Source organism: Ovis aries, chromosome 8 (genome assembly GCF_016772045.2).
Source record: "Ovis aries strain OAR_USU_Benz2616 breed Rambouillet chromosome 8, ARS-UI_Ramb_v3.0, whole genome shotgun sequence".
Classification (NCBI taxonomy): domain Eukaryota; kingdom Metazoa; phylum Chordata; class Mammalia; order Artiodactyla; family Bovidae; genus Ovis; species Ovis aries.
The window spans coordinates 57,999,182-58,071,270 of NC_056061.1; the positions used below are offsets into that span (position 1 = coordinate 57,999,182).

Below are 72,089 nucleotides of genomic sequence, written 5' to 3' on the forward strand. Positions count from 1 at the left end.
GAGTAACAGGCAAATTTGGCCTTGGAATGTGGAATGAAGCAGGGCAAAGACTAATAGAGTTTTGCCAAGAAAATGCACTGGTCATAGCAAACACCCTCTTGCAACAACACAAGAGAAGACTCTACACATGGACATCACCAGATGGTCAACACTGAAATCAGATTGATTATATTCTCTGCAGTCAAAGATGGAGGAGCTCTATACAGTCAACAAAAACAAGACCAGAAGCTGACTGTAGCTCAGACCATGAACTCCTGATTACCAAATTCAGACTCAAATTGAAGAAAGCAGGGAAAACCGCTAGACCATTCAGGTATGACCTAAATCAAATCCCGTATGATTATACAGTGGAAGTGAGAAATAGATTTCAGGGCCTAGATCTGATAGATAGAGTGCCTGATGAACTATGGAATGAGGTTCGTGACATTGTACAGGAGACAAGGATCAAGACCATCCCCATGGAAAAGAAATGCAAAAAAAGCAAAATGGCTGTTTGGGGAAGCCTTACAAATAGCTGTGAAAAGAAGAGAAGTGAAAAGCAAAGGAGAAAAGGAAAGATATAAGCATCTGAATGCAGAGTTCCAAAGAATAGCAAGAAGAGATAAGAAAGCCTTCTTCAGCAATCAATGCAAAGAAATAGAGGAAAACAACAGAATGGGAAAGACTAGAGATCTTTTCAAGAAAATTAGAGATACCAAGGGGACATTTCATGCAACGATGGGCTTGTAAAGGACAGAAATGGTATGGACCTAATAGAAGCAGAAGATATTAAGAAGAGATGGCAAGAATACACAGAAGAACTATACAAAAAGAATCTTCACAACTCGGATAATCATGATGGTGTGATCACTAATCTAGAGCCAGACATCTTGGAATGTGAAGTCAAGTGGGCCTTAGAAAGCATCACTACAAACAAAGATAGTGGAGGTGATGGAATTCCAGTTGAGCTGTTTCAAATCCTGAAAGATGATGCTGTGAAAGTGCTGCACTCAACATGCCAGCAAATTTGGAAAACTCAGCAGTGGCCACAGGACTGGAAAAGGTCAGTTTTCATTCCAATCCTAAAGAAATGCAATGCCAAAGAATGCTCAAACTACCTCATAATTGCACTCATCTCACATGCTAGTAAAGGAATGCTCAAAATTCTCCAAGCCAGGCTTTAGCAATACGTGAACCGTGAACTTCAAGCTGGTTTTAGAAAAGGTAGAGGAACCAGAGATGAAATTGCCAACATCTGCTGGATCATGGAAAAAGCAAGAGAGTTCCAGAAAAACATCTATTTCTGCTTTATTGACTAGGCCAAAGCCTTTGACTGTGTGGGTCACAATAAACTGTGGGAAATTCTGAGAGAGATGGGAATACCAGACCACCTGACCTGCCTCTTGAGAAATCTGTGTGCAGGCCAAGAAGCAACAGTTAGAAGTGGACATGGAACAACAGACTGGTTCCAAATAGGAAAAGGAGTATGTCAAGGCTGTATATTGTCACCCTGCTTATTTAACTTATATGCAGAGTACATCATGAGAAACACTGGACTGGAAGAAACACAAGCTGGAATCAAGATTGCTGGGAGAAATCTCAGTAACCTCAGATATGCAGATACCACCCTTATGGCAGAAAGTGAAGAGGAACTAAAAGCCTCTTGATGAAAGTGAAAGAGGAGAGTGAAAAAGTTGGCTTAAAGCTCAACATTCAGAAAACAAAGATCATGGCAACTGGTCCCATCACTCCACTGGAAATAGATGGGGAAACAGTGGAAACAGTGTCAGACTTTATTTTTGGGGACTCCAAAATCACTGCAGATGGTGACTGCAGCCATGAAATTGAAAGACGCTTACTCCTTGGAAGGAAAGTTATGACCAACCTATATAGCATATTCAAAAGCAGAGACATTACTTTGCCGACTAAGGGCCGTCTAGTCAAGGCTATGGTTTTTCCAGTAGTCATGTATGGATGTGAGAGTTGGACTGTGAAGAAGGCTGAACCCCGAAAAATCGATGCTTTTGAACTGTGGTGTTGGAGAAGACTCTTGAGTGTCCCTTGGACTGCAAGGAGATCCAACCAGTCCATTCTGAAGGAGATCAACCCTGAGATTTCTTTGGAAGGAATGATGCTAAAGCTGAAACTCCAGTACTTTGGCCACTTCATGCGAAGACTTGACTCATTGGAAAAGACTTTGATGCTGGGAGGGATTGGGGGCAGGAGGAGAAGGGGTCGACCGAGGATGAGATGGCTGGATGGCATCACTGACTCGATGGAAGCGAGTCTGAGTGAACTCTGGGAGTTGGTGATGGACAGGGATGCCTGGTGTGCTGCGATTCATGGGGTCACAAAGATTCGGAAACGACTGAGTGACTGAACTGAACTGAACTGAACTGAGGCTTGAGGACATTATCTAAGGGTCTGTTTATTTACTGTTCTTCTGTAACCCTATCTCCTCTGTATCTTCCTGGAGCTTTTGGAGCAGCCGGTAAGCCCCTCCTGCTTAACGGCTGGTAAGAATCTTAGAATGTTCACTTGTAGTATTTTGGAAACAGTAATTCTGCTTTGGAATCAGGTATTAGTTATAGACATTATAAAGAAGTAAAAATTGTGAAAAAAATTTACCAAAAAATCTGATACAATGCTTGTTAGCTAATATAAAATTGGCATTTGAAAAAATTATCTATTATCACTAGCAGGGACCATTTCTGCATCAATTTCTCTCACTTGAAAACAACGTGTAATTCACATTCTCATTTTTTTCTCAGCAGTTTTCTCACCTAAGTGTAGTCTGTATTTACTTCTCCAGGATGTTGTAGGATCAAAAATTCTTTGCTTTTGCTGTGAAAAAACCCTAATATTAGAAAAAGCATAAACAATGTATAAATCTCTGACCCATGTCTCCTGTGTCTCCTGATTCTTCATCTGCTGAGCCATTGCGGAAGTCCAGTGTATTTTGTATAATGAAACCATTGTCGTATAAGTAGTGGTATGTAAGTCTTTTTCTTTTGGATTTTTCTGTCTTGTCATTCAGTTGAAGTAATTTTTTCTCATTGGTTTTCATTGAGTCTTTTCATTGTTTTCAAACAAATACTGAACATTAAGTATATACAAGTAAGTGGCTCAGAAGGTAAAGCGTCTGTCTACTATGCGGGAGACCCGGGTTCAATCCCTGGGTTGGGAAGATCCTCTGGAGAAGGAAATGGCAATCCACTCCAGGACTATTGCCTGGAAAATCCCATGGACAGAGGAGTCTGGTGGGCTACAGTCCAGGGTTTCCTCAAGGAAAATAATTTTGTAGGTAGTATGGACAATTTATTTTAAAATATATTTTTTGAGACTCAGAAGAATATCGCAGACCTAACTCCTGTGAGCAGAGGATGAGTTGCCATCACAAGGCTGGCACATGGTATTTGGTCATTCCTATAATATTGTCATCTCACCCACATATGGTCCCATGGCCTGCAGGTTTAAAAGTTGTTAAAACAACCTTATTTTTCAGTAGAAAGGACTTTTGAGGAATCCCCAAGCATGTTTGGACTTGTGTAAGCAAATAGAAGGTAGATTAGTTTGGGACTGTAGGATTAATTTCCATAAGTGGAAGCCTGGGCTTGGAAAAAGAGGAAGACAAGTAGAGCAGTATGTGATAAAAATAAGTACATTTTCATGTTATCACTTACTATCCTCAGTATATCAGATTAACTGCAGAAGATTTTTAAAAAGGACATCTTCCTATTTTTAGAGCATAGATAACATAGAAAAAATTAAGTGAAAGAGTCAGATAATAGTTCCATTCAATAAATGTCACACAGAATTACACTGTTTCTAAATTAAATTATAGATAGTCAGACTAAAGGAAAAAAAGATTGAAAAATATTCTATTGTTATGTATGAATCCAAAATCTCTAGTACAATTCTGAGTATGAAATTTCTTTTGAGCATGTAGTGAGTATGTGGAACTCAACAAAAGAGAAAGAAAACAAAAGAGCAGATTCTTGCATTCACTCCAGGATAGCAGTAGCAGTATTGGTCACTCAGTCATGTCTGACTCTTTGCGACCCCATGAACTGTAGCCTGCCAGGCTCCTCTGTCCATGGGATTCTCCAGGCAAGAACACTGGAGTGGATTGTCATTCCCTTCTCCAGAGCATCTTCCTGACCTGGGGATCAAACCCAGTCTCCTGCATTGTAGGCAGATTCTTTACCATCTGAGCTACAGGGAAGATCACTTCAGAATAGTCTTTCCTAAATATGACTACCCAGGTGGGCTGATCAAGGCTTTCTAATTACACAAGCATGTAATGCTTTTGTTGGTATGGTATTATAACCTCCTTAGCCTTAGATGACTGAATTAGAGTTGGCAAAATGATTCCAGGAAAACTCATTAGTAGGTAGGAGTGAATCTATCATATTATTACTCAAGAGAAGAGTAAAAAGACACCAGATCATGTTAATACTAAGTATGAGAATGAAGCTCTTTGATCTTGCCTGTGTTCAACTCAAAGTTTTGATTGCTCATTGTTTCCTTCTTTAAAATGATAAAAATATATCTGTCACTGAAATTCAGCACACACTGAGAGATGAAAATTTAGAAGCAATCTCTTTGGAGTCCAGTAAAAGATAAAAATGGTCCAATATTACCACATTTTATAAACATTGTTTTATTGCTGTTGTTGTTCAGTTGCTAAGTCATGTCCAACTCTTTGTGACCTCCATGGAGAGTGGTACACCAGGCTTCCCTGTCCCTCACTGTCTCCCTGAGTTTGCTCAAACTTTTGTCCATTGAGTTGGTGGTGTTATCTAACCATCTCATCCTCTTATCACCCCCTTCTCCTCCTGCCCTCAATCTTTCCCAGCATCAGGATCTTTTCCAGTGAGTCAGCTCTTTGCATCAGGAGGCCAAAGTATTGGAGCTTTAGCATTAGTCCTTTCAATGAATATTCAGGATTGATTTCCTTTAGGACTGACTGGTTTGATCTTCTTGGCATCAAAGGGATTCTCAAGATTCTTCTCCAGCACCACAATTTGAAAACATAATTCTTCAGGCTCAGCCTTCTTTACGGTCCAACTCTCACATCCATACATGACTACTGGGAAAACCATAGCTTTGACTATATGGACCTTTGTTGGCAACGTAATATCTCTGCTTTTAATATGCTAAGTTTGTCATAGCTTTTCTTCCCAGGAATAAGCATTTTTTTTCATTATTTATTTATAGAAACATATTACCAGTCTAGATTTGATACAGGATACAGGATGCTTGGGGCTGGTGCACTGGGATGACCCAGCAATAAGCATTTTTAAATTTCATGGCTGCAGACACCATCCATAGTGATTCTGAAGCCAAAGAAAATCAAGTTTGTCACTGTTTCCATTTTTTCCCCTCTATTTGCCCTGAAGTGATGGGACTGGAGGCCATGAACTTAGTCTCTTGAATGTTGAGTTTTAAGCCAGATATTTTACTCTCCTCTTTCACCTTTCACCTCCTCTTCACTTTCTGCCCCTAGGGTGGTGTCATCTGCATATCTGAAGTTATTGGTATTTCTCCTGGCAATCTTGATTCCAGCTTGTGCTTTATCCAGCCCAGCATTTTACATGATATACCCTGCATAAGTAAGCAGGGTGACAATATACAGCCTTAATGTACTGTTTTCCCAGTTTTGAACCAGTCCATTGTTTCATGTCTGATTTTAATTGTTGCTTCTTGAAGGAGGTCTTCTCAAACAGCGCTTCTCAGGAGGCAGGTAAGGTGGTCTGGTATTCCCATCTCTTGAACAATTTCCCACAGTTTCTTGTGATCCACACAATCAAATGCTTTAGCAAAATCAATGAAGCAGGTATTTTTCTGGAATTCTTTTGTTTTTTCTCTGATCCAGCGGATGATGGCAATTTGATTTCTGGTTCCTCTGCCTTTTCTAAATCCCGCTTGTACCTCTGGAAGTTCTCAGTTCTCCGTTGGAGCCTAGCTTGGAGAGCTTTGAGCATTACCTTACTAGCATGTGAAATAAACACAACTGTGCAGTAGTTTGACCCTTCTTGGCATTGTCCTTTGGGACTGGAATGAAAACTGACCTTTTCCAGTCCTGTGGCCACTGTTGAGTCTTCCAAATTTCCTGGCCTACTGAGTATAGCACTTTCACAGTATCATCTTTTAAGATATGAAATAGCTCAGCTGGAATTCCATCACCTACACTAGCTTTGTTCATAGCAATGCTTCCTAAGGCCCATCTGACTTCACACTCCAGGATGTCTGGCTCTAGATGAATGACTGCACCATCATGGTTATCTGAGTCTCTAAGACCTTTTTTGTACAGTTCTTCTGTGTATTCTTGCCACCTCTTCTTAATCGCTTCTGCTTCTATTAGGTCATTACCATTTCTGTCCTTTATTGTGTCCATCTTTGCATGAACTATTCCCTTGATAACTCTCATTTTCTTGACAAGGTCTATACAATAAATAAGCAAATATAAATGTAATATACATGAATGACTGGAATGCATTTGAATTTACATCTTGCATGCCTTATAGCTCATAAATTTTCTCCTACTAAAGTGTCTCTGACTTTTTATTCATCTTAAAGAGAATTTTCTGAAATATCTCCCTGAAGTATATCCTGTGCAATAGGTCCTTTTTGTGTAGATCTCTTCAGATAAATAAGATCTCATATTTTTAGTTAGCTAAGACTTTTTCCTTTTAGCAATGAATAAATTTTGAAATATATCAGATGGAATTTTGTATTTCATTGGATGATCATACAATTTTAGTCTGTTAAAATGGTGAATTATAGTAATAGATTTTCAATTATTAAAGCAAACTTCCATTGGCATAGACTCTAATCAAGATGTATCATCTCTTTACATGCTGTTAAGTTTATTTTGTTTAGAGTTTCTGCTTCATTATGAGTGAGTGTTCATTCTTTTTCCTTGAGTTTTGTATCCATGCTATTCTATATCAAACAATAAATTTTAATTGGAGATTAAAAGTGTAAATTTCTTCTTCTTCACACCTTGCACCATAGGGACTCCACTGTAGATGATTTTGGATATGGGATTTGTCTGTGCTTCCTGAGGGGATTTGGCATTAACTTTTTAGATAGTTTGGAGGTGAGTAGTAAAAGGTAACCTGCGTCTTTTGCATCTCCTGCATTGGCAGGCAGGAGTTTTACCACTGGCATTATACGGGCTTCCCTAAAACGTAATGAATGAATAACAAATCAATACGCACCACGCTAACTTTGACAAAGAGAAATACCCACCCAAACTTCAGGCAGGTAATAAAAGATTGTTGTTAAATTGTAAGGTAAGACATCTTTTGTGGGAAAAGAAAATTTGCAACAGATTTATTTGAAATTAAATTATTATTCAATTTAGAATATTGTTTCATAGTACATTTTAAGTATAAAAATTATACTTTATATTCTAAAATTAAAATAAATTCAAATTCAACATACAGTTATTTAATATGTTCAGAGATTAAAACTAACATAGATACACGACAGGTCACATGATAATGTTTGGTAATTATAACAGAAATAATTGGTTCAAAGATCTTTTGTTCTATTTTATTTGATTGAAAAAGGGAGGAACTTCTCCAGATGTTTACGTGCTATCTACAGCAGCACCATGAACAGCAGCTCATCCACTGCTGCAGCCATGCAGCTCTGCTATGAGCACCTGAACGGATCCTGTGTGAAAATCCCCTACTCACCAGCTCCCCGCCTCATCCTGTACACAGTGTTCAGCTTTGGAGCTGTGCTGGCTGTATTTGGAAACCTCTTGGTAATGATTTCCATTCTCCACTTCAAGCAGCTGCATTCTCCAACCAATTTCTTGATCGCCTCCCTGGCCTGTGCAGACTTCTTGGTGGGAGTGACTGTGATGCCCTTCAGCACAGTGAGGTCCGTGGAGAGCTGCTGGTACTTTGGGGAAATTTACTGTAAATTTCACACTTGTTTTGATGGGTCATTCTGTTATGCTTCCATCTACCACTTGTGCTTTATCTCTCTGGACAGGTATATTGCGATCACTGATCCCCTGGTCTATCCAACCAGGTTCACTGTGTCTGTTTCTGGCATGTGTATTGCCTTCTCCTGGCTCTTTTCAATTATTTATTCTTTTTCCCTTCTTGGCACAGGAGCAAATGCAGCTGGACTGGAGGATCTAGTAAGTGCTCTCACCTGTGTGGGAGGCTGTCAATTTGCAGTGAATCAGAGTTGGGTATTAGTGAATTTCATTTTATTCTTCATTCCCACCCTTGTGATGATAGTTCTTTACTCCAATGTTTTCCTCATCGCTAAACAACAGGCTAGAAAAATTGAGAATCTGAGCAGTAAGACTGGGCGATGCTCAGACAGCTACCAAGACAGAGTGGCCAAGAGGGAGAGAAAGGCAGCAAGAACCCTGGGCGTCGCAGTGCTGGCGTTTCTCATCTCCTGGCTGCCTTACTTCCTGGATTCCATCATTGACGCCTTCCTAGGTTTCATCACTCCCACATATGTTTATGAAATACTGGTTTGGATTGCTTATTATAACTCAGCTATGAACCCCTTGATTTATGCGTTCTTTTATCCTTGGTTTCGAAAAGCCATCAAACTCATTGTCACTGGCAAAGTCTTGAGAGAGAATTCTTCAACAGTAAATTTATTTTCTGGGTAAGTCTACATTTTAGATGGAGGAATTGACAGTAGATTCACAGTGAACACATGCTGGGTAGAAAATTTAGTCATATGTGTTTCTAATGTAAAATAAATTATGCTTCAAATTTGACCCAAACACTTAAATTCAGCTTCATCATTCTTTGGTAGATATAACATAAAACCCTGTATGTAATGGAAACAGCATGACCTTGGAGCCAGAAACATGGCAATTTAACACCGATCTTGGGCTGCTTCTGCTCTCTGAACTTCACTGTATGTCCCTAGTTAATAACCTCTCCTTTGTAGCATTCTTGAGAAAATTTAAAAGAATGTATAAAGAAAGTGAAAGTTGTTTGGTCATGTCTGACTCTTTGCCACCCCATGAACTATATACAGTCCATCGAACTCTCCAGGTCAAAATACTGAAGTGGGTAGCCTTTCCCTTCTCCAGGGGATCTTCCCAACCCAGGGATTGAACCCAGGTCTCCCGCATTGCAGGTGGATTCTTTACCAACTGAGCCATGAGGGAAGCCCAAGAATACTGGAATGGGGAGCCTATCCCTTCTCCAGTGGATCTTCCCTACCCAGGAATCAAACCAGGGTCTCCTGCAGATTCTTTACCAACTGAGCTATCCGAGAAGCCAAAAAGAATGTACATGTTGATGTATGGCAAAACCAATACAATATTGTAAAGTAATTAACCTCCAATTGAAATAAATAAATGTAAAAATAAATAAAAAAGAAAAAAACTACTATGTTTTCATTATTCTAAATCCCCCCTTTTATTGCTTTAGTCCTTGGTTATCACTTCTTTTTATATTTTCATGATTGCAATATTTTTCCATTAAAATGTACATGCAGCTGGGGAATACTCAGAGACATCCTGGCTCAGGGAGGGCAAAGTAGTGACTCTGCACAGTCAGGTGTTCAGATTTGTGATCCAGAAATATGATCTCAGAGTCAGGTAAAATCAACCCAGAAAGAGTGACTATCACATCCATTTAATTCTTTACTATGGGAAAGGTGATTAGTGTCATTAATAGTATTTGCTTATTCAGTAAGCTTCTTTGTACTGATTAACTCTACTCCTACAATTTCATTTCGGTTCAGAAATTTTACCAGTTAACATATGCTTAGAACATGGTTTTAAGACTGTCACTCATTACTGTATTTTATCTTAAATTAATTTAATACTTGTTCACTTTTGCATTGTACCAAAATATCATCTTTAAAACATTTATTTTATTAAAGTATAGTGATTAAATGTGCCAAAATTATTTATAAGTGCTTTCAATGATTCACATGAAATGTCCAAATTAAAAAACACCCAAAAGAATAGAAAAGTGAAATGAAGGAGATAAATGATGATAGAAATGGCAACCCACTCCAGTATTCTTGCCTGGAGAATCCCAGAGACAGACGAGCCTAGTGGGCTGCCATCTATGGGGTTGCACAGAGTCGGACACAACTGAAGTGACTTAGCAGCAGCAGCAGAGAGGCTGGTAAACATATTTTGTGTGACCCACAGATTTGAAACTGAATTAATTTAAGCAACTCACATTGGATAAGTTAAGCTATTCACTTCGTATAACATTCACCAGCTTTTCAGACATGAAGACTTGTTCTGGGTCTTAAGATTGAAGCGTGCTGTGTGTCCCATGCACTGAGTGAGTTAATTGTTTGATTCTCTTCTAACTTTTGGTTTGTTGTAATCAGACATCAAAATTTTAAAATCAGAGCATCATATCTTTGGGGCAAGCCTGAATACATATTAAAAATATTCTTGTTATTTTTCTTCAATTTCTTGATTGATATAAACCAGAAGTATATTAGCACATCATTTCTATTGTTAAACAAACGCTTTAAGCTGGTAAGCCTTTCCTGAGACAGTGAATTTTTTCTGAATATACTATGCTTGAATGAAACGCTCTCATCTTCATTTTATGATTAAAGATGATTCAGATAATTTAAAGGCACCCTAGACTGCTTAGTATTAGTTTATACACAACTCTTCCAACACTGAAAATCATCAATTTATTTTGATTTAGTGCTTTCAATATAGTAACTTTCTCTAATCCTGTGCCACAAGCTATAGAGAAATCATATTGACCATTTTAAAAATAGAAAAAGCTACAAAGTGCTTACAAAATCTGCTGAATATCTTGAAACTTCTGGATTCAAATAAGCACTTCTAACATCTAGTTTAGTACTTTTATACTTGTCTTTCCATTTTTTAAGTCACTTTCACATATATTTAACAAATGATTTAATTTTATTCCTTTCTTTCCCAGATCAACATATCATTCTATTTTGGTAAATATTTCATATCTTTCTTTCTAAAAACACAAGCTTCTGCTCATTTATGTGCGTGAGTATATAAAAGAAATAATTCTTTATGCATCATAGTGGTTATTGTGATATGCAAATTACAGACACTTCACACTTATTTTGTGGTTATTGGGATGTACCTCTGGAAAGAGCATCTCTCTCTGTCAGACATTTGGAGATGAAATCAGAGACAGAAAAATTCGCACACCAAGAAAATCAAGCTGATCAGTTTCTTGGCCATTCAATTGTTAGTCTGCTATGATAAATGTACAAAATAATAAAACTGAAGGTGACTTTGAGATGATCTATTCTGAACCATCCCTTTAAAATAATTAAGTAATTTAAAAATTTTCTTGGCTGCACTGCATGGCTTACAGAATCTCAGTTAGCCCATCAAGTTTTGAACCCAGGCCATGGAAGTGAAAGCATTGAATCCTAACCACTGAACCACCAGGGAACTCCCCATATTTAAATTTTTTAACAGAGAAGCTCATAATTTAATATTTTTCATAATGGACATATAAATTGAACATCTTTAAGCTACACAATTTGATAAGTTTTGACATTTGTAGACATCTATAAAATCATCACCAAAATCAAGACTGAACATACCTATCTCCTCAAAGTTTCTTCATGTTCTTTGTAATGTCCTTCCTGCTCATCCCTGCACACTCAACCCTCTTCCATCCCCAGGCAGCCACTGATCAGCTTTATGTCACTCTATACTAGTTTGTACTTCTAGCATTTTATATAAATACATTTATACATTATATATACTCATTTTTGTCTGAATTATTTTACTCAGTATAGTAATTTGGAGAATAATCCATGTCAAAGCATGAATCAGTATTTTAGTCTTTTTTCTTTGTGATGGAGTAGCATTTCACTGTGTGAATTGAGCACAACTTATTTATTCATCTCACCTGTTGACTGAAGTTTGGTTTGAACCATCCCTTTCTAGATGCAGGTCACAACTTAAGTACTTGAGCAAGATAGCCAGAGTCTCGTGAATTCACAGAAGGGGGCTTGGCCACCCTCCAGGAGGTGTCTGGCTGGATTGGGCCTTGCTACTTTCATCCCCTCCTCCCCCTGGTCTTGGCACAAGGTCTCCTTTCTAAGAATTGCCTCACCTCTACTCCCTTAGATGTGGTTTGCCTGGTTCTAATGATCCATGACCATCTGATTCTTGCTCTGTTTTATACTAATGCAAATTTTATTTATAAATTTATGTTATATAATCATGTGTTATATTAATTAAAAATTAATATAATAAAATGTTTGTTATATTGTGAAAGGTGAAAAAATCAGTCAGTTGTGTCTGACTATTTGCAACCCCAAGGACTGTAACCCACCAGGCTCCTCTGCCCATGCAATTCTCCAGGCAAGAATACAGTGGGTAGCCATTTCCATCTCCAGGTGATATTTCTGACCCAGGGATTGAACTGGGTCTCCTCCTTTACCATCTGAGCCACCATATTGTATATTATAGTATATAGAAATGCATACTATATGTAATTATCCATTATAGACTACTTCTTATTTGAGCCAGAAGGAGAAGAGGGTGACAGAGATGAGACGGTTGGATGGCATCACTGATTCATTGGACACGAACTTGGGCAAACTCTGGGAAACAATGAGGGATAGAGAAGTCTGGCTTGCTGCAGTCCCTGGGGTCATGAAGTGTTGGGCATGACTTGGCAATGAACAGCAACAATTCCAAAAAGTTTTTAAAAATTTTATAGGATTTCAATTATAGTTTTAATTTTCACAAGAGTTATGTTTCCAAAAATAAATTATCTTGCAACTTCAGAAACATAACTCCATTGTCTTCTTGGGTCTAGTGTACTGAGGAGAAGCTTGGTCCCAGTATGGTATTCATTCCATTTTCATAGACTAGTTCTCTCTGGCCTTCATCCCTAGGAACTTTTAAGAACTTCTCCTTATATTTGTTTATATTTAGTGCCTCTATTTTTGGTTTTGTTTTGTCTCTTTGTAGTTGGTAGACATTTACATTTGGAGTTTAGATTCTTTAGCCCAGAGAAAACTTTCTCTAGGATCAATCTTATTATTTTCTTGTGCTCATTCTTCAGTTGCTTTTTTCTGGGATTAAGAATTTCTCCCAGGTCCTATGGAAAGAATATTTATCTTACCTTTCTTATAAATTTTCACTGTGTTTAATGTGGGTTGTATTTTCTGTACCTAGGGTTTTCCATCTGTTTGACCCTATCTCATTTTTATCTTTCAGAGATACACTTTAGGGCATCTTACTGGGATTTCAGAAGTAAGTAAATTATTGGCTCACTTATCTTGACAGGGCTAATCTTCAGATGGTATGTACCAATTCAACCATTCCATTGTGAAAATAATGAAACGCTTAAATACTGCTTGGTAAATATCTGTTGACCTGAGCCTCCTACACCTCTCAAGCCTTGACATGATCCAACAATGAAAGATCAAATGGAAAGAAAAAGTGAGTGTCTCCACAGATTAACTACCTCTCAAAAGAGCATCCTTTCTGACCAGCCAGTGCTCGTGTCTTAGCAGATTGATTTTTTCATGTTTTGAAATGTCAGCCCTAAATACTGACCCAGAAATCAAATGGTCATTTTTTGAAGAGCACTTCATCAACAGTAAATTTACTTCTGATGATCAAAACTTAAATAGGGGAAAATTAAGAATGTACTCAGAAGTACCGAGTGATTATTTAAATAATTATTATTTACTTTCTAAGAAATAAATGAGATTTCTGAAAATGTATAATGAGATGATGGGAAGAAGTTTTCAAATTATTCAGGAAAAGCATGAAAGAACAGAACTCTAGTCATTAACTTCATCCTTCCTTCTAATCTGATTAGGAAGTCTGGCCCATCGAATATGTCACTAGATTTGGGACAGTCGGAACTTGGTGAATCTTAAACATAAAACAGCTTTACCATTTATCTCCTAAAGCAGGCAAATCTACTCTATTGATTCTCCCTTCCCCACATTTTAAGAACATTCTGGGAAGGTATTACTATTTTCCATTCAATTTCCAAAATTTATGAAGTCATGATAAGGTCTTTATAATTCACACTAAAACTTTAAAATCAAATCCAGTTAAGTAATCTTATCTTTTCTACCCCAGTCAGTGCCATCCAGGCCTAGGCCTCTTCCTCTCACTCCCAGTTTCTGCTTGGAGCCCCAACCACCCTCCAGGATGGAACAAGAATAAAGAGTATTAATAAAGAGATGAAAACTGTGTTCTCATGCCTTGTAGTGTCAGGGTATTAATGACCTATGTCTTGATTGTGGCAGAAGTCCAACTGCAGGCTCAGTGATGAGGTATACATGTAACTTCTTTTGGGGGAATCCACCCACTGTTCAGTTCCCTAATGTGGGGTGAACCCCCCCAGCTAACCTCTCTTGACTTCTCCTTAGAATCTCTCCAGGCAGACTTTTCTTCTGGGGTCCTTTGTTCAGGAAACTACTCCAGTGAAGAAGGTACTGGCAAGATGATTCAATCTTGATTGCCTCTTTAAATCTACTTCTTCAATTGCATGCTGACCTGCTGGGAGCTAGCATGGGGAATCCCGCCCATGGCAAAGGTCATGAGGAAGGGGGCCTGGCAAAAGGCAAAGGCTGAGATCAGGCCTCAGGGGTACCCCTGGATTTTTCTGAGCATCTACCCCCAAAACCAGAGTCTGCCTGCTTTATTGTACTGTGCTTTCCACTCTTCTGACATAACAGGGGGCTATTCCCAACCACCTTCTGGAAAGAGTTAACTTAGAGCTCCAGTTAACAGTCTCCTGCATATAAACGGAGTGTCTCAGCTCAAACCCCTCTGATGGCTCTCTAACTTGCCTGACAGTTAGAGACTTTTACAACTTGTGATCATTTACAGCCCTTCAACCGCGAGAGGCAAGCAGCTTAAAGCATCTTAAAGATATAGAGCCTTTTCTAAAAAGCTAAAAATTATATTGGTGATGGGTTTCACTGTTGCGTCAATGACTGCTGCCAGGCCTCCATATTCTTTATCTTTTAGGCACCTGGAGGATATTAATCAATGTAATTGGGATATAGAAAAAGGAATATAGTAGTTTTGATGTTAGCAACACTAGACTTTTGAGTTAACGAACTTTCTCTTTGTTATAAATCACTGTAATCCTCTTTCCTTGTTATAAGTTGTTGTGTCCTTGCTATATAAGAATGTAACTTTATTTAGTACTTTCTGAGAATGGCACCAGACTTTGGAAAGAACAACACTTTTAAGGCAAATAAGTTTTCTGGTTGACAGACCCTTATCAGTAAAGGGCGGTAAAATGCTAATAGGCCTCCTGGCCAGAAGATGATGTAAATCACCTAAGACTTGTGTATACAGCTAGGTATGCAGAAAGAAAGCCTGGTCTCGATAAGAGTCAGGGCTGTTGATGCTGCATAACTTTGTATTGTCCATTGATCTCTATGTACAGCCTAAAGTATAAAAAGCTTTTCTGGACAATAAAGGATGGACCAGTTTCTCGGGCCAATTCCTGGAAAGACTGGTTCCCCTGTGTCTTTTTTTCTTTCTTACTCTCTTTTCTGGCTGATTCCCATCTGGGGCATAGAGGCTAGCCGTATCTACTTATTTGCTCGGGCTTCTAAGACCCACGCGAGAGGGAGCCCAAGGCGGGGCACCCTCCGCTATTCAAGCAGGCACCTGTGGCCCTATGTAGACGGTTCAAGTCCCTTGTCTCAGGGCTTTATTGGCTTTCTATGTAAACCAAGGAATACATCCTCTTTCTCTCCTCTATTCTCTTAACTGCAAACTCTTTCCTTATCTCTCTCTAAATCTGTATATCTCTTTCGCCACGCTGTCCCCGCTTCTAATTACCCTGGATCCACCGGGGCTGGACCCTGGCACTGACCTACTCTGTGTTTGTGCAAAGCAGTGCGTGCATGCTAAATCGCCTCAGTTGTGCTTGACTCTCTGCGACCCTATAGACTGTAGCCCACTAGTCTCATCTGTCTGTGGGATTCTCCAGGCAAGAATATTGGAGTGGGTTGCCATGCCCTTCTACAAGGGTTTTTTCCCACCCAGGGATTGAACCTGAGTCTCTTACATCTCCTGCATTGGCAGGTGGGTTCTTCACCGCTAACATCACCTGGGAAGCCATGTTAAGCAGAGGAAAGTAGAAATGGAGAGGGATGGCCAGGAGGAGAAATGGGCCAGTGGGGAGAGAAGACCATACTGTCAATGATTCAGGTGCCAAAGATGCATCAGTTTCATGAGGTCTGGAGACTAGTGGAAGCCAGGCTGATTTGGCCCTTCCTCAGGCCTCCCACTTCAGGGTATGTCAGGCATCTGTGACATATCCCATAGGACTTGAGGAGGATGCTGAGAAAGGCCAAACCAGCACTGATAACAAGGATGAGGCACCTGGGGTGGGAATGCCTCCTGCAGGGACGCCTGCAGTCCCCAGATATGCAATGCAGGAGTGGGACACTGTTAGAAGGCTCATACACAGAGGTCGTGACCACTAAATGAAGGTTACAAGGAACCAAATTGGGCACAGAATGATTGTGCTCTTTTTCTTCTACTCTCTTCTTCTCTCTATGGGCTAGAGCAGAAAAGGAGGGTGGGATAAGGAATAAATGACCCGACATGCTGTTTCCCTAAAATCCAGAGTTTTAAACTTAGGCTTAGCTAGTCTGGGTTCAATGAGAATGCAGATACTCGATTTGATAGAGATCATGGTTTTAAATTAGTGTAGATCAAAATGGAAATTTTTAACACTCAGAGTGACTGGACAGCTCTGGGATCTGCCTGAAATCTAATGAAGGGATAAAAAAGAAGATATGTTAGAGCACACTGGGCTGTGATGGGAGAGAATATAATTTTGTACTGTTTCTCACCCCCAAAATATTCCATAAGCAGTTGTATACATTTCTAAGAAAATACTCGTTAGATACAAATGGATTGTATGGTGAATCTAGGTGAGAACTGATTCAGTTAGGCACCAACTTGAAGAATTGCTTAGACTGTAAATTAGATATATTGATCAAAGTGGCCATGCCAAGGGCTGTTTATTTATAGTTTAACACTCTGAGCCTGCTTTGTGTTTGGTTACCTCTTGACTCTAATCCAAAGAGACAAGAGTACAAAATATGTTTCTCTCCTTCTCATCAGCAAGCTTCCGAGTTTGGGCACTGGAAAGACCACAGAGCATCATTAACGCATCTTTCTCCCACTTTCATCATAACTAAGGAATATCTCACATTCTTAGCCATTGGGAAATTTGTTTATTAAACAGACCTTAATTTGAGGAATGTCTTAGAGAAGTTGGAAGCCTGTAAACAAAGGTCCCATGTAGATATAAGACTGAAAACTGTAGATGATGCAAGACAAGCAAAGTTTGACTCCAAATGCTGCCTAGTGTTAGTCTATAACCCCTTGAGAAACGTGACTGCTGCCTAATCTTGATCTTTATTTGATGCAAATGCATTTACTTAAGATGGTCTTATGAAGGCCTTAGGAAGAGCCTCCAATTTACCTCTCATCTCAACATGACTCGAGTTCTCTTTGGGGGCTAACCCCGAAGATGAACGTGTAAAAGAACCTAGATTCCTGTAATACACTTCAGTTCAGTTCATTTCAGTTCAGTCACTCAGTTGTGTCCAACTCTTTGAGACCCCATAAACTGCAGCACACCAGGCCTCCCTGTCCATCACTAACTCCAGGAGTCCACCCAAACCCATGTCCATTGTGTTGGTGATGCCAGCCAACCATCTCATCCTCTGTTGTCCCCTTCTCCTCCTGCCCTCAATCTTTTCCAGCATTAGGGTCTTTTCAAATGAGTCAGCTCTTTGCATCAGGTGGCCAAAGTATTGGAGTTTCAGCTCAACATCAGTCCTTCCAATGAACACCCTGAACTGATCTCCTTTAGGATGGACTGGTTGGATCTCCTTGCAGTCCAAGGGACTCTCAAGAGTCTTCTCCAACACCACAATTCAAAAGCATCAATTCTTCTGCACTCAGCTTTCTTTATAGTCCAACTTTCACATCCATACATGACTACTGGAAAAACCATAGCCTTGACTAGACAGACCTCTGTGGGCAAAGTAATGTCTGCTTTTTAATATGCTGTCTAGGTTGGTCATAACTTTCCTTCCAAGGAGTAAGCATCTTTTAATTTCATGGCTGCAATCACCATCCGCAGTGATTTTGGAGCCCCAAAAGATAAAGTCAGCCACTGTGTCCACTGTTTCCCCATCTATTTGCCATGAAGGAATGGAACTGGATGACATGATCTTAGTTTTCTGAATGTTGAGCTTTAAGCCAACTTTTTCACTCTCTTCTTTCACTTTCATCAAGAGGCTTCAGAGTTGTAGCGAAAAAAAAAAGCCAAAAAATGCAGGACAATTCTTCCCTTTTTATAGTAGATGTTTCACATTGCTTTTTCTATGCAGCTGGTTTCTTGGACTTCTCCTTCCCTTGGAGCATGTCAAGTTTATTACCACTTATTGTTACTTCACTGAGTGTAATGTTTGGAATTGACCAGTGTTGCCCTGGCTTGTCTGAGGGGCATAATAAAAGGCTTACCTGCTGAAAACACTACCTTTGCTATTAAACATACTAATGTTAGGAAACTGGTTCCTGGAAACTTGGTCTTCAGAAATTAAAAAATTGAAAAAAATTAGGGGAACCAATAGATAATTACCCAATTTTAACTTGCCAAATAAAGATAAATAGCAATAATAACTGTGGGAACAATGTTCATGCCCTTTCCCATAATTTTATTAAAGTGTTTTAATACTAAAAATTAGGAACAACATAATCTAAGAAGAAACAACAGTCTTGTAAATTGAATAAATTTTCCATTATGAGACACGTGCCTCATTGTTCTGTTTTTTTTTCTCATTTTTTCCTTCTGACCAATGAAAAGTTTGCCATAGTTCAGCACTGATTCCCAGACTGGCATTTCAACATAACTGAATTAAGATTAAAAGACAGTATTACAAAGAGTAAATACTGAGATATAACTGTACAGTTTGCATATTTCCTTCTATGCAGGTTCTCTGTAACTTTTAGGAACTTTGTCTTCACCTGAGGACTCTGCTCTTCGGTGGCAGAGCAAATGAAGTGGCAACCTCTGTATTCCTCATGGTGGTGGAGCATTCACCCTCCATCCTCCCCAACCCCCCAAGGTCATTACACTGTACCAGTCTTGCCTCTCTCCAATACTGTCAACACATCCTTCTTTCTATTTTTGCTCCTTAATTTTAATACCCAGCACTCTGTCATTCTCTCTAGTCCTACCCTAAGTATTTATCATGTTTAAAACATAAACACTTGCTATATTAAGTACTATACCATGTGCTTTAGAAATGTTTGCCTCAATAATCATCACAGTAAGCCTCCAATGAAGCTAGTATTATTATCCCCATTTCACAGTTGAGAATACTAAAGCCTAGGAGGTTACAAAGTTGGGGAGAGTCTGGAGACAGTCCTAGGCAGACTGAGCGGACTCTGTGTTCTGTCCACATGCTAAAGCTGCCTCCATAAAATCCTTTCCTTTCAGGATATCAACACCATGCTACCTCAGTTGTAACCTAGGACTTATAATCTGCAAGCTACAATTTTATTTGAAACCCTTGGGACTTCTGGAAATTGGATTTTTTTTTTTAACTGAAAAAGGCACATCTGTCAAATATTTTGAACGTACTAGTGAAGTATGTGAAGCATTTGTCATCAACGCTATTATCTCCGCACCAAAGCATGAACCTTCAGAAGGGCTGGTCAGAAATAAACATTAGAAATAACTTCATGTCAGTGTTTGTCACCAAATTAATCAGACACTAACTTCCAATATTTTTGCTTTTGGAATTTCAGGATGTGGACTTGTGCCCAAACCTGAAATCTCTCCAATTTGGGTGTATGATCCCTGACACCTGCCTTTCAGTCTCACTAGCTCTAGAAAGCCAGCTATTAGTCACGCCACCTCTCACTTTCTCTCACTTTACGTTCATCACTTGCTTCCTCACCCGCCTTAAATATCAGCAATCATCCTTCTAATCATTCCTTAAACATTCAAGTTGGAAGAAAAGATTCTGCACTTGTTTTATTTTGTTAATGATTATCTATCAGCTATCAAGTGCTTTACCATACTATGTTACTGGTTACTATATAGTAACTCAGCTCCAACTATAAGTTAAGTCCTTTTCCCACCTTATCCAACTCATACAGCTCTATATGGAGGTAATATTATTCTCATATTAGGGGTGAAAACTCTGCAGCTGGAAGAGGTTATGGAAGTTGTCCAAGGTCACAAAGCCAGGATTTGTCCTCAGCACTTTCTGATTCATACCCCTGTGCAATGATTTTCTAGAGACTGCCTTCCCGTATTAGAAGATGAGATCTCCCTCATCTTATACCCAACACATCTACTATTACTGTTTATCACTTTTCAAGAATTGACATATAGAGCAGAAATGAAACACAAATAGAAGTTAGAAGAATGACTCTTGGTAGCTTCCACAGCTTCTGAATACAGCTTCTGATTAATGTTAAAGAGGAAGAGTTGTAGGATCTTAAAGTACTGCTACCAAAAAAAAAAGTTTTAAGCACTTTAACAACAATGAGATATAACTCCTAAAATATTTACATCACTTTAAAATATGGTCTCTTAACTCTTCCCATGCAGCTACTATTTAATTTCATTTGGTAAGAAGATAGTATATCAGAGATTCATACTGAAAAGATAGTCACCTAAAATGAAAGAAATAAACACATAAACCTAACCCAAATGTATAGATAAGAATAGAGAATTATATGGTAATGTCAATTTTCATATATTTATTTCATCACAAATATTGAAATTCTAGAGGCAAATTATAAATTAGATCTCCCTTACACACACACTCTCCATTATACATAAAGTTAGACCTTGTATAAGCACACAGAGGTATATATAAAATATATATGGGGGGCATATTGCATATGCTGTTTTATAATTTGGGTTACAGTTTTCTGGTTTTGTTTTGAGTCAAAAAATAAATTGTGGTTGCCTTTTTATGTGAACTGATACAGAACTTCTAAGTGCTTTTTATCGGCTTTGTAACATTCTATTGCATAGTGGACCATATTTACTTAATTTATCCCACATCGATCTACATTTTTCTCCAGTTAGTAATCGAGAGGTATACAATGAATATCCTTATCATGTTTGGTTACTTGCCTGACTCTTGCCTTAGGATTACTGGCCAGAAACAGAATTATTCAGTCAAGTGACATACATAATTTGAAATTTTATGTAAATATCTTAATCCTTCTCAGAAAGAAAATACTAAATTATATTTCCCTTAAATGTATATAAGCATGCTCAGCTCTCATGAGAGTGCTCGTTTCCCACAATCTAATTATTAATAGATATTATTGTCATATAAAGTTTGTCATTTTGCAATCTGAAACTCTATTACATTTTTTAGCATTATTTGATTATTTGCACACTTGACCTTTTAATGTATTTATTAGCCCCATCTCTGTAAAACTGCATATTTATTTGTTTAGTGGGATGTTTGTCTCTCCCTGTCTGTTTTGTGAAAGGCTTTTACATTTTCTTAAACTTCCCAGACCAGAAATTGATCCCCTACATTGGAAATATGAAGTTTTAACCACTGGACCACCAGAGAAATGCAAGCTTTTACATTTTCAAGTTACTAACACTTTCTTCATCATGTGTGCCACCAATACCTTCTAAGTTTGTCTTTTTTTCTTTGTCATGGCTCTATTTTTTTTTTTGAAGTTTAAAAATGTAGTACATATTTTCTGTTCTGATTCCACCAATCCAAACTATAAAAGCTATGCCATCTTCTAGCCTTCTAACATCTGGAAGAAAACAGTTTTGGTTTTGTGAACTACATGAGGCAAACTACTTAAGACTTTTTCAAGAAATTTTATACCACATCAACATTTCTAAATTATCCATTTTTCCTAATAACATGAATGACAGTGTCATTTTTATCATGGACAATGTATAAACTCGAAAGAAATAAAATAAATGACAGGAAATTGCCTTCTGTCAACTAGAGGTTAGGTTTGTTTAACTAGAAGTTAAAACAAAAAACCTCACGGAATAAGAAAACTATTACATAAAATGATAACTACTATTACAGTAATTTCACCATTTGTCCACAGTTTTTCCCACAGTTACAAAATATTCCAGTAAATGTAAAATATGAGCATTGCATTGAGATTGAAATGGATGATGTGTGGGGCTAGAGCCCTTTAGGACGTCCAGAAATACCAGAATTCCAGAAAAAAGCTGCTCACAATGAAAGTAAACTGAGTCCAAAGAAAGACAAGGAGTACATGGCATTAACAGGGAACATGGAACAAGGAAACTTTTGAAAGTAAAGAAGAGTAAGCTTGTTAGAAAAGGCATGACAGGTAATCAAGGCCTGAAGAGAGAAATAATTAACTGACAGAATAGGGTGGTACTCAGATTTTAGGAAAATAGAAAATATGACCGCTGTGTCAACCATTAGTTAAGAAATATATTTCTATCAGATGCTCAAGGATGTTCACATCACCAAGAAGGTAAAGTATAAACGTGATGCTACTGAAACTGAGGTACCGTTTCTCTTCCCCAATTTAATAAGCCACTTTCAAGAACTGCATTTCATATCATAGTTATTGGCAAACTCCCAATATATCACCAAATAAATTTCAAAATTTTCAAATTATCAATATGAAATGTATGATTACTTAGATATTAAAATTTATGTTTGATGAACTCTTCTTTAATATTGGCCAATTTGATCATTTATATTGCAAAAAAACCCACAATAGCCCAGTGAAAGTCATCACAGAGAAGTTTTTGACAAGTTGGAAATGAGTGAAATTCTTTGTAAGGAAGAGGAAAAGAAATAAAAAAAAAAAAGACATTTTCAGGTTACAAAGGGAAAAGTCAATGGAATAAAAAGAAAACAGAAGGAGAAACGTGTCAACTACATTCCACCTTTCACCTCTTGCTTGCAGGCATTCATTACTCACTCACCTTCAGTGTCAGTACCATCATTCTACTCAGCCTTAGAAGTGAAGTTATAAACTAGAAGGAAAGGCCCTGTGCTTGTTTTATTGTTTTAGCTAATGGTTATTATATCTCTAACTGTAATAGGCTATACTAACCTATACTATTTTATATTATTGGGGCACAGAGTGAGCTCCACTGTAGATAACAAATAGGGATTTAACATTTATGAGTCAAATGAATATTTGGAGAAGCAACAGGAAGTGAGCATCCCAGCAAGACTGAAACATATTGACTTATCCAATTAAATTGGAAAAGCAAATTTGCTTTCTCTTCAGTAACAGTCTTATTTGATTTTTAAAAATTCATTTCATTTGGAAAAGGTAAAGATATCTTCAACTTCCGCAACCCAATGGCTTACATTTGTTCAGAGGACAAATTCATGCTTGCAGAACTATTCTTGAAAACCCGACCACTCACAATGACTTTGATGGCTTTCCTAAACCAAGGGTAAAATAAAGCATAGATCAAGGGGTTCATGGCTGAGTTGTAATAAGCACACCAACAGCAAATCTCATAAATATAGGCTGGGGTTATGAAGCCCATAAAGGCATCAATTAATGAGTCAATACTGTATGGTAACCACGAAATCATGAATGCTATGACCGTGATACCCAGGGTTTTAGCTGCTTTCCTCTCTCTCTTGGCTACTCTGGATTTGTAACTGTCTGATGATGACTCTGTTTTGCTACCAGTATTTTCAATCTTTTTAGCCTGATGTCTGGCCACAAGGAAAATATTACTGTAGAGAATTATCATGACAAGGGTAGGTATAAAGAAGGACAGAAAATCTATCAATACCCAGTTTTGATTTACAACTGTCTGGCAACCTCCTACACAGTTGAGGGCACTAGACAATTCCTCAAGCCCATTCTCATTGGCACCCGTGTAGAACACGGCACCACTGTAAGTAATGGGCAGGATCCAGGAGATGCTGATGCATATCCTCGACACAGACACCGTGAACTTGGTGGGATAGACCAGAGGGTCAGTAACAGCAATGTACCTGTCGATGGAGATGAAGGACAGGTGGAAGAGAGAAGAGTAACAGAATGCTGTGTCAAAGCATGTGTGAAAAGTGCAGAAAGTTCGCCCAAAGTACCAGCAGCTCTCCACAGACCTGACCATACTGAAGGGCATCACAGTCACTCCCACCAGAAAGTCTGCACAGGCCAGAGAGGCGATGAGAAAATTGGTTGGTGAGTGCAGCTGCTTGAAATGAAGGATGGCAGTCATCACCAGGAGGTTTCCAAACACGGCCAGGACAGCCCCAAAGCCATACACCATGTACAGAATCACGCGGGATGCGGGTGAGTAGGGGGTTTTCACACAGGATCCATTCAGGTGCTCGTAGCAGAGCTGCACAGCTGCAGTGGGAGACGAGTTGCTCATGATCTGCCCTTTACATTCAAAGAATTCTGTCCTTGATTTCCACAGACTTTCAACGCCTGAAGAAATTATCACATATTAGTACTATTATTTTTCAATTTTCCATTTTTTTTTTACTATAAATCTCCATTGTGTTCAATAGCAAAATAAAATAGAAAAAATTACAATGGCCAAGATCACAAGGAGTTAGCTTTGACTAATGCTTAGTTTCCTTAATTTGGTAAAGTCCTAAATATTTTTAGATGTTTTACCTCCAGAGTTCCTCTTTTCAACAGGGTATGATATGAGAAGTAATTGTAGACTGAAAGCATCATCTCCTGTTAGGTTTATCTGCATTACTGCCTAAAGCACACAGTCTTTCCAGATAAATAAATGCCATCTATAGGAAAATCCCTAGATGGAATCCCTGTAGAGCAACGTGTGAAATTGGAAGATTATTTTCAAGAGTGATTATTAAGAAGGTTATTCTACAAAACGACTCCTTGCATTAAGTTAGGTTACCCATTACATTTCTACAAAAAAAAAAAGCTAAAGACTTTTTTTTTCTTCTTAGACTTGAAATATTATTCTCCTATTCTCACTTCTGCTGTGGACACTTTCTTGCATTTTTATTACAAAGATAAAAGAGGGTATGGGCAGTGACAGTTAATACTTGGCTTTTTTCTCTGGTTAAGAATCAGCTTTGCATCTTCACTGGATACCAAAAAACAGAAAAAGGAACACACACTGTGAGCAACTTGCAATGAAAGCACTAAAAGCACCATTCCTTGCATTTAGACACACCTTGCTTTCTGAGCTTCTATTATAGTTAGCGCTGGCAGAGAAAAGATCATTGTCTTCTTAGGGTATTGTCACTGGAAGCAGATTGCAATGTCTCTCCATCCATGTGAGAAATGGGTGTAAACCCCCTGAGTCCTGCTTCTGTGCGTTACTCACAAACAGAAGACTTCCCATTCCCCTCTGCAGTGGGTTCCATGCTACCCCCGCCCCAACCTTTGCAAAAGATATGTCTGTGTTCTAACCTCCCAAATCAGATCTTCTTTGGAAAAGAGGCCTTCACAAATTTCCAGTGTACTGTTGAAGCCTAGCTTGAAGGATTTTTGAGCTTTACCTTGCTAGCTTGTGAACTGAGCGAATTTGTGCAGTAGTGCGTTGTGTGTATGTACCATATCTTCCTTATCCATTCATCTACAGATAGACAGTAATGTTGCTTCCATGTCCTGGCATTGGAAGCATGGAGTATTAACCACTGGACCACCAGGGTCTCCTTTCATTCTCCTCACTGCGCTGAGTGTCAGAATCACCACCCACCAAAAAGTCAGCCAAGGTCAGAGAGGTGATGAGGAACTGAGCTGGAGAGGACAGCTGTTTGGAATGAGACCAGTGAGTAGAGCTTCCAGTACTTTGGAGAGCTTTATTATCAATTGCACTATCATTTTGAAGAGAACTTTTGTTATTCTGCTAACTGTCATTGAGTTTGATTTCTACTCTTTATGTCATTTCTGAAAAAGTGATGAGCTACAATACATGAGTTTGGTATAAGCTATAGGGGGAGCCCACCTTCTAAGCTGGGAAGACAATGTCCCTAGAGAATGATTGTACAGGGGTTTGAATCAGAAAGTACCAAGGGTAGATCCTGGATATGTAATCTTGGACAGCTTATCTGAACTCTCCTGGCATCAGATTGCTCAGCTCTGATTTGGGAGTCATAATACCCACCATAAAGAGCTGTCTGAATAGAGGTAAGGTAGAAAAAGACTTAATTTATGCTTCAGTTCAGTTCAGTTCAGTTCAGTTGCTCAGTCATGTTCGACTCTTTGCAACCCCATGAATCACAGCATACCAGGCCTCCCTGTCCATCACCAACTCCCGGAGTTCACTCAGACTCACATCCATCAGATATCCAAGATCAACTACATCCAGCAATATCTCACTCTATGCCCAATTGTCTGAGTTTCACAGTTTTCCAATCATTCAATTATTCGATGATCTATCCACTTGTACTGGTGTTTGACTCTCTCCTATATTCCACATATAGTGGGAGGTCCATCTTTTATCTTCCTCTGAGGATTCCTTGGAGAGAAGGGACAATCTCAAGAGATCATCAGAAACACCACAGTTAACAGAAATAAAAGTGGTTCTTCACTATGTAGATATACATTTACAAACTCTATTGTTCTAGCTTTTCATTCATGAAAAAAATGAAGACACCCTTTACCAGGTACTGCTGGGACTTCCCTAGTTGTCCAGTGGCTAAGACTCACCATTCCCAATTCAGGGAGCCTGCTTCAGTTCCTGGTCGGGGAACTAGATCCCACATGCTGTAACTAAGACCTGGTACAGTCAAATAAAATAAAATAAATAATAAAATTATAAGGTATTGTTACCATATGAGCTATTACAGGAGCACATGATTCGCAAATATAATCATTCCTTATCATAATAATATATGATATCCATGAAAAATTGTATGCAATTTGCAAATTCATAACACTCAGGTGCTTTGAAATGTTTTGAAAGTAGAAGTCTTGCTGTGGAGAAGAGGCTCAAAGGAACCAAATAGTTATTAATGGAAACAACAAGATTGTTTGTGTTTGCTTGATGTGCGGACCAATCCTGTTATAGAAATTAAGATGTAATTTATCTAAATTATCCTCCCTTCACCCTTAGAGGGGGAAACCTTACACAGTAAAATATATAATGAAGATGTGTAGGTTGAAATGATACGGCACAGGAAATCAATTATTCCCACCAGTGTCCCCGTATCTCCAAAGAATTTTATTTAACCTTTCCTTTATGATGACAGAATTTTTCCTTTGAAATAATTAGTACAAAGCTTGTTTTCATTTGCTAGAAACTTGTGGCAGTCAACAAGAGAAAATACATTGTTATTTGAAAATTTCTGAGTCCTGGATGTAATACTGGCCTGGTGTGTGGTGTGTTGTAGTATGTGTGTACTCACACACTCAGTCACATCTCACTCTTTGCGGCCCCATGGAACATAGGCTGACAGGTTCCTCTATTCATGAAATTTTCCAGAATACCTGACTGGGTTGTCAGTCCTTACTCCAGGGGATCTTCCTGACCCAGGGATTGAACTTGCATCTCTTGTGTCTCCTGCACTGGCAGGCAGATTTTTTTTACCACTAGCACCACCTGGAAAGCCAGAATACTGGCTCTATTGTTTAATGAATATGCCACCTTGGTCATGAGACTCACTTCTTTATACCCCAGGTTCCTCATTTATGATGTAAAATAAAAATAATATAGTAATAATATTCCCTTGTGCATAGAGTTGTTGTGAAGATTGAGTGGGGGAGATAAGGTGGTCCCAAGCGCACAATGAAAGATGCATAACTTAGACAAAGCACTCTTAGGGTTAGATTGTTTTTATCGTCGTACCCTGCCAGTTCCAAAGTTCATGTGTTACACACCAGAAACACTCAATAAGTGTTCGCTGAAGCAAAGGCCAATAGACTAGTCCACCTACAGCCAGAGTAAATTACAGAAGAGAGAAATGAGGGCAAGTGCTTGTTGTTTTCTTAATAAGAAAGTTCTAAAATATTTATAATTATAGACAGAATTGAATGTTGACCTAGGAAAGGAAGTGGTAAAACTGAATGTTTTGTCTAATAGATGTGAAAGTTTACTAAAACAAAAGAAGGACAAGTATAAATGCATTAAACTAGATGTTAGAGTGCTTATTTGAATCCAGAAGCCCTAAGATATTCAGCAGACTTTTAAACTTTGATTTTAGCTTTTTCATTTTTAAAACGAGGAAGTATGATTTCTCTATATCTTGTGGCACAGGATTAGAGAAAGTTACCGCACTAAAGAAGGCAAAGTGGTTGTCTGAGGAGGTTTCACAAATAGCTAAGAAGAGGCAAAAGCAAAGAGGCTATACCAACTGAATGCAGAGTTCTAGGAATAGCAAAGAGAGATTAGAAGACCTTTCAAAATGAACAATGCAAAGAAATAGAGGAAAACCATAGACTGGGAAAGACTAGAGATCTCTTCAAGAAAATAGGAGATATCAAGGGAACATTTCACACAAGGATGGGCACAATAATGGACAGAAATGGTAAGGGCCTAACAGAAGCAGAAGATATTAAGAAGAGGTGGCAAGAATACACAGAAGAACTATATATAAAAGGCCTTAATGACTGGGATTAACCATGATGGTGTCGTCAGTCACCTACAGCCAGACATCCTGCAGTGAGAAGTCAATTGGGCCTTAGGAAGTATTACAATGAACAAAGCTAGTGGAGGTGACGGAATTCCAGCTGAGCTATTTCAAATCCTTAAATATGATGCTGTGAATGTGCTGCACTAATATGCCAGCAAATTTGGAAAACTCAGCAGTGGCCACAGGACTGGAAAAGGTCAATTTTCAAACCAATTCCAAAAAAGGGCAATGCCAGAGAATGTTCACCAGAGAATTGTACTACCATACAATTGTGTTCATTTAACATTCTAGTAAAGTTATGCTCAAAATCCTTCAAGCTAGGCTTCAACAGTGAACCGAGAACTTCTGGATGTAAAAACTGGGTTTAGAAAAGGCAGAAGAACCAGAGATCAAATTGCCAAAATTTTTTGGATCACAGAGAAAGCAAGGAGAGTCCAAAAAAATACCTACTTCTTCTTTGATTTCATGAAAGCCTTTGACTGTATGGTTCAGCAAACTGTGGGAAATTATTCAAGAGATGGGAATACCTTACCACCTTATCTGTCTCCTGAAAAACCTGTGTGCAGGACAAGAAGCAACAGTTAGGGAACTTATTAAACTTATATTCAGAGTACATCTGAATGTACTGGCATGTGTACATCTGGCATGTGTAAACCTGGCTTGTGAAATGCCAGAATGGATGAATTACAAACTGAAATCAAGATTGCCAAGAAAAATGTCAATAATCTCAGATATGCAGATGATACCACTCTAATGGCAGAAAGTAAAAAGGAACTATAGAGCTTATGGATGAGGGTGAAAGAGAAGAGTGAAAAGCTGGCTTACAAGTCAACATTCAGAAAACTAAAATCATGGCATCTGGTTCCATCACTTCATGGCAAATAGAATAGGAAAAATAAGCAGGTATTTTATGGGGTGGGGGACCAAAATCACTGCACAGCACAGCCATGAAATAAAGATGCTTATCCATGGAAAAGCCATGATAAATGCAAGTGCTTTGAAATGTTTTGAAAGTAGAAGTCTTGCTGTGGAGAAGAGGCTCAAAGGAACCAAATAGTTATTAATGGAAACAACAAGATTGTTTGTGTTTGCTTGATGTGCGGACCAATCCTGTTACAGAAAGAGATTAAACCAGTCATTCCTAAAGGAGATCAACCCTGAATATTCATTGGAAGGACTGATGTTAAAGCTGAAGCACCAATACTCTGGTCACTTGATGTGAAGTGAAAGTCTCTGTCGTGTCTGACTCTTTGCAACCTCATGGACTATAGACTCGAGGAATTCTCTAGGCCAGAATACTGGAGTGGGTAGCCTTTCCCTTTTCCAGGGGATCTTCCCAATCCAGGGATTGAACCCAGATCTCCCACATTGCAGGCAGATTCTTATCCAGCTGACCCACACCTGATGGGAAGAGCCAATTCATTGGAAAAGACTCTGATGCTAGGAGAGATTAAGGGCAGGAGGAGAAGGGGGTGACAGAGACAGAGGTTAGATAGCATCATGGACTCATTGAACATGAATTTGAGCAAACTCTGGAAAGATAGTGAAGGACAGAGAAGCCTGGTATGCTGCAGTCCATGGGGTTGCAACAAGTCAAACATGACTTAGTGACTGAGCAACAAAAAAGATTGCAGTTTTGAAAGTGGTAAATCTAAATGAATTGATAATTTTCACTGTCAGAACTGAAGAGTTGAGGGTAAACTAATACTAAGCAGTCTAGGGTGCGTTTAAATCATTTGTTTCATCTTTAACTATCAAGTAAAGATGAGAGCGATTCTCACAAGTACATTAAATCAGAAATAATACACAATCTCAGGAAAGGTTTACCAACTGAAAGCATTTGTTTAATAATAATCAGAAATGATATCCCTAATATATGATTATTCACATTAAAAGAGAAATTAGAGAAATAAATAAGGATATTTTTATATATATTCATCCCTGTCCCAATGATATGATGTTCTGATTTTTCAAACTTGATATCTGATTGCTGCAAAATAAAATTAGAATAGAATCAAGTGGTTTATTTAAAAAATTATTAAAAAATACATGAATATAGCATTCTCTAGTCTTGGTACCAAAAACAAGTCTCCATGTCTGAAAAGTTGACTGGCTTCTATACAATGTGAATTGCTTAACTTGTTCAGTTTCAAATTTGCGGGTTATATAAAATGCATTTATCAGCCCCTGTCATCTTTTTGTATCCTTCATTTCAGTTCTGTATTTTTTAGAACATATCTGTAATTTGAGCTTTCATGTATATCATTGAAAATCCTTATAAATAATCTTTGGAACAATGCAAAAGTGAACAAAACAGAAAGCTAATTTAACATAAAACACACAAAAAAATGACAATGTTAAAAACTCATGCGTGCTCTGAAACATATGTTAACTGGTAAAATGTATAAAGTCAGCCGAAATTTCATGAGCAGACAATCACCAGGAAGTAGCCCACTCAACAAATGACATCAATTACCTTTCCCATAGCAAATAATTTGACAGATATTATAGTCAATCTCTGGGTTGATTTTACCCAACTCTGAGATCATATTTCTGGTCTCACAAATCTGAACACCTGACAAGGCAGAGTCACTGCTTTGCCCTCCCTGAGCCAGAATATCTCTAAGTATTCCCCAGCTACATTTACACTGTAATAGTAATTTTAAAAATATTTCAAAGGAATAAAGAGAAGCTATAACCAGGGATTAAACTATTATAAAGTAATAAAAGGGAGGACATTGCAGTTTCTGTCTATACATTCTTTTACATTTTCTCAAGAATGCTACAAGGAAGGGATTAATTACTAGAGACAAGTAGCAACCCAAGTTCAATGTTAAAATGCCACGTTTCTGGCTCCAAGGTCATGCTGTTTCCATAACAACCAGGTTTTTATGTTATATTGACCAAAGAATCACGAAACTGAATTTAAGTCTTCAGGTCATATTGGAAGCATAATTTATTCTTTTACAAGATCTTGCATGTATATGATTACGTTTTCTACCCAATGATGTGTTCACTGTGAATCTATATTCAATTCCTCCATCTAAAATGTGGGCTTACCCAGAAAATAAATTTACTGTCGAGGAATTCGCTCTCAAGACTTTGCCAGTGATAATGAGTTTGATGGCTTTTTGAAATCAAGGATAAAAGTAAGCATAAATCAAGGGGTTCATAGCTGAGTTATAATAAGCAATCCAAACCAGTATTTCATAAACATATGTGGGAGTGATGAAACCTAGGAAGGCATCAGTGATGGAATCCAGGAAGTAAGGCAGCCAGGAGATGAGAAACGCCAGCACTGCGACGCCCAGGGTTCTTGCTGCCTTTCTCTCCCTCCTGGCCACTCTGTCTTGGAAGCTCTCTGAGCATTGCCCAGTCTTATTGCTCAAATTCTCAATTTTTCTAGCCTGCTGTTTAGCAATGAGGAAAATCTTGGAGTATAGAACTATCATCACAAGGGTGGGGATGAAAAATAATAGAAAATTCACCAATACCCAACTCTGATTCACTGCAAATTGACAGCCTCCCACACAGGTGAGAGCACTTACTAGATCCTCCAGTCCAGCTGCATTCACTCCTGTGCCAAGAAGAGAAAAAGTATAAATAATGGGAAAGAGCCAAGAGAAGGCAATACACATGGCAGAAACAGACACAGTGAACCTGGTTGGATAGACCAGGGGGTCAGTGACGGCAATGTACCTGTCCAGAGAGATAAAGCACAGGTGGTAGATGGAAGTGTAACAGAATGAGCCTTCAAAACTAGAGTGGAGTTGACAGTAACGCTGCCCAAAGTACCAGCAGCTCTCCACGGACCTCACTGTGCTGAAGGGCATCACAGTCACTCCCACCAAGAAGTCAGCACAGGCCAGAGAAGCAATCAGGAAGTTGGTAGGAGAATGCAGCTGCTTGAAGTGGAGAATAGAAATCATCACCAGGAGATTTCCAAATACAGCCAGCACAGCTCCAAAGCTGAACACTGTGTACAGGATGAGGCGGGGAGCTGGTGAGTAGGGGGTTTTCACACAGGATCCGTTCAGGTGCTCGTAGCAGAGCTGCACAGCTGCAGCAGGAGACGCACTGCTCATGATTCTCCGATTTGATACCTGGAAACCTGTCACCCTCTGTGGCCCAGGATGTCATTCCAGTTTTCAAAATGTCCTTAAAGAAAAGATAAATACAATGTCAGCACTTGCCAGTGTATTCTGTCTTTCTAAAGATGCATGTTTAGAAAGTGATTTATATCCTCATCTTGTAAAATGATAATTTCCAAATGAATAAGCAGTTAATTTACAACATTGTATAAAATGCTGTTGATTTAAATTTAAAAAAATCTTCCCTAGTTTTTCATATTAAAGGAGAGGTTGTCTTCAAGAAGCTTTTACAGGATACATGTTCGAATGCCACATTTTATTAGTATTATTTTCCTAATTTATCAGAGCAATGATAATGCCCCAAACACTCTCTCCCCCCAGGAATGTAACTAAACAATTTCAATCCCCAAAGCCCTTAAGACTGAATCCCCATAAGTTCAAGGTGCTTAGAAAGAAAAAATTAAATAACAATTATGTTTATGCTAAAATAAGTTTGTGCTCTACTAATTTCCTGATGACACTTTAGCTTTGCATGGAACAGAATAGTGCCTATCCTTTAAAACCTTTGAGTGGAATTTGAATGTCATATTATTTGCTATTATTAAATACCGCCTTTTCACTTTTTTTAAAGAACATTTTATGTATATGATTTCTGTGTTGAATGTCACTAAAACTCTCAAATAAACTCTTTATCCCTACCAGTGTTGATTTGTATTAAAAAAATTAAATATGTGGGCTCAGTTGCTCAGTCACTCAGTCGTGTTTCTTTGTGACCACATGGGTTATAGCCCACCAAGCTCCTCTGTCCATGGAATTTTCCAGGCGAGAACACTGGAGTGGATTGCCATTTCCTTCACCAGGGGATCTTCCCAACCCAGGGATCTAATATGTGTGTTTTATGTCTCCTGTATAGGCAGTTGGATTTACCACAGCACATGCTGAAAAGCTCAAAGAAGTTAAATAATCATGTGTTAAATACTTGAATGCTTCAGGTTTACTTTGAAAAATTCTGACCTGGGAAAGTTGGGTAGCAGAATACAAGGCGTTTGCCTCAGGGAACAGCAAAGGGAGTGTAGGTACAAAGAAAACAGTGTTTCTGCTCCTGTTGTTGGCGTTGCAGTGGGAGCAGCATGCAAGATACTTTAAAAACAAAATATTGAAAGGACTTTTGGAATGTGGATATTCCTATGTTATACTCTGGATTATACCACTGACAAATTTCCTTTTCCCCTCAGCATTCTAGAACAGATCTCACCTTAGTTTTTCCAAAAATGTTTTTTTTGCGGCTTCCCTAATGGTTCCGTGGTAAAGAATTTGCCTACCAGCGCAGGAGACACAGGTTCGATCCCTGATCGGGGAAGATCCCAGAGGCCATGGAGCAACTGAGTCCCAGCACCACGACTACTGAGCCTGGGCTCTAGAGGCCGGGAGCTGCAACCACTGAGGCCGTGTGCTGCAGCTACTGAAGCTCACGCACCACGTGCTCTGCAACAAGAGAAGCCACGGTGATGAGGGGACTGTGCACGGCAGCTAGAGAATAGCCCCTGCTGGCTGCAACTGGAGAAAAGCCTGCGCAGCAACGAAGACGCAGCACAGCCAAAGACTGCACAAATAGAATTATTTTTTTTAAAAAGTGTTTTCTGAGGAATGACTTCTATGTTTAAAAACCAGCTTTTTCATATTAAGGCATAACATAAATTTGAAAAGTTTACATTTTTAGCATGCACGGACTGATGACATGATAAACATATCCACCCTTATATTCACCACCACAACCAAGGTAGAAAGCAACACCCTGACAGTTCTCCTCAGGCCCTTTTATAGTTAATCTCACCCCACATTTCCTTTTCCCTGTCCTAGGGAAAACGCTGATCTCCATTCTACGGCTAGAGATTAATTTTCAAGGCCTAAAAATCTTTTATGAAAAGAGCACAAAGTTTGTCCTCTTTGGTGTCTGGCTTATTTCAGTCAGGTCAATGTCTGTGAGTTTCATCCATGTCTGAGTACATTTTCAGCTCATTCCTTGTTATTGCTAAATGTAATTATGTTGTCTGAATATTCCACAATTATTTTATCCATATTTTGTTGTTGTCCAGTTGCTCAGTCATGTCTGACTAGTTAATAAATATTCAGACTGTTCAGCTTGGGGTTGTCATATTGGGAAGTGTAGGTTCAACTCTGCAAGAAAGCATATAATATCTTCTAAAGTAACTGGACCTGGCTTACTTCACTCTGTATAATCGGCTCCAGTTTCATTCACCTCATTAGAACTGATTCAAATGTATTCTTTTAATGGCTGAGTAATACTCCATTGTGCACTGGGATGACCCAGAGAGATGGTATGGGGAGGGAGGTGGGAGGGGGTTCAGGATTGGGAACATGTGTACACCCATGGCAGATTCATGTTAATGCATGGCAAAACCAATACAGTATTGTAAAGTAAAATAAATTTAAAAAAAAAAGAAAAAGAGCAAAAAATAAATAAATAAAGTAACTGGACCATTTTATACTCCCGCCAGCAGGCTATGAGTGTTCCAGTTTGCTCCAAATCTTTCTTTCCTCCTGATGGACTGTCTATCCACTTAAAAGATTTTGGAATAAATCAAAGCTTATCCATTGTACTTTATCTTACTTCTCTAACTCCATGTGAGAGGCCAACATGTGAACAAGTAATGACAACTCAATGTGGTGACGGCTCGGATACACAGAGTGCAGTGGAGGTCAGCACAATGAAGCAAGGGAACTGTAGCCACAGGCAATTTTACCAAGCAGGTAACTATAAAGATAGGTTGAGAGGGTCAAGGAGATATTTAAAGTAAAAACAGAGAAGGGTTTCCCCCGGCGAGAGGGGAGTGTGTTTTGAGGCTCCGAGATGGGGGCTGGACGCATTCGTAAGGCTGAGAGCAGCTGCAGCGCAGGCGCAGTGTGGGGAGTGGCATGAACTCAAGGAGACCTGCACACAAGCTGACCACACCCGCCTCTTTTTGCCAAGCTGTTTGGATTTCTGCAGAGGTCAGTGGGTAGGAGGGGAGAGGACATGAAATACCCGTAGGAACAGATACAAATCTTCGCTTCACCTGCTCAGGGATGCTAGGGAGGATTTATTTTTCTGCAATACTCTTACATCTACTTAGAGTTTCACATTGCACCAGGTACAAGAAAAATACCTCAGTAAATATAGGGATTGTGACCTTTATCCCCACAGTGTCATCCATCTTCAGAGAGCTTGGTCTCACATTAGTATCTGTGGGTGTTCTTTGAGGTCTGTCTTCTGAGGAATGCATTTTCCTACCCTAAGGGGCAGATTTATAATCTTTCCTGGTGGCTCTGTCCATGGAATTTTCCAGGTGAGAGTACTGGAGTGGGTTGCCATTTCCTTCTCCAGGGGATCTTCCTGACGCAGGGATTGAACCCAGGTCTTCCGCATTGCAGACAGACGCTTTACCAAAGAATTCGCCTGCCAGTGCAGGGAATGCGGGTTGATCCCTGGGTCAGGAAGATTCCTTGAAGAAAGAAATGGTAATCCACGGCAGTGTTCTTGCCTGGGAGATCCCAGGTACTGTAGCCCACCAGGCTCCTCTGTTCACGGGGTCACAAAAGAAAAGACAAGACTTAGTGACTAAACAGCAAGGGGCAGACTGGGCAACATTCCCCTTCTAGAGGGGAAATGCTCCTTCCAGCCTCGCTGGGAGGTGAAGTCGCTTCTCAAAATATGTGCCTCTACTCAACACATCTACTGTGCTTGTTTATCACTTTTCAAGAAATGACCTGAAAAATAGAAATAAAGCACAAGTGGAATGTTGGATCATGACTCTTGGTAGCTTCCATCGCTCCTAAAGACAGCAGGTCATTAATATAGACAAGAAGAGTTGGAGCATATTAAAGATCTGCTGAAAGAAAACCATAAAAATACTTAAAAATATTAAGATATAATTCCATAGATACTTTATATAAGGTGCAGTTACTAAAATATACTAATGTACCCATGTCATAGTTTCATTAGATAAGACAAAAATATACCAAAGATATATTCTCAAAAGATATTCCCTTCCCAAATAAAACAAGCAAGCACACAGATAAAGCTGATGATGCTTAGATAAAAATAAAGGTGGTATTATTAATATCAATTTTAACCTATGTATTTTAATCACAAACATTAAAATGATAAAGCTAAATTACAAAGTAAATCCCCCTCCCCAAACACAGACACTGTCTGTTATACATAAAATTACATTTTGTAAAAGTGTAATATGGGGACATAGTCCATATATTGTTTTATAATCTAGGTCAGATTTTTTCGCTCCTGTTTTCTTTGGATTTTAGTGAAAAAAATATATTGTGGTTGTCTTACCTTGTTAATTGTTACAGGGCATTTGTTCTTTTTAATGGTTTTATAATGTTCCATTTCAAAAGTAGAACATAATTGATTTAATCTACACCATATCAATCCTAGTTTATTTCAATCTATAATTGAGATATACAGTGAATATCCTTGTCATGTTTCCTTCCTTGCCTGACTCTATCTTCTTAGGCTTGCTTGGCAGAAATGGAACTACAGAGTCAAGTGACATGTGATTTGAAATTTTATATAAATGTTGTAATTTTCCTCTAAGAGAAGAGGTATTAAATTGTGTTTTTCCTATAAGAACATACCCAACTCTCAGCAGTGCGCTCAACTTCTCAGAATCTAATTAATCTGATATTAATGATCCTTTCAATGCTGTCCTTCCAATTCAAGACATGAAACTTTATTACATTTTAACTAACTTTTAAAATTATTTGTACATTGGACATTTTAATGTATTTATTAGCCATGCCTCTGTAAAATTTCCTGTTTATTTGTTTAGTGGGACATTTGTCTCCATCTTTCTATTGTGTAAATTGCTTTTACATTTTTAAATCTACTAATTCTTCATCATGCATGCTACCAAAACTTTGTCTGTTTTTCCTTAACATGGTGTTCTTTTTCTTTGAAGTTTAAAAATTAAGTGCCTGAATCCATATGGATTTTTTGTCATGATTCCACCAATAAAGTTAAAAATATATATGTGTTTTCTTCTGGTTTTTTAACATCTGGAAAAAATCAGTTTTGATTTTGTGAAATACATCAAGCAAGATCCTTAAGAATTTTTCAAAAAGTTTTATACAACATTTCTAAATTACATATTTTTCCAATAACATAGATAATAGTAGTATTTTTTTTTATCATGAACAGTGTATAATCTCCAAATAGTACCTATAGAAGGAAAGATAACCAACAATTGCTCTCTATCATGAGTTGGAAGGTAAAACAACAAACTTCATGAAATGAGAAAACGGTTACATAAAGGGATGCAACTATGATAGAAACTGGGCTTCCCTTTGGCTAATGGTTATTCCTACATTTACAAAATATCTCTTAAGAAAATAAAACATGAATCTCATCCTGAGTCTGATGGCTGATGGATATGTCTCAGAGACCTTTAGGAGCTCTAGAAAACTGGACACCAAGAATCAATTTGCTCAAGATAAATGCGAACTGAGTCCACAGAACAACCTGACATTAACAAGGAACAGAGAAGAAAGAAACATGAAAATGAAAAAAAAGTTCAGTGGTAGGAAAGGTAAAACAGCACCAGGCTTGAAAGAAGAAATAACAACTGACAGAGCAGGGTGGTGTGAAGATTTGAGGAAACTAGAATTATGACCACTGTGTCGACCACTACTAAATAACATGGCTCTATCAAATGCTCAAAGGATGTTCACTTTTCAAAATATGTAAACATATAAAAGTGAAGCTGCTAAAGTCGAGGTACCATGTCTCCTCCTCAACAAAATGATCATTTTCAAGTCTATATTTCATGCAATAATCACTATAGAAATTTCCAATATATCACCAGATCAACTTAAAATTTTTCAAATCATCGATCTGAAATTTAGGCTTTAGAAGTTAGTTTTATAATTCATAAAATGTCTTTTAATATTGCCAGTTTAATAAGTTTTATTGCTCTCCCAAACCAATGATAAATGAAGCATAAATCAAATGATTTAGGGCAATTTGCAATAACTGAACCAACAAAGTATCTCATAAGCATATGAAGTGTGATAAAACTTAAAGAATCAATGAATGGATCAGGTACATCGAGTAATCGTGAGACCAAAAGTGCTACATTGTGAAGCCCAGGCTTTTAACTGCTTTTCTCTGTCTCTTAGCCACTCTGATCTTGTGAGTCTCTGGTAACAAATTTATTTTCTAGTAATATTTTCCATCTTTTTAGTCTGCTTTCTAACCATAAGAATAATATTTCTGTACAGTAGCATCTTAACAAAGCCAGGTGTGAAAAATAATAGAAATTCTATCAATATCCAAAACTGATTTAAACAGGTTGAAAATCACTTATCAAGCAGACAGCACTTACTAATCCCTCCATCCCATCATCTCTGAGATCTGTGTAAGCTTGGCACCACTGTATGCCAGGGGCAGGATGTAGAAGATGCTGAAGCCAGTTCCTGACACAGACACCATGCAGACTTAAACATAATACTTTTAACTGAATCCCAAAAAAATTCCCTGGGAAAATAATCAAAGCAAGAAAAGCAGCAAACTGGAGAAAGTTCATCACAGAAATTTTTGATAAATTGCAAATGGGTAGATCAGTTTGTAAGGGAAAAAAGAAATAAAAGGCAACAGACATATTTACAGGTTGCAAAGGGAAGAGTCAATGGAATAAGAGAAAAAAGGTGGGGAATGACTGCAGGGAATGGGCAATGGCGCATTCTACAGCAGTCAACAATAATGGGCTTAACATTTATTAGTCAAATAAATATTTTTGAAGAAGCAAAAGGGAAATGCACATCCTAACAGACTGACACATTGATTTATCCAATTAAACTGGAAAAGCAATTTGTTTTCTCTGAAGTAACAATCTTACTTGATTTTTAAAAATTCATTCATGTGTAAAATGTGAAGATACCTTCAACTTCTTCAACCCAATGGCTTACATTTGTTCAGAGAACAAATTCATGCTTGCAGAACCGTTCTTGAAAACCCGCCCACTCACAATGACTTTGATGGCTTTCCTAAACCAAGGGTAAAATAAAGCATAGATCAAGGGGTTCATGGCTGAGTTATAGTAAGTACACCAACAGCAAATCTCATAAATATAGGCCGGGGTTATGAAGCCCATGAAGGCATCGATTAATGAGTCAATACTGTATGGTAACCATGAAATCATAAATGCTATGACCGTGATACCCAGGGTTTTAGCTGCTTTCCTCTCTCTCTTGGCTACTCTGGATTTGTAACTGTCTGATGATGACTCTCTTTTACTACCGGTATTTTCAATTTTTTTAGCCTGTTGTCTGGCCACAAGGAAAATATTACTGTAGAGAATTAGCATAACAAAAGTAGGTATAAAGAAGGATAGAAAATGTACCAACACCCAGTTTTGATTTATAACTGTCTGACAGCCTCCTACACAGTTGAGGACACTAGACAATTCCTCTAGCCCATTCTCATTGGCACCCGTGTAGAACACGGCACCACTGTAAGTAAGGGGCAGGATCCAGGAGATGCTGATGCATATCCCTGACACAGACACCGTGAACTTGGTGGGATAGACCAGAGGGTCAGTAACAGCAATGTACCTGTCGATGGAGATGAAGGACAGGTGGAAGAGAGAAGAGTAACAAAATGCCACATCACAGCATGTGTGCAAAGCACAGAAACTTTGCCCAAAGTACCAGCAGCTCTCCACGGACCTGACCATGCTGAAGGGCATCACAGTCACTCCCACTAGAAAGTCTGTACAGGCCAGAGAGGCGATGAGAAAATTGGTTGGTGAGTGTAGCTGCTTGAAATGAAGGATGGCAGTCATTACCAGGAGATTTCCAAACACGGCCAGGACAGCCCCAAAGCCATACACCATGTATAGAATCACGCGGGACGTGGGTGAGTAGGGGGTTTTCACACAAGATCCGTTCAAGTGCTCATAGCAGAGCTGCACAGCTGCACTGGGGGATGAGTTGCTGCTCATGATCTGCCCTTTACACTCAAAGAACTCTGTCCTTCTTGATTTCCATGGACTTTCAATGCTTCTGGAGGAAATCATACATACAGTAGGATGCCTGAGGAAATTATCAGACATTAGTACTATTGTTTTTTCAATTTTCCTTTTTATTATAAATCTTAGATAAGTTCAGTAACAGAATAAAATGCAAAAAATTTACATTGGACAAAGTCACTGGGAGTGAATTTCAACTAACTAAAGCTTAGATTGATAAAATTCCCTTTTGGTCTTAAATATCTTTAAAAAAATTTTACCTTCAGAGTTCCTCTTTGCAACAGGCACTGATATGGGAAGTAATTATAGCATCAACTCCTGTTAGGTTTATGTGCCTTACCGCCTAAAGCATATAGCCCTTCCAGATATATAAATGCCATCAATAGGAAAATCCCTAGATGGAATCCCTGTAGTGCAAGGTGTGAACTTGGAAGTTTATTTTCAGTAGTGAGTGTTAAGAAAGCTACTGCACAAACAACTGTTTTAATTAGGCCATTATGTTTCTTGAGCTCAAGATTTTTTTTCTCCTAACACTTGGACTTTCCCCCTATTTTTAGTCCTGCTGGGATCGTCTTATTGGATTTTTGTTACAGAGGTATCACAAGGTACAGGCACTGTGAGTCGATGCTTAGCCTTTCTCTCCCAATAAGAACTGATTTTTGCCTGTGCGCTGGCTACTAACAAACAGAAAAGGTAGCATACAGGGTGCGCAACTTGACTTGGATGAATTACACTTCAGGAAAACATTAAAAAAAACCACCAGGGTATTTAGACATGTCCACATTTCTGAACTACTCGACTGTCAGTGCTCTTAGAGAAACGATGTGTTCCCTTCTCAAGACATCATTAAAAAAAATACATGTGAATCAGTTCTAATGAGGTGAATGAAACTGGAGCCTATTATACAGAGTGAAGTAAGCCAGAAAGAAAAACACCAATACAGTATACTAACGCATATATATGGAATTTAGAAAGATGGTAACGATAACCCTGTATGTGAGACAGCAAAAGAGACACAGATGTATAAAACAGTCTTTTGGACTCTGTGGGAGAGGGGGAGGGTGGGATGATTTGGGAGAATGGCATTGAAACATGTATAATATCATATAAGAAATGAATTGCCAGTCTAGGTTCGATGCAGGGTGCAGGATGCTTGGGGCTGGTGCACTGGGATGGCCCGGAGGGATGATGTGGGGGGCGGAGGTGGGAGGGGTGATCGGGATTGGGAACACATGTAAACCCATGGCAGATTCATGTTGATGTGTGGCAAAACCAATACAATATTGTAAAGTAATAATAATAATAATAGATTTTAAAAAGAAAAAAATAAAATGAACATGAATCTCTTGGAAAAAAAAAGACATCATTGGAAGTGGATCTATAGTGTCTCCTCATCCACTTGAGAAGTCCACACATAAACTCTCCGAGTGATTCAGTCATTTGTGAATCCAAGTGATAGAACTTTCTGTCCCTTGTGTTAAAAAATGTCAACTAAGGAGTAATGAACAGAAAACTTAAACATAGCAATGCATTTCTTGGTTATTTCCCACCCTTGGAATGTCGGAACAGAGCAGAGCAAAAGAAAGTATTATCCAGCCTTCTTCAAGCAAGATTTCAGACTCTGGCCACTGTAGGGCCACTGATTTTGAAGATATATCTGGACTTGTTCTTTTGAATTGTGCCATAGGAATTATTATTAATTCATCTGGCCATTTGACTCCTAATCACACATACACAAAATATTCTTAATGATCTCTTAGCTTCTTCCTAATGTATTCTGAGAGTTTGATTTTGTAAAATAATCAGTTACTTAAATCAACAAAGGTGTAGGCTATGCTTTCTCACGGAGAAGGCAATGGCAACCCACTCCAATACTCTTGCCTGGAAATCCCATGGATGGAAGAGCCTGGTAGGCTGCTGTCCACGGGGTTGTGAAGAGTCGGACACGACAGTGATTTCACTTTCACTTTTCACCTTCATGCATTGGAGAAGGCAATGGTAACCCACTCCAGTTCTCTTGCCTGGAAAATCCCAGGGACAGCGGAGCCTGGTGGGGTCGCACAGAGTCAGCCACGACTGAAGTGACTTAGCAGCAGAAGCAGCAGCAGCAGGCTTTCTCAGCTTCAGCACTATTGACATTTGAGCCCTGATAAGTTCTGATGTGGGATCTGTCCTGTATATTGAAGGACATCTAGCAGCATCCTTGCTACTAGATGCCAGTAAAATCTCCTTAATTGTGAAAGCCAAAAATATCTCCAGACACTGAGAAGTGTCCTCTGAGGGGCAAATGTATCAGAGAGGGAATGAGTGAAATGAGCGCAGTCGTGTCTGAATCTTGGCAAACCCATGGACTCCTCTGTCCATGCCAGGCTCCTCTGTCCATGGAATTCTCCAGGCCAGAATCCTGGAGTGGGTAGCCATTTCCTTCTCCAGGGGATCTTTCCAACCCTGGGACTGAACCCAGGTCTCCCTCATTGCAGATGGATTCTTTACTGTCTGAACCCAATATATCAGTGGATCTGCCTTACTTAGAACTATGATTCTAGGCAAAAAAGAAGTATCATATGATCACAAGTATTACAAGTATCACTTGTCATTTGGGGTACAGAAATAACTTTATCTCCCTCCATTATTTTAAATTTATTCAACAATTAATTCTTTAATCCAAGACATATTTATTGAGTGCCAGGAGCTGGATACAAAGCAGTGAACAAACAGATATGACCCCTTTCTTCATGAAACTTTCAATCTTGAAAGGAGAACAAACCTTCAACAAGTAAGCAGATAAATGGATGTATGAATAAAAACTGTGAGAAGTATTACAAAGGTGAAGACCTTTGTGTGAGAGAGTAGTGACCACCTAGACAGGCAGGTGGGGACGGTAAAGTTCCTACCAACAGAATAAACCCAAAATGCTGCTGCAATATTGTAGACTTTTAATGTAATACATGGGCTTCCTTGGTTGCTCAGTGGAAAAGAATCTGCCTGCTAACGCAGGAGATGCGGGTTCTATCCCTGGGATAGGAAGATCCCTGGAGAAAGAAATGGCAACCCGCTCCAGGGTTCTTACCTGAGAAATCCCTTAGACAGAGGAGCCTGGTGGGCTATAGTGCATGGGGTTGTAAAAGTGTCAGACAAGACTTACAACTAAAAACAATAACAGCAAATAGAATATATACTCAGAGAAAGAAAATAGAAAATGAATGAAACTATAGTTGGGGTTTTCAGACCTTTTTTTAGCATAGAGAAACTTAATGAGAAAGAAATATCACACCAAAAGTATAGAAAGAGCAAAAGAGGGAGAGAGAGAAGTCTAGCTGTGGTCTAGAAGCAGAATGGGGTGGGAGACCTGAAGCTTTTTCTGTGTAAAACCTGGACGGACCCCTAGATCTCCATAATGAGGAGCTAGATTCCTCCCAAAGTAAAGCACACTTTTCTTTTATGAAAGTATTGCAAAGTATATATGATTGTCCTTGCTGCTCTTGTTGCTTTTTGTGATGTCCTTGGTTGGCAAAGTTAACACTCAGAAATTATCTGTGGGTTCCTTGAATTTTTCACCATCTTTATTATTTCTGAACTCTATGTTTCTAAGAACCACCATCCTGATACATTAGTCTTTTTAATAGTAAAAGTGGTATTTTATAAAGTTACAGACACAGAAAACAACTTATAATACCAGGGTATAAGTGGTGGAAGGATAAACTGGAAGACTGAGATTGACATACACACAATTTCTATATATAAAGTGGACTTCCCAGATGGCTCAGTGGTAAAGAATCTGCCTGCCAATGTGACTGAACAACAAAACGGGCAGGGAGTATGTTACGCTTAAATTTTCTTCTCCTGCCATGAAACATAAATTGCATTCCATCAGTAGATTGCAAAACAAGATTATATAGGAAAATTACTATATTGAAACCACACGAATCAAAATAAATTCATTACACTGTGTTAGAACTGAAAAAATGTGTATAAACTGATACCATGCAGGCTAGGGTGCCTTTCATTATCTGTAAAATCAGATGGAAACAGTATGCTCAGTCACTAAGTCATTTCCGACCCTTTGTGACCCCATGGAGCCCGCCAGGGTCCTCTGTCCATGGCATTTCCTAGGCAAGAATACTGGAGTGGGTTGCCATCTCCTTCTCCAGAAACAGTATAATTAGAAATAATACACTATTTCTAGAAATGTTTACCAATTCAAAGTATTTGTGTAATGGTAGTCAGAAATAATGTGCTAATAGATAATGTTGATTTACATCAAGCTAGAAATTTTTAAAATATAGCAAGAATACTTTGATGTATATTCTCTCCTGCCCCAAAGATATCATAATCTGATTTTAAAATCTTGATGTCTATTTGAACCCTCCAGTCTTAGTATCAAGAATAATTCTCTGAAATAATTGGCTTTATTTATCCACTGTTAATTGCAGAACTAATTCTTTTTTTTTTTGCCTTAGAACTGAGTTTGTGGGACATAAGAAAATGCGTTTCACAGCCTCTGTCTTGGCTTCATTCTGTGCCTTCACTTCAGTTTTCTTTCCTCTTTTGTGCACACTTTTAAGCTACGCTTTCAAGTGTGTCCTCAAAATCCACTGTAAATTACTTTTAGAACACTGCACAACTAAATGAATACGGAATAAATTAATCTGAAAATAGAGTAACATAATGAATGACAGTCTTAAAACCCTGCTTTAAACATCTGCTAACTGGTTCTAAACTCTAATATAATTTTATGAGCAGACTTACTAATAAGGAAGAAGCTCACTGAATAAATAAATGCTATGATGCAAATTATCTTTCCCATTGTACATAACTGAATTGGTATTATAGTTAACACAGTGACCACTTGATTGGTATTACCTGACTCTGAAACCACAATGTGGGAATCACAAATCTCAACACCTAACAGTGCAGACCCACTGCTTTGCCCTCCCTGAGCAAGGAGGCACCACGTCATTAAGTGGTTGTATTAACATTTTAATAGAAAAATAATACAAAGGAAGAAACAGAAGATTTAGGCAGAGATTGAACTAATATAAGGTAATTGAAAGAAGGATTTGTATTAACAAATATAAAGGTCCTTCACTTGTATTCTCGTAAATTTGGTCATGACTACTACAAGGGAGAGGTTATTAACCAGAGAAATACCATGAATTTCAGAAAGAGCCAAGCCACCCAAGATCACATAACATCATCCAAGTGTTCAACAGCAGGATGGGTATTGCCATCCAGGCATTTCTGGTTCCAAAGCTGTGCTGTCCCCATTACAAATAGGTTTTGATGTTATATTTATCAAAGAATTATGAACTTGAATTTAAGCATTTGGGTCAGGGTTGAACTACAATTTAGTTATTTTACATTACAAAAATTGGACTTTTACAATCAACTTTTTTCTTCTCATTATCTGTCCAATGTAAGTCTATTTGCAGTTTTCCCAAACTAAGACCAAACCTATTCAGAAAACAAATTTATTGTTGAGGAATTCTCTCTCAAGACTTTGCCAGTGATAATGAGTTTGATGGCTTTTCGAAACCAAGGATAAAAGAAAGCATAAATCAAGGGGTTCATAGCTGAGTTATAATAAGCAATCCAAACCAGTATTTCATAAACATATGTGGGAGTGATGAAACCTAGGAAGGCATCAGTGATGGAATCCAGGAAGTAAGGCAGCCAGGAGATGAGAAACGCCAGCACTGCGACGCCCAGGGTTCTTGCTGCCTTTCTCTCCCTCCTGGCCACTCTGTCTTGGTAGCTGTCTGAGCATCGCCCAGTCTTACTGCTCAGATTCTCAATTTTTCTAGCCTGCTGTTTAGCAATGAGGAAAATCTTGGAGTAAAGAACTATCATCACAAGGGTGGGGATGAAAAATAATAGAAAATTCACCAATACCCAACTCTGATTCACTGCAATTTGACAGCCTCCCACACAGGTGAGAGCACTTACTAGATCCTCCAGCCCAGCTGCATTCGCTCCTGTGCCAAGAAGGGAAAAAGTATAAATAATGGGAAAGAGCCAAGAGAAGACAATACACATGGCAGAAACAGACACAGTGAACCTGGTTGAATAGACCAGGGGGTCAGTGACGGCAATGTACCTGTCCAGAGAGATAAAGCACAAGTGGTAGATGGAAGCGTAACAGAATGACCCATTAAAACAAGAGTGTAGTTGACAGTAACTCTCCCCAAAGTACCAGCAGCTCTCCACGACCTCACTGTGCTGAAGGGCATCACAGTCACTCCCACCAAGAAGTCTGCACAGGCCAGGGAGGTGATCAAGAAATTGGCTGGAGAATGCAGCTGCTTGAAGTGGAGAATGGAAATCATTACCAAGAGGTTTCCAAATACAGCCAGCACAGCTCCAAAGCTGAACACTGTGTACAGGATGAGGCGGGGAGCTGGTGAGTAGGGGGTTTTCACACAGGATCCGTTCAGGTGCTCATAGCAGAGCTGCACAGCTGCAGCAGGAGACGCACTGCTCATGATTCTCCGATTTGATACCTGGAAACCTGTCACCCTCTGTGGCCCAGGATGTCATGCCAGTTTTCAAAGTCCTTAAAAAAAAAAAAAAAGATAAATACAATATGTTAGTAATTGCCAGCATATTCTGTCTCCATTTCTTTGTAAGTGCAAATCTTTATTTTATTTTTTAAAAATTATTTATTTGCTGTATCGCATCTTAGTTGCACCATGTGCAATCTTTTGTTGCATGGCATGGACTCCCTAGTTGTGGCTTGTGGACTCAGTACTTGCAGTGTGTGGGTTTAGCTGCCCTGCAGCATGTGGGATCTTAGTTCTCCCACCAGGGATGAAACCCATATTGCCTCCCTTGCAAGGCAGATTTTTAACCACTGGACCACTAGGGAAGTCCCCAAATCCTTACTTTCATGTTTAGAAGGTGATTCATATCTTGTAAAATAATTCACTTACAAATGCATTAACAGTTAACTTAAATCATTAAATTATTTAAATTAAAAAAATGTATTCCTTTGCATTACCTGGTCCTTCATGTCTGAGAAGTGCTGGTCTTCAAGAAGCTGTTATATGATGCTTGTTCAAATGCTACACTTTATAGGACCCTTTTCCTAATTTATCAGAGCAAGGATAATGCCCCAAACACTCTATCCCCTCAGGAGAGGAGCCACATGATTCCAATACCCAAAACACTTAAGATTGTATCCCCATAGTGGAAGGTGTAGAAAGAAAGGAAATTTTAAACCATGATTGTGTTTATGCTAAAAATAATTTTATGCCCTACTAATTTTCTGATGACATTTGACCTTTTCATGAAATAGAAATGGGAATAGTCTCCTTAAAAACTCACTCAAGGTTTGAAAGCCGTATTGTTTATTCTTACTAAGTATGGGTGACTCAATTTTCATTTTGTAAGGACCACTGGTTGTTGATTCCCATTTGTCACTAGAAGTCTTTCGAAGAAGTTCTTAAGCTCTTACAGTTCTAGTTTGGGTAAAGAGATTAAATACAGAATTATATTAAAATCTAGACTGTTTCAGTTTAGTTTTAATAATTCTTATTTGGAAAACTGAACGTGGAGAATCCAAAATGTTTCCTCATAGAAATACATGAAGGAAGAGTAAGCACACCTTAAAAGCTCTTCCTGCTAAGGTTTTTATTTTGGAGAGGGAGGAATTTTGTTGTTTCTAAATGGGAACTGTTGGGAATATATTAAAGAAATAATATGAAAAATATATTTTTGGAATGTGAATATTCCTATATTATACTATGAATTTTACCATTGACAAATTCTTCTCTTAGAGCTCTAGAACAGAACTCAACTTAGACTTGAAAAATTTTTTTTCGGATAAGTGACTTCTGGTCATTTTACAAAACCAGCTTTCTAAATCTGAGGTGTAGTTTGTATTTGAAATTTTCACACTTTTAAAGTGAACAGCTTGTGGAATTATGGTAACTGTATCCACCCATGTAAGTCCCCCTGCAATCAAGGTATAGAATAGACTGTTTCCAACACCTCAGTTCAGTGTTTGTACAATAGTCATCCATTTATTTGGTATGTTAGGCATGCATTTCCAATTATTTGCTAAGGAGCGATCTATTGTAGGAACATACCACAGTTATTATATTCATATATATTTTGATATTCATTTGGACTCTTGTTCACATTAGGGCTGTTATTAGGTGTTGCTAAGAACACTCATATATAATTGTCTGTATAGACATGTGTTTCATTTCTTTTGGGTAAATTGCTGGCCCTAATGGAAAATATACGTTTAACTGTACAAGAAAATACAAACTATCTTCTAAAGTAACTGTAGCATTTTATACTCCCACCAGCAATTTATGAGTGTTCTAAATGCTTCAAGTCTTCTTCAACATTTGCTGTTAGCATGTTTTTAAATTTAACCATTCTAGATGGTGTATAGTCACATCTCATGTTTTTAATTTAATGAATGGTGGTATTGAGAACCTGTTCATGTTATTACTGGCCATTAATGTATCCACTTTTGGTGACATGTCCATTAAAAATTTTGCCCATTTTTACTTGAGTTCTAAAATTTCTTATTATTGAGTTTACTGGGTATGAGTTCTTTTGGCATATATCTTCTGAATATGACTGAATATTTGACTTTAGTTTCCTGAATAGTTTTGTGAGAATGTCTTTTAAAGAATAAAAGGTTTTATTTTTAATGAAGTCCAACTTACTATTTTTCTAATAGCTATTGTTTTTTTTTCCTTGCCTAAGAAAATTGTCTAACGCAGTCACAACTATTTTCTTCTATGCTTCTTCTAGAATATTGATAATTTTACTGCTAGTGTTTTATGACTCACATCATATTAATTTTAAATATGTTATGAGGAGGGGTCTGAGATTTATTAGGAGAATGAGTAGTAGTATAAGGATATTCAGTAATTCCAGCAGAATTTCTTGAAATGACTATATTTCTCCAGTGAATGATGTTTGTTCATGTCAAAAATCAATCAACCATATGTGTGTGGATTTATTTCTGGATTCTCTTCTATTCTGTTGATCTCTATTTCTATATTTAGGTCAATACCCTTTTGTCTTGACTGAAACTTTACCTTAAGTCTTAAAGCCAAGTTGTGTAAACCTTTTACTTTTTTGTCTTTTCCAAAACTGTTTTGGCCATCTTATGTCTTTATTTTTATAAAACTTTTAAAACTACCTTGTCAAAAAAGTAAAACAAAAAACAAAACAAAACCCAGCAGTGTTCATTGTTATAAAATTGAGTCTTTAAAACAGTTATGAAGAGGGGCACTGGAATATTTGATCGGGATTTCCCCATTTAATTACATCATGTCTGGTTTTCCGACTCATTGGAAAAGACCCTAATGCTGGAAAAGATTGAGGGCAGGATGAGAGGGGGTGACAGAGGATGATATGGTTGGATGGCATCAACTGACTCCATGGGTCATGGGTTTGAGCAAACTCCAGGATATGGTGAAGAACAGGGAAGCCTGGTGTGCTGTCGTCCATGGGGTTGCAAAGAGTTGGACGAGACTTAGCGACTGAACAACAATAACCACAACAATGATTTATGAATTTAGATGCTTTGCAAATAGCTGCAAAGCGTCTAAATTTTAAATTGCTATAGTTTCCTAACATTGAAGGATTGTACATCTTAATAATATTGAGCCTACCTAGCCAAATGCATATTTTGTCTTTCCATGGTTAAGAGGCCAAAAGAGGAAAAAAATAAAACTAAAAGTATTATTTTAGCAAAATTAAAAAATAAAAAAACTGAAAGAAACAATAGAGAAACAAAATATGAGAACCACTGGAAACAAGTATCAAGAGAATAGAATCAGGTCAAATATGGAAAAACATTTATCCAAACTAGTGCCCACTCCAGTATTCATGCCTGGAAAATCCCATGGACCAAGGAGCCTGGTGGGCTACAGTCCATGGGGTTGCAAAGAATTGGACACGACTGAGCGACTTCACTTCACTTCACTTCAGTATCTGTAGACACCTGTAATCGAGTGCCTACAGAAGAAAGGGCTCTGAGTGGCCAAAGGTTCTTGCTGCATTAAACATTTTGGTAAAAATAAGCAGTATCTTGTGTTGATTAGTTTCTTTTAACTGCTCTGAAGAACTTGATGGGTGGGGGAGGGAATGAGCTTATAGGCTTTAAAGTGCCAGCATAACGTTCATATAAGAGACTCGAAAGCTTTGATAAAAGCTCTGAAAGAACTCTTAATAGCCTAGAGTCACAGAACTGAGTTTCTGAAAACCAAACTCCAAGCTGAAATCTGTAGGGCCCTGAATTACAAGGCAAACAGAATTCTCAAATTTCTAGAGCCTCTTTCACTAAAAGTCTGGCATTGATTAGCAAGGAAAGGGATTCTTGAAACTAGGATGGTGACATAAAGGCAGGTCCTAACGAAACTGGTTACCTCCAACCTCTAATTCTGTCAAGTCTTCTCTGGCAGAAGCAGCAGCCCTTCCCCCACTGCCTGATGCATTCAGTCTTCCTTTCTCTGAAGGAGCTGCAATGTCCTCCTCTGAGGTAGTTGCTGTAAGAACACACCTGGACCCTCCTCAGGGCATCCCCTCACACCTGTCCTCATCTCCTCACCTATCATCAGGACCCAGTCCTAGCAGGACCCAAAGGGAACAGTACAAAGTGAGACTCATGAAGACATGTATCTCCAAACTGAAGCGTGTAGGATTCTGCCCATCTATATGGACAGAAACCCAAGGAATATATATGAGAATGGATCTCAAGTGTGTGATATCAGTGTGGAAGTTGAGTAAAGCAGGATCAGGCTTAATGTATTAATAAAGACCCACCATGCGGCACATAATCTTTAGTGAAGGAAGAGTTGAAGAATCTTAAAGACATGCTCTGCTCAGTCATGTCCAGTTATTTGCAATCTCATGGACCGTAGCCTGCCAGGCTCCTCTGTCCATAGGATTTTCCAGGCAAGAATACTGGAGGGGGTTGCCATTTCCTTCTGTGGGGGATCTTCCCAACCCAAGGATGAAAGTCACGTCTCTTGAGTCTCCTGCTTTGGCAGGTGGACTCTTTACCACTGATCCACCCTGGAAGCTTTAAAGACATGCTGCGAAACAATATTAAACTACTTTAATGCAGTAAGATATAATAAGTCCTGAGATGTTTTAATCACAAGATGTAGTCCCCAAAATATTGGACTTCCCAGGTGGCTCAGTGATAAAGAATCTACCTGCCAAGGTGGGGGCGTGAGTTTGATCCCCGGTTCAGCAAGGTCCCCTAGAGAAGGAAATGGCAATCTGCTCCAGAATTCTTGCCTGGAAAATTCCACTGATAGAGGAGTCAGTCAGGCTACAGTCTATGGGGTCGCAAAAGAGTTGGACACGACTTAGAGACTAAACAACAAAACCCCTAAAATATACCAACACTGTTACAGTTTATTTTCATTAGGTAAGAAAAATATATACTAGGAATATGCACTGCCGGGAGCCAGCACGGGAGATCCCACCCATGACAAGGTCATGTGGAGAGACCTGATGGGCAAGGCGAGTCAGATCTCAAGGGGTCCTCTGCCTGAGCATCTATCCCAAAACCAAAATGTGTCTGTTTACTGTCTGCTATACTATACTCTTCTTACATAACAGGGGCTATCCCCGACCACCTTTCTCTGGAAAGAGTTAATTCAGAGCTCCAGTTAACAGTTTCCTGCGTATAAAAAGAATGTCTCTGTTTAAACCCCTTTGACGGCTTTCTAACTTACCTGACCGGTCTGCCCGGACTTTTACAACTTGTGAATTGTTTACAGCCCCCCAGCCGTGAGAGGCATGAAGCTTAAAACATCTTAAAGATATAGAGCCTTTTAGAGCTAAGAATTAGCTTGAAGGGTTCCATTGTTGAGTTAATGTTTGCTGCCAGGCCTCCATATTCTTTATCTTTTAGGCACCTGAAGGATATTAATCAATGTAATTGGGATATAGAAAAAGGAATATAGTAGTTTTGATGTTAGCAATACTAGACTTTTAAGTTAATGAATTTTCTCTTTGTTATAAATTACTGTACTTCTTTCATTGTTATAAATTGTTGTATCCTTGCTATGTAAGAATGTAACTTTATTTAGTGCTTTCTGAGAGTGGTACCATACTTTGGGAAGAACAACACTTTTAAGCTTTTCTGGTTGACAGACCCTTATCAGAAAAGGGCTGTAAAATGTTAATTGGCCCTGTGGCCAGAAGATGATGTAAATCACCTAAGACTTGTGTATACCTCTAGGTATGCAGAGAGAAAGCCTGGTCTCATAAGAGTCAGGGCTGCTGACGCTGCATAATTTTGTATTATCCATTGATCTCTATGTACAATCAAAAGTATAAAAGGCCTTTCGGGACAATAGAAGATGGGCCAGTCACTGGGAAGACTGGTTTCCCCCGTGTCAAATCTCTCTCTTTTTCCCCTCTCCCTCCCTCTCCTTTTCAGGCTGAATTCCCATCTGGAAAGCGGAGGCTCGCCAAGTCTGCTTACTTGCCCTGGCTTCTAAGACCCACAGGAGAGAGAGCCTAAGGCGGGACACCCTCCACTATTCAAGAGGGTGCTGGTGGCCTAACGTAGATGGTGCAAACCTCTTGTCCTGAGGTTTTATTAGTTCTCTGCGTAAACTAAGTTATTCAGCCTCTTTTCTCCACTAAATTTTCCTACTATACTATTTTTCCTAATCTCTCTTATATTTCTAATTAAATAATTCTAAGACACCACGCTGTCTCCCCTTTGAATTACCCTGGAACCACCAGGGCTGGACCCCAGCATGCACACAAAATGTATTTTCATTAAAGTGAAAGAAGCAAACATCTTTTGAGGTCGACACGTACACATTGCTCTATTTTAAATGGATAACCAATAAGAACATATTGTATAGTGCAGAGAACTCTGCTCAATGTTATATGGCACCCTGGATGGGAGGGAACTTCAGGGGTGAATGAATACATGTATATGTATGACTAAGTTACTTTGCTGTGAACCTGGAACTGTCACAACACTGTTAATACAATGTTGTTAATACATTGGCTGTATTCCAATATTAAAAAAAGTTAAAAAGAAAATAGTGGACAAACTTTGGATAGTGTTTATAGAAAAAAATTGTCTTGTCATAACTGGAAGGTAAAATAACACATTTGATGGGATGAGAAAAATAATCATAAAAAGACAATTACTGTTGCGGAAATAACACCACCTGTTCATGGCTATTCCCACATTTACAGAAATCCCCAAATTACATAAGTCCAGCCCTGAGTCCGAAATGGCTGATGCATATGACACAGGGACCTCTTAAGGTCCCTGACTTAACTCAAGGACCAAAAGACCTTTCTCCAAGATACAAGCCTCTGAAAATGAGAACGAAGTTAACTGAATTCAAAAAAAAAAGACAGGGAAAAAAAGAATTTCATGGGACATGGAACTAAGAAACTTTTGAAAGTGAAGGAAAGGTCAGCCTGAAAGAGAGGCCCAGAAAAGGAAAATCATTAACAACAAAGCAAGGAAGCATGCAGATTTGAGGAAACTAGAAAATATCAATTTGTGTCAAACATTTTTATTGAATATATTTCTGTCAAATGATTAAAAATGTTCACTCATCAAAAAAGTAAGAGCATGAAGGTGATGCTGCTGAAACTGAAGTATCGTTTCTCCTCCCCAGCTGAACGGAACACTTTTATGGAATGTACTGCATGCCACAGTTACTGAGAAATTCCAAATAAATCATTAAATTCATTGGTTTGAAAATTAGCTCTCTTTGAAAAATAAGTTTATGGTTGATGAGCTGTCTGTTAACACTTGGCCTGTTACAATAATTTTATTGCTCTCCTAAACCAAAAAGTAAAATAAAGCATAAATCAAAGGATTTAGAGCAGAACTATAATAAACAAACCAGCAAAATAGCTCATAAACATATGAAGTGAGTGAAGTCACTCAGTCGTGTCCCACTCTTTGCGACCCCATGAACTGTAGCCTACCAGGCTTCTCCGTCCATGGGATTTTCCAGGCAAGAATACTGGAGTGGGTTGCCATTTCCTTCTCCAGATCTTCCCGATCCAGGGATTGAGCCCACGTCTCCCACATTGTAGGTAGACGCTTTACCATCTGAGCCACCAAGGAAGGTGTTATAAATCACCCCCAAAAAATCAATAAATGAATCAATCATATACGGTAACTATGAGATGAAAAATGCTATACTTGGAGTTTTGGCAGCTTTTCTCTCTCTGTCACTCTGGTTTTGTGTATGCCTAATAATCCTTCTACTTTGCTAGGAATATGTTCAATCTTTATAGTCTGTTTTCTAGCCACAAGAAATATATTACTATACAGAATTATCATAACAAAAGTAGGTACAAAATATAATAGAAACTCTGTCAAAATCCAAAATTGATTTATAACAAGCTGACAACTTCCAGTGCAGCTGAGGGCACTTACTGATTCCTTTATCCTGTTCTCATGAACCCCTGTGAAGAACACAGCTCCACTGCATACAAGGGGCAGGATCCAGGAGATGCTGATGCATACCCCTGACACAGACACCGTGAACTCGGTGGGACAGACCAGGGGGTCAGTAACAGCAATGTCCCTGTTGATGGAGATGAAGCACAAGTGGAAGAGAGAAGAGTAACAAAATGCCACATCACAGGAACTGTGAAGGGCACAAAATCTGGCTCCAAAGTACCAGCAGCTCTCCACGGACCTGACCATGCTGAAGGGCATCACGGTCACTCCCACCAGAAAGTCCACGCAGGCCAGAGAGGCAATCAAGAAGTTGGCTAGAGAGTGCAGCTGCTTGAAATGAAGGATGGCAGTCATCACCAGGAGGTTTCCAAACACGGCTAGGACAGCCCAAAGCCAAACACCATGTACAGAATCACGCGGGATGTGGGTGAGTAGGGGGTTTTCAAACAGGATCCGTTCAGGTGCTCGTAGCAAAGCTGCACAGCTGCAGGGATGGATGAACTGCTATTCATGATGCTGCTGTTAATAGCATGTAAACACCTGGAGATGTTCTGCCCTTTTCAATCACATAAAATAGAGCTGTTTTCTATCTTCTGAAGAGAGAGAACAGCCTCTTAACTAAATACCCATGTTACAGTTATCAGATATTATCATAATGCCCTGTCGTATATCTATTTTAAGCTCAGAACATATAAAATAATATTATATGCAAGTTAAGTTCTCAATAAATACTGCTGCTGCTGCTGCTGCTAAGTCGCTTCAGTCATGTCCAACTCTGTGCAACCCTATAGACGGCAGCCCACCAGGCTCCCCCGTCCCTGGGATTAACCAGGCAAGAACACTGGAATGGATTGCCATTTCCTACTCCAATGCATGAAACTGAAAAGTTAAAGCAAAGTCACTCAAGCGTGTCGACTCATAGTAACCCCATGGACTGCAGCCCACGAGGCTCCTCCATCCATGGGATTTTCCAGGCAAGAGTACTGGAGTGGTGTGCCTTCTCTGCAATAAATACTACTATTAATAATTACTGTTTTATTTTTATTCTTTAGAATATAGTTGAAAACAGCTTTCCATATCCAATAAGAATTTAAGCAAATCTGTGGCAAATTTGCTTTCGCCACAATAAATTTCTTGCCTTGTAATTCGTGAAAAAAATTTTTTACCTGGACTGGATATTGTATTTATTTCTTATTGTCAAAGTTAGTGAAGATATATGTGATTTGTTATTATTAGTTACCTTTACTACCCCTACCCCCTCAGGAATGTCTGAGGAGTTAATGACAAAACCCCCAGGAAACACCTAAGTTCAGTTTAGTTCAGTCGCTCAGTAGTGTTTGACTCTTTGAGACCCCATGAATCGCAGCACGCCAGGACTTCCTGTCCATCACCAACTTCCGAAGTTTACTCAAACTCATGTCCATCGAGTTGGTGATGCCATCCAGCTATCTCATTCTCTGTCGTCCCCTTCTCCTCCTGCCCCAAATCCCTCCCAGCATCAGAGTCTTTTCCAATGAGTCAACTCTTCGCATGAGGTGGCCAAAGTATTGGAGTTTCAGCTTTAGCATCAGTCCTTCCAAAGAACACCCAGGGCTGATCTCCTTTAGGATGGACTGGTTGGATCTCCTTGTGGTCCAAGGGACTCTCAAGAGTCTTCTCCAACACCACAGTTCAAAGCATCAATTCTTTGGCGCTCAGCTTTCCTCACAGTTCAACTCTCACATCCTTACATGACCACTGGAAAAACCATAACCTCAACTAGATGGACCTTTGTTGGCAAAATAATATCTCTGCTTTTTAATATGCTATCTAGGCTGGTCATAACTTTCCTTCCAAGGAGTAAGCGTCTTTTAATTTTATGGGTGCAATCACCATCTGCAGTGATTTTGGAGCCCCCCAAAATAAACACTGACACTGTTTCCACTGTTTCCCCATCTAATCAGTTAATATAATTCACCACATTATCAAGTTAGAATTTTGTGATTATTTGATTAAATGCAACAATAGCACTCATTTTTTCCCTCGCTCTTTTTCTCGCATAATTGCATCAGCATTCCAGGATGCTAAGCAAATGACCTGGTTTCCATGGGAGCACATTGGGATTGTCTTTGTATATTCCATCTTGTAAGAGATTGACATTTCTCATAATGGGAAAAAAGAAGTCCACATTACCCTAAGCTTGAATAACAATAATCCACCCCAGATCTGTGAGTCTGGTGACCCTCTCTGACGGTCTGTGCTTCAGACCCTCCATATGTGGCTCATGACGTAGTATCCTGCTTTGGTTTTTTTAGATTTCAGAGCTAATGTTCCATAATCAGTTTTCCCCCTATCTGTGGGAAAATGTTCCACTTTTTAGAAATTATAGACTTATCAGGGGGTAGTTCTCCTTTTGAAACCCCTTCCTTTTTAGTGTCTTTAGCCAGGACTCCAAGATTTTAGTTTTGTCAGAGTACTCGGTCAGTTTTCTGTTTTTTTTTTTTTAATCTTCCTTCTTCCATCTCTCCTTCTCTCCTAGTTTCTTGCTCATTACCCTGTATATGTCCAGAAATTTGGGAATATTCTGAAGTTCTTTCTCAAATTCTCTCATCACAGTCACTTGTAATTTCTGAACTGAATATAACTTCAGAAAGCCTACTGTACATCTATCTTCCTACCAGTTTTCTTAGAATTTGAGTCACAGCCCTTGGCTTACAACTTTTAATCAGTAGGCATCCAGATGTGTGCATCCTAAAACATGATGGATACTCCAGACACACCCACAAGTATCTTCTCTGACTCACAGAGAATAGATTAAGATGTGCAAGACATGTTACTTTAATGCAACCATCCTTATAATGGTAGCAAGCAGCAAACAGTATATATAAGTGGTTTGGTTTACATGTATTAAGTCATAAAATGGTTATGTGCAAAAAAAATGAAGTCAGAAGTATTATTATCCTTATTTTATAAATGAAAAAACTGATCAACTGAGAAGCTAATAACTTGCCTAAGGTTACACTTCTAGTAAATGATGACCTTGGGCATTTGTATCTAAGCCATTTAGCTCCAGATTCTATGTTCTGAGCCGCCATGCTCTGAGCTTCTACTCCTATGCCCTCATTACCCCAGATGGATGCCTCAGGGCCTTAGCACAGACTCTCATCTTGCCTGCATCACTCTTTCCTCAGATTTTCACAGGTTCTTTCTCATTCTTCAGGCCTCAGCTTTAAAATAACTTCCTCAGAAAAATCACTGTCTCAGCTAATTGGTACTGTTCTCAATTGGTACTGCTTTTTTTGTTCTTTTATTTACCTTGTTTTCTCATGTTCTTAAGTGTATATATCAGAATTTGAACCCAATCAGTCCATCCGAAAGGAAATCAGTCCTGAATATTCATTGGAAGGACTGATGCTGAAGCTGAAACTCCAATACTTTGGCCACCTGATGTGAAGAACTGATTCATTTGAAAAGACCCTGATGTTGGGAAAGATTGAAGGCAGGAAGAGAAGGGGATGACAGAGGATGAGATGGTTGGATGGCATCACCGACTCTATGGACATGAGTTTGAGTAAGCTCTGGGAGTTGGTGACAAACAGGGAAAACTGGCGTGCTGCAGTCCATAGGGTCATAAATAGGCAGACATGACTGAGCGTCTGAACTGAACTGAATGCCACATTAACCCATATTTTAATGATCAGAACATGTATGGCCAAGCCCAACATCAGTGGACCCAGGACATTTGCTACTTCCCAGGGATTAGGAAGCAGGGCAGACTGCAGTGAGAAAGAAGCATGAAATAGAGGCGGAAGTAGAGAAGACAAAGTCTCAGTGCCATGCTGTGATAGGTGCCAAGGACCAAGACTGAGGATGATGTATTCCTTCCCTTTGATTCTCAAAACCTTTCCCTACAATTCCAAATTTGCAGCCATCAGAGTTGCAGAGTAAATCCATGCAAACTGTAAAGGTCTGTGTGGGGGAAGGACCAGCTTCTTTCACACACTTTGTAGGCAACTGTTTGTGTGACCTTTTGGTTCCCAATGCCTTCTGCAGAACTAACTTTACAGAACAGAGCTATTCAGAAGCAATACAAAGGGGACCTTGCTATGGATATTTCCCTGCTCAAAACCTTTGATCATATATCAGACATATAAGTTTCATGTTTATAGTCATACACATATACATTCATGGGCTTCCCAGGTGGCTCAGCAGAAAAGAATCTGACTGCAATGAGGGAGATCTGGGTTCGATCCCTGGGTTGGGAAGATTCCCTGGAGGAGGGCCCAGCAACCAACTCCAGTATTCTCACCTGGAGAATTCCATGGATAGAAGAGCCTGGCAAGCTACAGTCCATGAGGTTGCAAATGGACGTGACTGAAGCGACTAAGCACATGTACGTTCATGTGTTTTCTATATTCTCAGATGCTACCTGCTGGGATGAGCTATAACCTGGTTTGATTAAATTGTAAGAAAACAATGTAATTAAATTGACAGACGTTTAGAGGAAAAATAATGGTCAGTTTCGTACAAAAGCAGAATCATTTCCTGCTGTGTGGATGTGATTGACTTGCAGAGTTCCACCTTGTGAAGCTGCTAAGTATTCTTCCTTTCAGGACAGACAGCACCATACCTAATGGATTGGGAATGGGTATGGATGTATTCTAGGAAGGGAAGAGGAAAGTGTTTTTAAAAATAATGACTGACATACTTTGCAAATTATATTTATTGCTACATCTAAGACACAGTGTTCCAAGCTCCTTAAAGTTTCAAAACTGTAGTACTAAGATAATTTGAATTATAATTCATTTGTAATTTATCTCATAATGCTTGAGTTAAATGCAAAAGAAAGAATAATTACTTTAAAGAAGTATTTAGTGTTAAAAAAATACATTGAATATAGCAGTTTGTACATGAACACTGCTATAGTTTAAATGGTTAACCAACAAAAACCTATTGTATAGCACATGGAACTCTGCTCAATGTTATTTGCCAGCCTGGATGGGAAGGGGATTCGGGGAGAATGGATACATGTATATGTATGGTTGAGTTCCTTCACTGTTCACCTGAAACTATCATCTGTTCACCTGTTAATACAATGTTGTTAATACATTATTGTTAATATTGTTAATACAGTAATCGGCTATACAACAATACAAAATGTTTTTGTTGTTAAAAAATAAAATTAAAAACATTGAAAATATATTGGAAAATATTTTTACAACAAATGTATTTTTTAATTATGAAAGAGTGGGATCAATAAGAGTTATCCTTCCATCAAAAATTAAAAGAAATAAATCCATTTTAGCTAACTTCATTGCCAAAATATAACTTTTACTTCTTTATTTATTGGTTGCTATGTCTATGTCTGTATCTGCAGCCATAATATCATCCATATATCTGTACACCAGACACTTAAAATTAATTTACAAATAGTTTTCCAAGTAAGTATTAATCTGAAAAAGTCACTAAGAAACATGGAATTAGACTGACTAGAGACCTGTAGGGAAAGATTTAGGAAGAAAACAAAAACAATATGTACATAAAAGACACATGCTTCCTAGCAATAGCTCCTGTAAAGAATGACTCAATTCTGAGCAAGCATGTGGCATAAACAACTTATTTTTCTGAAGAAAATCCACATACCAGTGTCTCTGGAAAAATAAGTCTAGCTTGTATGATTTTTTAAAAGGAGAAAATATTAAAATGGTGAGATGTGGAGCATCATCACTTTACAAATATGCGTCACATTTTCATTTTTCAATTATTAAAGAAAAAGAAAGAAAACATTCCTCCAAGAATATAATACATTTACTCAATGAGCATTGAAACAGACATTGAACCAAACCTGGCTTATCATCAACCTGTTTAGCAACTCGGTTCCAAGGAGACAGCATTTTTAAAGGGACCGTTTTTTAAAAGAGACAGTCTGAACACTTGACCATGATGATGGAAAGTGATGCAAAATTAGGATGCAAACAATCTTTCCCAAAGTTCAGTTATACAAAGCTCAATTATTTGAACTTAAGGGCATCTTAGAGAGCAAAGAGTACAAACCCTTGATTTTTTTTCTTTCTTTGATGAGGGGAGGGGTAAGATGTCAAAATAGCCTGACCTGGTGCTGCCAAGTTACAGGACCAGGACAGGAGCTCAGAAAACTGCCCTCTGTGTTTCTTTCCCTGCACTTCTGCATCTTGGTTGTCTCCAAGGAAGTTATAAATAAAGAGATTAATATTTACACAAAGTTTTGAAATATCCAATAAACATTTAGAGGATGGCACTCTCTCCTTTCCCTACATTCTGTAGAAACATTGAAGGGGAAGAACGCTGTATCTCTTCTCAGAATAAGAAGTTTGTCTTTTTCCCCACTGCTCAAACTATGCTGCCCTGGAAGCCTGCCCACAAACTTCCAACACCACACAGCCCACCTGCACCATTCCACTCATGCTTTTTGCAAAACCCTATCCCTAGGTGGTTAGATAACATCACCAACTCAATGGACATGAGTTTGAGCAAACTCTGGGAGATAGTAGAGGACAGGGAAGGCTGGGGTGCTGCAGTTCATGGGGTCACAAAGAGTCAGACGTGACTTAGTGGCTGAAAAACCACAAGCCTACATTCAGTCAATCTTGGTATAAATCAATTGTGGGAGTCCGTGGTGAGAAGATCTCCCGACTCAGGAGAAGTTTCAGCGCCTTCCTGAACCACCGGTAGGAAAAGACATAGATGATGGGGTTGCAGGCCGAGTTGAAGTAAGCAAGCCAGATAAACATGTCGAAGACTAGCGGTGGCGTGATGAAGTTAAGGAGGCTGTCGACCATCGTGTCGATGGTGAAGGGAAGCCAGCACAAGAGGTACACACCCACGGCGATGCCCAGGGTCTTGGCAGCTTTTCTTTCACGTTTGGCAGGTCCAGCCAGGCTTTTGCTTAAGTTGTTGATCTGCTTAGCCTGCTTGGTTGCAACCACAAAGATCTTCACATATAAGCTAATCATGATGAGGCAGGGGAAAAAGAACACAGGGAAGTTTAGCCAGCCCCAAAACTTATTGAACAGCAGCTGGCAACTGCCCACACAAGGCATCTCTTCCAGCCACAGGTGGAGCCCTCTCTCTGCCACGTCTGTGTAGAGTAAGAAGGCAGTGTAAGCTGCTGGCACCCCCCAGCCTGCCAGGATGTATCTGAGGGCCACCCTGACCGTGAACTTAGAGGGGTAGAGCAGGGGCTCACAGATAGCACAGTGGCGGTCAATGGAAATGAAACAGAGATGCAAGATGGAGGTGAGGCAGAAGAGGGTGTCCAGATAGGTATGCAGGCGGCAAAGAGAGTCTCCAAAGAACCAGCAGCTCTCCACGGAGCGGATGGTACTGAGGGGCAGGACCAGCAGACCCAGAAACATGTCAGCCAGGGCCAGGGAAAGCAGCAAGAAGTTGGTGGGAGTGTGAAGCGCTTTGAAGTAGGACACAGCGAACACCACAAACAAATTTCCTAGGACTGTAATCAGCACGCCTGCTGCACAGGACAGGTAGATGGCCAGCTGGATGCCCAGGGGATGGACTGTCCTGGGGCAAGACCCATTCACCTGGTAGCAGAAAGTCTCGGGGCGTTCTTCAGCACCTTGGTTGAGGACCACACTCATTTATGGTTTCTCCTCCTCTTCTCTTTCTGGGAAGAGTTGCCTGTCCCCAACAACAACAGCAACAACAACAAAATTTATCTGATAAACAACTAGAAAGTGAGATCTACAGGAAGAACTAGAGGAACATTTGAATCAACTGTGCCTTGAAAATCAAATACAGCATGGGACTCAAGGTCCCAGAAGAGTTCCTTCTGTTAGCCCTGGTTTGTCTGACTAAGCACTTTTAAAACTACCAGAGACAATATCCTTAAGGAAAGAAAAGAAGGATGTAAATACATATTTCCTCAAATAAAAAGTTATTTATATCACAGTAGGGAGTATAAAATTATTGAGAGGTGTCTCTTCCATTTTGAAAACGTACCTGCTGTCAAATGTAAAGTGAGATTAAAGTGATGAGGGGGAATTGGATGAAAATAGTCAAAAAGATACAAACTTTCAGTTATAAGATGAATAAGTACCTGGGATATAAAATACAACATGGTAAATGTAATTAATGCTGCTGTATGTTATACATAGAAATTCTTAGGAGAGCAAATCCTAAGAGTTCTCCTCACAAGGAGAAATTTTAAAATTATACAGTACTTCAACTTATACAGCACTGTAGGTCAATTATATCTAAATAAAACTGGGGAAAAAATAAAATTATTTTTGAGTCTGAACCAGGGAAGAATTAATTCTTATTAATAAATCATTATTTGGGAAGATGTAACTTCTGTCTCCTTCTAAGAATTAAAGAAACTGACAGTAAAATCAAGTGAGTAAGCTGTTTTTAATTTATTTACTTATATTGAGGTATAATGACATATGCAACTTCCCTGCCTGCTCAGTCAATAAAGAATCTGCCTGCGCTGCAGGGGACCCAGGTTCGAGCCCCGTGGGTCAGGAAGATCCCTTGGAAAAGGTGACAAACCACTCTAGTGTCTTTGCCTGAAAATCCCATGGACAGGGGGAGCCTGGCGGGCTGCAGTCCATGGAGTTGCAAAGAGTCGGGCACGATTGAACGGCTGACACACATATAATGACCTGTAACCTTGACTTAGTTTCGAGAACAACATAATGTTTTGATATTTATATATATTTATATTATGAAATGATCTGCACACTAAGTTTAGTTAGTATTCAACACTGTACATAGTTACGGAATTTTTCTTATGATGAAAACTTTCAAGATTTACTCTCTTAGCAACTTTCAAATATGCAGTACAGTAATATTAATTTCAGTCATCATCCCCATGACTTAATTATTTTATAAATGGATGTTTGAATGTTTGGACACCCTTCACCCATTCACTCAATCCCAGTGTCTGGCAACTTCCAATCTGTTCTCTGTATCTATGAGCTTGTTTTTTTTAATTCTACATATAAGTGAGATCACACAGTATTTATTTTTTCTCTGTCTGATTTATTTCACTTAGCATAATACCCTCAAGGTCCATCAATGTTGTCTCAGATTGCAAGATTGAATTTTTTATGACTAAAATATATTCCATTTAATTTATTATCTATTTTTTTAATTAGAGGGTAATTACTTTACAATTTTGCATTGGTTTCTACTGTACAACACCACAAATCAGTCATAATTATAACTCCTTCCCTCTTGAACCTCCCTTATACCTCCCACCTTCCTGCCACTCTAGGTCATCACAGAGCACCAGGCTGGGCTCCCTGTGGTATACAGCAACTTCCCACTGGTTATGATAGTGGATACATGTCAATGATACTTTCTCAATTTATTCCATCCTCACCATCCCCTGCTACATATGCAAGTCTGTTCTTGACATCTGTGTCTCCATTCCTTCCCTGCAAAGAGTAAGCTTTTTGAATTACATGTCAACTCTCCTCAGGAAAAGAATTTCGCATACAAATAATTAAATGAATAGAATTGCCCTATTTTAGTTTTGCGTGCTATACAATTTCTGAAGATACACACCCTGAAGGAACTGTCACAAATAAAAAAAGCATTTTTATCTAACCAGTCTAGTCACTAGTCCGTGAAATTTTAAACAAAGTCTAATAAAATTGTATTCTGAGCTTTTAAGCGACTTACAGAAGAGTCAGAATCACTTCATGGAAAGGAGTTCTTTTAGCAGGTGACATAAGGTGCATAGCATTCACTTCCTTTAGCAAAGATGGCAGATGTACAAGCAGGTAATGATTTTATACTCCAAATAGAAACTGCCTCTTTATTTTGGCATGTGAAACAAATTAGTACTGAAGGAGTATCCAGGGACCTAGTTGGCATGGTTCGCAAGTCTCAGTAGTTTAAGGCTCCTTCTCAATATAGGATCATTTATCCTGCTAATTAATTAGAGATGAAATTTAAAGAAACTGGATTTACATTTTATTTTGCTTAATTTTACTTTAAGTATGTTTCATATATCCCTTCTGCTTTAAGATTATGTATTTTTCTCCCAGCATGGGAAATAATTGACAATAATTGATCATAAGCCCTTTGGTTTGTGACTCTTACATTGGATTCATCATGGATTCTTTGTAAGCTCTCCATTTTGTGCTGGTTAAAGAAATCAAAGACAGTTATACAGTTTACCTGGACATAGCAAAGTTAGATTCTTGTTCTGCCACTTTCTGCTGCTAAGTCACTTCAGTCGTGTCTGACTCTGTGCGACCCCATAGATGGAAGCCCACCAGGCTTCCCCATCCCTGGGATTCTCCAGGCAAGAACACTGGAGTGGGTTGCCATTTCTCTCTCCAATGCATGAAAGTGAAAAGTGAAAGAGAAGTCGCTCAGTCGTGTCCGACTCAGCGACCCCATGGACTGCAGCCCACCAGGCTCCTCTGTCCATGGGATTTTCCAGGCAAGAGTACTGGAGCGGGGTGCCATCGCCTTCTCCATCTTCCACTTTCTAGGTCACCACTGATCCTCTCCCTCCCGACTCATATGTCTGTATATCACAGAGATAATATCAAGGAAAATAACATGTTCAATCATATTCTGCTATTTCTGTTTTTTGGTATCAAACCTCCAGAGGATGTAATGTCTCTTTGCAGCCTTGGAGAAATCATTCCACAGTGCAAATTAAACTGATGTCACAAAAATGACAGAATTCTAAAAGAAACAATAGATTATATCTAGCAGCAGGGCCTGCAGGACAAGGTGGGAAGTCCAAAAAGAAAGAAAGGAATTTGGCATGTACCTCCTCCTTCTCTGCAAAGTCAGGGACACACCCAGTGCTGACTGTCAGAAACTTGCCTTGTGCATGATTTTAAGGTGACGGACTAAAGCGTAAAAGACAAGCATGAGAAGATACACAATCCATTTGTCTTGCGAACTGGAGGTTCAACTATTAATATCATATGAATAAACTCACCTCTAAAACAATGCACATTAAAAAAAAATAAGCTTTTCCTAGTCAATACAAATTTAGGGACAAGTATTTCCATGAAGTATATCCTACAGTTTCTCCTGAACCAAGACTACAAAACAGACTGTTCAGGAATACCAGCTCCTAGTTTACATCTTTTCTTCCATCTCCTTCTAAACAAGCCACATCTGGTATCCCAAAGGCCATTCAAGAGTCCACATGGATCATTTTGACTAGTGTGTAAAGAGAGACAGGAGCAGCTAACACAGCTTATATGTAACCACTTCCTAGCTCAGCAATAATCCTGGAAAGGTGGTATTATATATAATATTTATACTGAATTGTCTCTAATTTGCATCCTTTCATTTCTATGTATATTAAAACCATAGTGTAATATGATGGGGAGGAAACAGTTTAAATCTAGTATTGGAAATTTCAATCTATTTCAATGCCTCCCCCTCACCTAATGGGTGAAATTCAGCCTTTAACAGGCACAGAAGATGCTCCCAATTCACTCCCAACATCTCTGCAGTTTCATCTCCCTGTCACGTGGCCAAACTGGTTCTATTCTCACACAAATATCTGGCTGCTTTTTCCTTTCGCTTGCTTTATTCCTTGTGATGAATTATGCTCTGCCAGCCTGAGAAATATGTTTCCCAGAATCTCTTTATGTGTATGATTCCAAGTTAGAGGAACTTTGGGGAGATTTGGAAAGCAGAAATGAAGCTGCAGTCATTATTCTGCTGGTTTTTCCTGGAAGACACAGAGGATGAGATGTTTGGATGGCATCACTGGCTCAATGGATATGAGTCTGAGCAAACTCCGGGAGCTGGTGAAGGACAGGGAAGCCTTGCGTGCTGCAGTTCATGGTATCACAAAAAGTCAGACATGACTTAGTGACTAAACAACAACAATGGTGGACAGACAGAGGTAACAGGTTCCAGCCTGGCCTCACTCCTGTCTGCTGGCACTGCTGACCAATGGTAGCCTCAGGTCTCCTACCAAATTCCTGAAAGGATGCACGGAAGCAGCAGTCAGCCAGAGACAACAGCTAACCATTGACTTCTCTATAAGCGCTGACTTTGCAGTCCTGTGTCAGTGATTGGTGGAGAAGAAATGGCAGTCCACTCCAGTATTCTTGCCTGGAAAATCTCGTGGACAGAGGAGCCTGGTGGGCTGCAGTCCATGGGGTTGCACAGAGTTAGACACTGAAGCAACTTAGCATGCATTCATGCATTGGAGAAGGAAATGGTAGCCCACTCCAGTATTCTTGCCTGGAGAATCCCAGGGACAGAGGAGCCTGGTGGGCTGCCGTCTGTGGGGTCGCACAGAATAGGACATGACTGAAGTGACTTAGCAGCAGCAGCAGCAGTCAGTGATTGGAAGTGAGTTCTTTAATGAGCCTGATGATACAATCCTGTGGCCTAAAACGCAGGCTGCTGCTCCTGCTGCGAAGCCACTTAAGTCGTGTCCAACTCTTTGTGACCCTATGGACTGTAGCCCAGAAGGCTCCTCTATCCATGAGATTCTCCAGGCAAGAATGCTGGAGTGGGTTGCCATTTCCTTTTCCAAAATGTAGGCAGTCTTCTCTAAATCCCAAACCTGGCTAAAATTCCCTCCTCCATACTTCTCTAGCTTCCTGCAGTATAATTGAGTGGTGACGGATCATAAGCTTCATAAGGCCAGGATTTGTTTTATTCATCTTGGAACCACAAGCACTCAGAGCAGCACTTGGCACATAGTAGATGGCTAATAAATGTTTAATGAACTTGGTGGTTTTTAATAAAGAGAACAAAGTGTCCATGCAGTCACCATGCTCTTGAGAAAATAGCTACTCTGTTCATCCCAGATAATACCTAGATAGAAGATCTATTTTGGGTTAGGAATAAGGGTGGGATGATTCACTTTTTATATGGACTGGCCTGAGAAGAGCATGTGAAGCTGTTTTGTGAAGCAACTGAACTAACATTCATGGGACACCCTTTCAAAATTACAAAAGTCCTCCATTGAGGTAAGACGTGATTGTGACTGTGGTAGACGCTTCTACCTGCTCCTTCATTTCTTCTCTATGTAACTCGGCTCCTAGTGGGCGAAAAAAAAAAAAAAAAAAGCTAGGTGGTCTACAAAAAGGACCACCCCATGGCCTCAGACCCCAGTTTCTTGATGTTAAGTAACACATTTAATGCGATCTTAAGGAGAAAAGAAGTATGTGCTGAATGAATGGCTGCCCTTCCTATTCAGCCCGTCAGAATCAGCAACCCAAACATTTGTGCTAAATTCCCAAAGAGGAAAAGAGGCTTATCATGGGAAGTGGATTATAAAGTGCTCCTGTCATCATAAAGTGGTCTATTGCCCATCAGGCCCTGGAAGGAGGTCTAACTTGGCCTGAAGTCTGAAGAACTATTCCTGTTCTTTTGATTTTCCAAAAGAAGTGCCTTACCCTCCAAATACCGCCTTCAGGATTATGGGTGGAGAAAATCTCCTCCTAAAGGACTACATAACTGTTCTAAGAAGAGAATAAACTAATTCTCTATTAAGCATCTTAATGTCCAGTTTTGATTTCAAATATTGTACTGTGATAACAGTAATTTGCTGAAACATCTCAGTACTTAAATATGTTATATTCAAATTACTGAATTACAAGTACTAACTTTGGGAAGCTATGAATGTTCAATAGAACAGATAGATCAAGAGGGTATAGGGGAGTAGAGATGTTGTTAAAGGTGTTTTAAAATAATGAGTAGTTTCCTCAACAGATACAATGAAGCAAGGGTAGATTCAAAAAAAAGTTAAAAGTTTCATGAAAGCCTTAGGATTTACCTATATGAATATTAGAAACCTTAAGATTAACTGTACTGCATAGATGTGTGATGTCATTTTACCAGGTCAGAGAATGGGCCGGGGAGGGGGGGAGAATTGGTTAACCAAATATTCTGATATCACTGTAAGAATTACTATAATCAAATACACACTTACTTATAACAAATACATACATGCTAAAGGTAACAAGTTTTCTCTTTGCAATTAGCCAGTGACTTTTGGTTATTGTTATGAAAAACAACCTTACTTTCTGCAAAAAACAACAACAAAAAAACCTAAGGTTGATGAATATGTTGCTCTAGCTACATGTGAACAAATTCTAAGTTTGTGACTATATTCCATTTGGGCTGGAAGAATGAGCCTATTAATGATTTACATTTTAAAAACAAATCTCAATTTAAAAAATAAAAAACTAAAAATAAAAAAAAATAAAAAAAATTTAAAAAAAAAGATAAACTAGTCTCTTAAAGATACAGATGTAAACCCTAGAGATGGGGGACGGGATGACCCTATGAGACAGGAGATTTGGACATATCTGCTATGTGGGCTGAATAGTATATAAGCCAGTTTACAGAGAAAATAGTTGTATGTAACATTCACTAAGAATTTAATGTCAAACTACCAGGCTTTGCAGAGAGATAACCTGCCCAAAGCTCTGTAGTTTGTAAGTGGGAGAAATGGGTTTTGAACCCAGACAGTTTATATTAGAAGCACAGGAACTTCGCCACCACCCTCACAGAAGAAAAGGAAAAAAACTGAGATAAAGAGGAAGAAATTGAGATAACAAATGGCAAAGGTTCTGCTTAAAGTTGCATAAGCAGAGAGCAAAAAGGGAAGTCATTATAAAGACACAGTAAACCTGGTTACCTCCCAGAATTCAAGGGCAGGGTCTCTGGAAGGACTTTGAATTGATGATTCATCAGGAAGCAGGCAGGATGTCTCACCGAATGGCAGACTTCATAGTGTCTGTAGTATACAATGGGGCTTCTATAAATAAAATCTTTTATTTTCAATTATGTTCTTTTCCGTAAATGTGCAGTAGCATACAATATGGGTCAATAACACAAATTTCCTTCAGGTATAAGAGAAGCAGCACCAGCCCAGGAGTCTGAAGATTTGGTTTTTGTTCGTAAACGTTCATGGAACATAAATGTTCATGAAAACTTTGGGGAGTGATAGAGTACACTTGATATGTTTAGTACCTAGGTGGCAGTGTTGATTTCACAGGTATATACATATGTTAAAACAGTGTACACTTTAAATGTGCAGTTATACCTCAATAAAGTTGTTTACTCTTTTTAAAAAAAAATAAATAAAAATAAAAACAAATCTCAGTCTGCTGTGGCTGATTCAAGTTGATGTATGGTAGAAACCAACACAGCAATTATTCTTCAATTAAAAATTAATAAATTTGGAAACCTCAATCTGTTAATACATAGAATAGTGAACAATATTTCTGTACAACCACACCTTTCTATATAGCACTTGTACTACTGAGGCATTAGGAAAGGAGAGACTTAATTTCTATCCTCAGGAAGTTCATTATATGAGCATGACAACTGTGGTCTGAATGTTGCAAGTGTTTCTGAGCTGGTCAGTCATTTTCCAATGTGTGCCTCTTCTGGCCTTGTCCTCAAGTTTCCCAGCACAACATTGTACACATATGACCAAAGCCCATTAGAACACGTTTTAAATTCAGTTCAGTTCAGTTCAATTCAGTCCACCTTCAATGGTGGACTTTTTCCCCATCTTCCTTGCCAGGAGAAGGAGCCCCCACTGTCCAATATCATTTATCATTGTTTCTTTCTATGCATTTGAGGAACTCCCTCCCATTTTCCTCAAAGTTTCTACATTTTGGTTATCTAATGAATGCATCCAGAGATATTTATTGGAAAGGAACTATACCAATCACTGTGGGATACAAGGATGAATAATATAAAGAGTCTTACACACAAGAAGCTCATAATCTACATGAACAACCAACACATTTGTGCATACTTAACGCCAGCACTGGTGGCTCAGATGGTAAAAAATCCACCTCTGGTGCAAGAGACCCAGGTTTGATCCCTGAGTCAAGAAGATCCCCAAGAGAAGGAAAAGGCTACCCTGTCCAGTGCTCTTGTCTGGAAAACCCCATGGACAGAGATGCATTGCAAGCTACAGTCCCTGGGGTCACAAAGAGTTAGACACGACTGAATGAATTAAAAAGTAGAGACATTACTTTGCCAACAAAGATCCATCTTGTCAAGGCTATGGTTTTTCCAGTAGTCACCTATGGATGTGAGAGTTGGACTGTGAAGAAAGCTGAGTGCCAAAGAATAGATGCTTTTGAACTGCGGTGTTGGAGAAGACTCTTGAGAGTCCCTTGGACTGTAAGGAGATCCAACCAGTCCATCCTAAAGGAGATCAGTCCTGAGTGTTCATTGGAAAGACTGATGTTGAAGCTGAAACTCCAATATTTTGGCCATCTGACACAAAGAGCTAACTCATTTGAAAAGACCCTGATGCTGGGAAAGATTAAAGGCAAGAGGAGAAGGGGATGACAGAGGATGAGATGGTTGGATGGCATCACCGACTCAATGGAAATGAGTTTGGGTAAACTCCAAGAGTTGGTGATGGACAGGGAGGCCTGGCATGCTGCAGTCCATGGAGTTGCAGAGTTAGACACGACTGAGTGACTTAACTGAACTGGACTGAATTGAATGACTAAGCATGCAACTCCAATACAAAGCAGGAGACAAAAGAGACATGACTGGGGCAGGGAACATAGAAGGAAGATGTCAGCTACATTGAATTTAAGATCCTATTGGAGGAAAAAAAAAAAGATCTTATTGGGGCACCCAAAAAGATCCTCCTCTGGTAGCAAGAAATAAGAAACTCAAATTTGAAGGAAATAATAAGATTGAAAATAAGTATATTTGAGAGAAACACATGAAGAGGTAGTAATTGAAGCTGTGAGGCTAAATAACGTTAGAGCAGAATTTCTCAACCATGGCACTATTGAAGTTTGGGGCCAGATAATCCTTTGTTGTCAGGGAGGCTGTTCCATGCATTGTATGATTTTTGTCAGTATCCTTTACCTCTACCCTTGAAATGTCAGTAGAACTCCCTCACTGGTTATAACAACCCAAAATGTCTCTAGACTTTGCCAAATGCACTTAAGTGGCAAACCTGTCCCAGGCTAAGGACCACTGGGT

General features: G+C 39.0%; 4 protein-coding genes and 3 pseudogenes across 4 annotated transcripts; 1 reads left to right on the forward strand and 6 right to left on the reverse strand.

Annotated features, from left to right (window-relative positions):
• The first annotated feature begins 7,603 nt into the window (after nucleotides 1–7,603).
• LOC101118960 (trace amine-associated receptor 7a-like) lies at nucleotides 7,604–8,635 on the forward strand. The gene has a single exon (XM_012183325.5). It carries the CDS (start codon nucleotides 7,604–7,606, stop codon nucleotides 8,633–8,635), a length of 1,032 nt encoding a protein of 343 aa, XP_012038715.4.
• Nucleotides 8,636–23,348: 14,713 nt separating this feature from the next.
• On the reverse strand, nucleotides 23,349–24,389 carry LOC101103241 (trace amine-associated receptor 6). The gene has a single exon (XM_015097280.3). The coding sequence runs from the start codon at nucleotides 24,381–24,383 to the stop codon at nucleotides 23,349–23,351; it is 1,035 nt and encodes a 344-aa protein (XP_014952766.3). The 5' UTR covers nucleotides 24,384–24,389.
• A 7,233-nt stretch (nucleotides 24,390–31,622) lies between these two features.
• LOC101119225 (trace amine-associated receptor 7a-like) lies at nucleotides 31,623–32,656 on the reverse strand (annotated as a pseudogene).
• Nucleotides 32,657–39,634: 6,978 nt separating this feature from the next.
• On the reverse strand, nucleotides 39,635–40,678 carry LOC101103482 (trace amine-associated receptor 6). The gene has a single exon (XM_004011332.4). It carries the CDS (start codon nucleotides 40,670–40,672, stop codon nucleotides 39,635–39,637), a length of 1,038 nt encoding a protein of 345 aa, XP_004011381.3. The 5' UTR covers nucleotides 40,673–40,678.
• Nucleotides 40,679–46,153: 5,475 nt separating this feature from the next.
• LOC101103730 (trace amine-associated receptor 7a-like) lies at nucleotides 46,154–47,708 on the reverse strand (annotated as a pseudogene).
• A 6,714-nt stretch (nucleotides 47,709–54,422) lies between these two features.
• LOC101103986 (trace amine-associated receptor 6-like) lies at nucleotides 54,423–55,648 on the reverse strand (annotated as a pseudogene).
• Nucleotides 55,649–61,735: 6,087 nt separating this feature from the next.
• On the reverse strand, nucleotides 61,736–62,749 carry TAAR5 (trace amine associated receptor 5). Its single transcript, XM_004011334.3, has one exon. The coding sequence runs from the start codon at nucleotides 62,747–62,749 to the stop codon at nucleotides 61,736–61,738; it is 1,014 nt and encodes a 337-aa protein (XP_004011383.2).
• Between the last annotated feature and the right edge of the window lie 9,340 nt (nucleotides 62,750–72,089).

What these genes read in the sequence shown, in the direction of transcription:
- TAAR5 (XM_004011334.3), bottom strand. Translation starts at nt 62,749, where the DNA reads ATGAGTGTGGTCCTCAACCAAGGTGCTGAAGAACGCCCCGAGACTTTC.
- LOC101103241 (XM_015097280.3), bottom strand. Translation starts at nt 24,383, where the DNA reads ATGAGCAACTCGTCTCCCACTGCAGCTGTGCAGCTCTGCTACGAGCAC.
- LOC101118960 (XM_012183325.5), top strand. Translation starts at nt 7,604, where the DNA reads ATGAACAGCAGCTCATCCACTGCTGCAGCCATGCAGCTCTGCTATGAG.
- LOC101103482 (XM_004011332.4), bottom strand. Translation starts at nt 40,672, where the DNA reads ATGAGCAGCAACTCATCCCCCAGTGCAGCTGTGCAGCTCTGCTATGAG.